The sequence below is a fragment of the Chiroxiphia lanceolata genome, unplaced genomic scaffold (genome assembly GCF_009829145.1).
Source record: "Chiroxiphia lanceolata isolate bChiLan1 unplaced genomic scaffold, bChiLan1.pri scaffold_52_arrow_ctg1, whole genome shotgun sequence".
Classification (NCBI taxonomy): Eukaryota; Metazoa; Chordata; class Aves; order Passeriformes; family Pipridae; genus Chiroxiphia; species Chiroxiphia lanceolata.
The window spans coordinates 146,346-207,293 of NW_022476525.1; the positions used below are offsets into that span (position 1 = coordinate 146,346).

Below are 60,948 nucleotides of genomic sequence, written 5' to 3' on the forward strand. Positions count from 1 at the left end.
CCAAATTAGCCAGTTAAGGATAGAATACTAATTAGAGTCTTAATTAATGAAGATAATTCATTAGTTCATGAATTGGGGTAAATTAGAATCAATGAACATTAATTTCTTTGTTTGTTAAATGTATAAATGTGTGAAAAGTCTGGAAAGGGACACGTGTGGCTGGAATGATTGGCTCCCTGTCTGTGGGCAGAACAAAGCAGTGCCTGGCTCACCAACACTTCCCAGGGGGGTTGGAGGGTTTCATTTCTTCCCAAGGATTTTCAGGGACAATTATTGGTGACCCAGGTGGGACAATGCTGTCGACCCTCCAGGGATTCTGGGACCCTGAGGACTCCAGCGAGCCCTGAAAATATTCTTCTGGGAGATCTCAGTCCCTGGATCTGGTGAGTTCAAAGCAAGATCCCTGGAATTTTATTCAGGCATTCCTGAGCGTATAAAAGGTATACCTAAGCATCCTAGAAATGGAGCTCTATAACAGAATAGAATAGAACTGGGTTGTAAAAGTGATGCTATAACTGTAAAAGGAGTGTGATATTTGGATTCTGAGAAGAAATGGCTATTGACTGAGTGAAAGGGGTGGGTTCCAGGCCCCAGGTGTGGTTGAGGGGGTGGGTTCCAGGCCCCAGGTGTGGTTGAGGGGGTGGGTTCCAGGCCCCAGGTGTGGTTGAGGGGGTGGGTTCCAGGCCCCAGGTGTGGTTGAGGGGGTGGGTTCCAGGCCCCACGTGTGCTTTGCCCACAGATCAGTCGCACACAGAGCTCTTGCCCGTAGAGCTGCTTTGGGGAGGGTTTGCTCAGGTGACTGTGTTTGTCAAACCCAGTGGTCAGTGCTGCAGAAAGTGAAGTGTTTGGGGAGTGTGTGTTACTGGGAGTGTGTGTTATAGTATTAGAATCCTGTCTGACTCAGGGACGCCCATAATGGATATAAAAAAGAAAAAATTCACTTGCTGTAAGAGTGTTAAATGCAGTAGTTTGTTCTTGTGTGAGTTTTAAAGTATTTGGTGCACATTAAATATTTGAAGGAAGGTAAATTGCCACAGCAGCTGTTAAGCTGGGATTGTGTGTTCAGAGCATTCTTTAGTGTCAGCTTTAGTGTTTGCAAGGGTTGGATTTGTGTTAATTGTGCCGATATTCAATTGGTTCTGAGTGAATTAGAGATTCAGTTTGTGGGTTATAATACAGTTTTTCAGTTCCTGTTGTTTTGTCCGAGAAAAGAGAAGTGAACTGAAATCTCTAGATTTGTTCTTTGAACTGAGCAATAGTCAGGGTTTGGGAAGGTGTGGTTTGATGCCAGGGAGCAGCGGCAGCTGGGGAGGTTCCTCCAGCTGCAGGGGAAGGAGGCAGAAATGGTCCCAGTGAGAGAGGAGCAGAAGAAAGGATTTGGGTTTGGAAAGCTCTGGAGGGTTTAGTCTGAGAGCAGGGATTTGGAATGTGCGTGGGGAAGGGACAAACAGGAGCTGCCGCAGCCTGGACTCCCCCCAGGGCTGCTCCCAGTCACTCCTGGTCTCTCCCAGTATATCCCAGTTGCCCCCAGCTGCCCCCCCACCCCGAGCTGCCGTCGGACGCCGCCCCCCAAGATGCTGACGGGGGTCGGGGGCTCCGTGCTGGGGTTCGTCTGCCTGGGCCTGCATGGAATGAAGGGTCCAAGGTGACACTGCAGGGTCTCCTGGAACCAAAGAACCCGGAGACATTTGGGAACCTCCTGCAATCAAGGGACAATTGGGACCCCGCAGGGCCTCCTGGAAAAAAGGGACCCTGAGACACTGTGGCAACTCATGGAATCCAGGGGCCTTTGTGACATGGGGGCCTCGTGGAACCAAAGGAACCTGGAAACATTTTGGAAAGTTGTGGAACCAAGGGACCACTGTGACACTGCAGGGCCTCCTGGAATTAAAGGAACACTGGGACACTGTGGCAGGATGTTCCCCCCTGGAATGGGACCAAGACAATGCCCTATTTGCAAATGTATCAGTGCTGAGCTGAGAGGGGCCCAGGCCAGGCCAGGAGATGTTGGAACCAGTCTGGGTTCAACCCCAAATTAACATCCTGATGATGAGGCAACCCCTGGAGTCCAAGGACTGTCAGTCCATCACTTTATACTATAAAGTTCCAGTCCCCTTTCCCAGGAGCAGGTTCTTCCAACATAACCCTTCTTGGGGTGTATGTTTGGAGATTCCCCCTTGGCTGGAGACCCCCCCAAGGTCACTTCTCGAGGCTGAAAGCAGAGATTTCCCCACAAGTGTTGATCTGGGGGAGTCACATCAATCTCTACTTAATAATTATTTTTTTTTTGCCAGCTTTAGTATAATTTCTTCAACAATCTTATACTATACTACTGGTAGTTTTAGTGTTTATATTGTGTAGCAAATAATTCTGATTAAAATCTTTTGTCTTATCATCTACAATAATGAATAGTTCATTTTATATAAGTATATCTGATTTTCCATCCTTAAAAGCTGCAAGACAAAAGTAGTTCAATCGCAGCTCTGTAATTCCTTAAATTCCAACCATTGGCATAATCTGGCAGCCGCCACCAAAACCCCCCCAAAAAACCCACTTCCTGGGAACTGCTCAATATCCCCCCAAGGGACATTTGGGACTCAGCTCTGGAGTTCCCCAAGCTCCAAACCTTCACCCCCAAAACCTAAAATAAGACTCTTCCAAGATATCTGCGGTGAGCTCCCCATTTCCCCCTCCCCAGAGGTGTTGAGGGGTTGTGGGGGAGCCCTTTGCTGGGGGGTTGGGCTGGACAGACTCCTGGGGCCAGAGAGTTGTCACCACCTTCTCCTGCCTGGGGGGACCTCGGCTCCTGGGGGCTCTTCTGCAGCCACAGAACTTGGAGGGACCCTCCTCTGGATGGGTCCTCCGGGTGTTCCAGGAGCTTTGGGCTCACCCTGGGAGAGACTGGGCTACACTGGGATCATCCTGAGATCATACTGGGAGAGACTGGGTTACACTGGGATCATCCTGAGATCATCCTGAGAGAGACTGAGCCCACACTGGGATCATATGGAGAGTGTCTGTAACCATACTAGGGGTGACTGGGACCATGCTGGGAGAGACTGGGATCACACTGGGACTATACTAGGGGCAACTGTGTTCAACTGGGATCACAGTGGGAGGAACGGGAAGCAACTGAAACCATGTTGGGGGCAATTGGGACCATACTGGGATCACACTGGGAGCAGCTAGGCCTATACTGGGGGACACCGGGATCATGCTGAGGGTGACTGCGATCATCGTAGACTCATACTGGGAGTGACAAGGAGCATCCTGGGGGCAATCAGGATTCTGTTGGGGACAACTGGGATATACTGGGAGCAACAGGGATCATATTGGCAGTGACCGAGACTATGCAAGTGGCAACTGGGTGAAACTGGCAACTGGGAGAAACAGGGAGCAGCTGGGACATGCTGGGGGCAACTGGGATCATACTGCGAGTGACTGGGATCATACTGGGATCATACTGGCAGTGGCTAGGAATATGCTGGGTGCAATTGGGACCCTGATGGGGGCAACTGGAATATACTGGGAGCAACTGAGATCATGCTGGGAGTGACTGGGATCATACTGGGGGGGGACTGCGAGGAACTGGGAGTAAAAAGCATTGTAATGTAAACATACATAGGTATTCTTCCCAAGAACACCAAGGCAGTGGAAGGATTAAAAAAAGGTTTGATTCAGATGCAAGGAATACTTTTTTATGATGCAGCACATCAGACCTTTCAGGGGAAAAAGGCCATGCCCCACCTTCTCCAAGGGTTCTTGTACCTTCCCTCTATCCCCCCCCCTCCCCCGCCCCAGGAGGTCTTGTACATGTCTGCACACATGTCATCTTTCTGTATACCACAGAGAGAGAGAGCTGCTCACACCTTCCCTGCAACTTTCTCTGAAATGCAGGAGGGAAAAAAACCCATCTAACCCATTTCAAAAGGCATTTTGCAGTTTTTCTAAGCAAAACAAGTTCTAGATTTCCGTTACAAATTCTTGCGCGATTGCACCTACCCCTACAAGCATTATACTGGGAGTGACCGGGTTAATACTGGGAGTGACCGGGTTAATACTGGGAGCAAGTGGCCACACACTGTAGGCAACTGGGATCATACTGGGAGTGACTGGAAGCAACTGGGCTCATGCTGGAGTTGACTGGGATCATACTGGTGTTGACAGGAAGCAACTGGGACCATGTCAGGGGCAACTGGAATCACACTGGGAATGACCGGGATCGTACTGGAAGTGACTGGAACTATATTGGGAGGGGCTAGGATCACACTGGGATTACAGGGTGTGTGAACGGAACCTTATGGTGGGTTACTGGGACCTACAGGGCCAGTGCTGGGAACCAACTGGGGACAGATTGGGACCCAGCTGGGATCAACTGGAAGATACTGGAACCATGCTGGGAGGACTGGGACCACAACTGGGGCAAGTGAGATCATTCTGGGAGCAACTGGGCCCATAGTGGGGTCATACTGGGAGTGTCTGGGATGACTGGGACCACACTGGCAGCAAGTAGGATCAACTGGCAGTGACTGGGTCACTGGGGGCAACTTGGCATGCCTGGGCTCTGGGAAGTGCAGGAGGGGCAGGGCAACCCCCCTCCCACTGCTCTGCATTCCCAAAATCCTTGTTCCCAGTTCCCACTCTGGCCCTGACCAGCAGATCTGCTCCAGGATCCCTTTCCCTGGGGGCACTTCCCTGCCCTCTCCCTGCCTTCCTGCCCCTGGAAATCAGCACTTGGGAGCCTCATCCCATCATTCTCTCCTTCTCTTCCCTATTATTACCAAGATCCCCCTGCACCCCCTTTTCCTGGGCACTGGGACCCCTTTCCCAGCCATTCCCCATCATCCCACCTCTCCAAGACCTCAGACTCTCCCTTTTCCTTGACCCTGGCACCCCCTGGACCCCAATCCCTGCCTCTCCCAGTCCCCAACCCCTCCTTTCCTCAACACCCAGGACCCCCTGAACCCCCTTCCTGCACATCCCAGGTCTCCCCACCCAATGAACCACCTTTCCCTGATACTGGAGGCCCCTGGACCCCCCTTTCCTGGGAAACAGGGACACCCTGGACGCCCCCATCCCACCTCTCTCCACCTCTAGTCCTGCCTTTTCTTGACCTTGGGACCCCCCCTGAACCCCCACTACCCAGCACTGTGACCCCCCTGCACCACCTTCCACAGCTCCAGAACCCCAACCCCCCTGCACCCCCTTTCCTGGCCATCCCACCTCTCCTAGCCCCCAGACACTTCCTTTTCCTTGACCCTGGCATCCCTGGACCCCCATTCCTGCCTTTCCCTGAGCCTCTTTCCTTCACACCAGGGACTGCCTGAACCTGCCTTCCCAGACGTCCCAGATGTCCCCACCCAGTGAACCACCTTTCCCTGACACTGGAGGACCCTGGACCCCCCTTTCCTGGGCACAGGGACCCTCTAGACTCAGTCTGGTACCAGTCCCTACATCACCCCCTTTTCTTTGACTTTGGGACCCCCCTTGAGCCCCCATTCCTGGGCACAGGAACCTCCCTGCACCCCCTCACCCAGCTCTGGGACCCTCCTGCACCCCCTCACCCTGTACCAATAACCCCCTACACCTCCTTTCCCTGCCATCCCACCTCTCCCGGCCCCCAGATCCCCCTTTCCCTTGACCCTGGGACCCCCTGGACTCCCATTCCTGCCTTTCCCAAAGTCCAGACCCCCGTGTTTTTAGCACTGGAGGACCCCCTCAACCCCCATTTCTGGCAATTCTGGGTCTCCCTACGCTGTGACCCCCCTTTCCCTGACACTGGGGACCTCTGGACCCCCCTTTCCTGGGCACAGGGTCCCACTTGACACCCCATCCCACCTCTCCAAGTCCCTGCACCCCCTTTTCCTTAGACCTGGGACCCCCGGGAACCCCCTTCCCCAGCACTGTGTCCCCCCTGCACCCCCAAGACTCAGCCCAAAATGACCCTCCCAGCACTACCCCCTCTCTGCTCTCTCCACTTTGGAGGCCCGAGGGTCCCCCCTCTCCTGGATCCCCCTCTCGGGCTCCCAGGGCTCCCCCCTCTCCGTGCTCCGGGCTGGCAACCAAGGGCCTGACCCAGCAACACCGACCCCACCGCGGGGGGGGACCCGCATCCCCCCGCCCACCGCCGGGAACCCACCCCGGGACCCCCAAAAACACCTCCCGGGGACCCCCGATAGCCCCCCGAGGCGCATTTGCGGCTCAGCTTTGGGGTCCTGCAACACCCAAACATCCTCTCCCTCAAAACCCCACAAACCCAGAGCCCCCCCCAGACATTCGGGGCTCGGCTCTCGAGTCCCGCAGCACTTTCTCTCTCCTCTCTTGCCCGGCCCTGTTTCCCAGCTCCGGCCCAGCCCCGCGGCAGCACCGACGCGGCATCCAAGCCCCGGGGCCATTCCCGCTTCCCTTCCCGGCCCTTCCCCGGGCCCAGCCCGGCTCTCCTGTTCTATCCCACCCCCGCACCGAGCTCTGGGGGGCACGGCGGGGATTGGGGGGCTCTGCTGGGCCTGGCGAGCCAGCGCCCGGCAGGACTTTGGGAATGCGGGGGGAGCTCCTGCAAGTGTTGGGGACAAGAAAACACAAGAGCTCCCGACACGGGAGCGGGTCTTTGTTCAGCCTGACGGGAATTCAGAACGAGCAGCGCGGCCCCGACCGCTCGCTCGGGACAGGGGGCTCGGGGGTCCCCTCTCTCCAGGGCCCAAGGGATGGGGACACGAAGGGACCCCAAGGGAAGCCCTTTCCCGCCGTCCCACCTCCCCTCATCCCCCCTCTCCCACCCCTTTCCCCCCGTCCCCCCAAACCCCGGCTCCTTCCCAGCTCCCTTTGGGGGTGACCCACCGCCCCTCGCGCTCAGTTTGCGGGTCCCATCCCCTCTTTTCCCCCTCTCCTTCCCCCTTTCCCACCGTGTCCCCCCGCTCACCCGAGAGCTCCGCGGCCGCAGGGACGGAACAGGAAAAGGCGGAGCGGGAGGAACGGGAGGGGATAAAGCAGGAAAAGGAAACGAGAGAGGATCGCCCCGCCCCGTCCCGCAGGTTCCTGGGAACAAGGAGCTCGTCCCAAAAATCTTGGTTGGTTGGTTCGTTGTTTTTTGTTCATGGCGGGTAGGGGGGTGAATGTTTGGATCTTGCAGGACCCCAAAGTTGAGCCCCAAATGCCCCTCGGGGGGCTATCGGGGGTCCCCGGGAGGTGTTTTTGGGGGTCCCGGGGTGGGTTCCCGGCGGTGGGCGGGGGGATGCGGGTCCCCCCCGCAGTGGGGGTCGGTGATCCCGGGTCAGGCCCCGCCGCCTCCGCTGTCCCGCGGTACCGGCGGGGGGGCTGGGCCGGGGGGGACGGACGGACACGACCCAGCGGGTTTGGGGACCCCTCGGGAGAGCCGGGGGTGCGGGAGGAACCCCGGAGTGGGGAGAGCGGAGCGGGGCGAGAGCGGAGCTGGGGGACCCCCGGCAGCCTGGAGGGGGCGGGATCCCGAAGACAGGTCTCCTGTAAGACTGGAGAAGGAGGGAGCCTGGACAGGGGGACCCCTGAGGCCCCTGGGACAATAGAGTTGAGAAATCAGAGAGGGGGAGACGTCCGGGTTTCCTGGCACCCCAAAACAGAGAGTCAGGGGAGAATAATCCCCTGGGGCAACCCTGCAATTGGTAAGCAGGACTTGGAAGAGAAGGTACCCCCAGGACCTACAGGACCTCCAACAGCACAGAACAGGGGGACCCGCAGAACCCCAAAACTGAGAGTCCAGAGAGGGAGAGCTCCTGGGACTTTTGTTTTCAGCTGAAACTTGTTCTTTTGCAGTTTTGGGGGATTAATCTAAATGTTTCTGAGGTTTCTTAGGCTGAATCTTGAAGTTTTGGAGGTTTTAAGGTCACAAGATGCCTGGTGACTTCTAGGGATGGACTTGGGCAGGAGGAACCCCCAAGCCAATGCACTCACACTTTGTTTTTCCCCCCACACCAGGATTTCTCCTTCCCAAACCTTGGCTGGATGGAGAAGACTGTGAGGAAGAGGAAGGTGCCCCGGGACCCCCAGGCAGGTGAGGAGGAAGTCAGTGCCCCTTTGCCCTGTCTTTCCTGTATCTCCCAGCTGAGCATGGCCCCCGGCTGCAGGACAACCCCGCTGCCGCCGCTGTCCTGCCGGGGCCAGAGTTGGGGGGATGTCCTTGGCCTTCCCTCTGGGCCGGAGGCAAATCCCCTCCCTGTCCTTCTTCCTTCCTGCCCCAGGCCCCGAGCTGAGGACGGAGAGCCCGGAGGACAAATCCCCCCGGCAGAGCCTGGTGGGAGAGGTCGTTTTGAAGGGCTCCACGGTGCAGGAAGGCAGCGGTGAGGGAAAGCCACGAAGATCTCCCAGGAGGAGGGGCTCCAAAGCCAGCCCAGGGTGCTCTGAGGAGGAAAGACCCACCCTGTGCCAGGAAGGCAGCCAGAGCTTGAGCCAGAGCTCTGACCTGGAGGTCCATGAGCAGCTTCACACCAGGGAGAAGCCCTTCAAGTGTTTGGAGTGTGGGAAGTGCTTCAGGCAGAGCTCCCACCTCCTTTCCCACCAGCGCATCCACACTGGAGAACGTCCTTACACATGTGGGAAATGTGGGAAGAGCTTCAGTGACAGCTCTGCCCTGAGCAGACACCAGAAGACCCACACTGAGAAACGGCCCTACAAGTGCTTGGAATGTGGGAAGTGCTTCAGGCAGAGCTCCAACCTCCTCGCCCATCAGCACATCCACACTGGAGAACGTCCCTACACATGTGGGAAATGTGGGAAGAGCTTCAGTGACAACTCCACCCTGAGCAGACACCAGAAGATCCACACTGAGAAACGACCCTACAAGTGCTTGGAATGTGGGAAGAGCTTCAGCGAGAGGTCAACCCTGAGACGACACCAGCATATCCACACTGGAGAGCGGCCCTACAAGTGTGGGAAATGTGAGAAGAGCTTCAGCCGCAGCTCCCACCTGATCATCCACCAGATCATCCACACTGGGGAGCGACCCTTCCAGTGCTTGGAATGTGGGAAAAGCTTCAGTGACAGCTCCTACCTCCTCACCCATCAGAAGATCCACACTGGGGAACGGCCCTACAAGTGTGAGGAATGTGGGAAGAGCTTCATAAAGAGCTCCAATCTCCTCAGCCACCAGCGTATCCACACTGGGGAACAGCCCTACATGTGTGGGGAATGTGGGAAGAGCTTCAGACAGAGTTCCCACCTGATTCACCACCAGCAGATCCATACTGGGGAACGACCCTATCCATGTGAATGTGGGAAGAGCTTCAGCCGCATTTCCAGCCTCCTCACCCACCAGCGGGTGCACAGCGGAGAGCGGCCCTACACGTGCTTGGAATGCAGGAAGAGTTTTAGCGACAGCTCCACCCTCATCCGCCACCAGATGATCCACACTGGGGAACGACCCTACAAGTGTGGGGAATGTGGGAAGAGCTTTCAAACCAGCTCGAATCTCCTCAAGCATCAGCGGACGCACACGGGGGAGAGGCCCTTCCACTGCAGCGACTGCGGGAAGAGCTTCAACCAGAGCTCCCACCTCGTCAGGCACCGGCGCATCCACAGCGGGGAGAGGCCCTACAAGTGTGAGGAGTGTGAAAAGAGCTTCTCCCACAGCTCTACCTTGACCAAACACCAACGGACCCATCACTAAGAGAAGCCCTGCAAGTGCCCTGATTGCAGGAAGAGCTTCGTCCGCTGCTCCAACTCCATCAACCATCAAAGGACCCACGTTGGGCACAGACCTGCTGACCCATGTTCCAGGTGATCCACGCTGGGCACAGACCTGGTGACCCACATTCCAGATGATCCATGCTGGGCAGTGCCTTGGGTTTGCCAGGTTTTGGTAGCAGGGGGGGCTCCAGGGCTGGGTTCTGTGAGCAGCTGCCAGAAACTTCCCCCATGTCCAATGCCTGTCCCAACCCCTGCTGAGGAAGAGGGTGACCCAGGTTCTTGTTAATTGACCCCTTGGGGCAGATTAGAGTGAAAGAACAGTGAATGATTGGTGGTTATAACTATAAATAGTAGAGTTTAGTTTAGAATACTTTGGTTGCCATGTAAAGCAGGTTTGGAGCAGTTTTGGTTCCTGTCTATAGTGATATAAAACATAAAAATAACACTTAAGAAAATGTATAAGGGAAAAGAAAGAATCAGAGTAGAAAGATACAGAGTCACACCCTGAGGATCCAGCACAGACTTGGTTGGTGCAATTCCCACGTCCCTTGGTCCAAGTGATGGTTGAGGTGTTTAACAGTTGGGGGTGAGGGAAGCCCCTGAAACACAAAGTTCAGTGAGTTAATACACGTTCAGGTTCAGAAACACCCATATTCCTCCCCTGGGAGCAGTTTTACACTGTCTGATGTAACCCTGGGGATCACGGGGCACTTTGGGGGTCCTTGATGGTTTGTGGCCCCTTCTCACACATCACCCTGCCTCTCCCATCTGTGGTTGAGCCAGTTGTGGCCCCTGAGAAGGGATGAAAACCTCCAGGCTCCGTGGGAATGTCCCCGTCCTTCCTCAGGGGGAGTTTTCCCCCTGAGCCAGTTGTGTAAGGGAAGACATTGCCCTGATCCAAAGCACTGTCCCCGCTGGCAGGATCTGCTTCTGAGGGGCCTCTTCCCTTCTCTGGCTCCAAACCCAGCCTGTCCTCTTGGGGGGTGGGTGTTCCCCCCCTCTGCCCCTGGGCAGTTCCTTTGCCAGTGGGCAGCAAATGAGGGGGGCTTTGAGAGGAACATGCAGGGCAGAGGTTGGGGCTGAGGTTGGGGGTGGGATGGGCATAACTGGCCTCCAGGATGTGGACCCCCATGAGTCCCCCTTGTGTCACCCCACCGGGGGGCTCCTGAGGGGCCATTTGTTGCCTAAAATTGGCTCTTAAAGAAACCTCTAGGACCCAATTGGTGAGTTTTAGCAGCAGACATTCTTTATCACGATGTGCTGCACGGTCACACACGTCGGGTGCCCTGGGAATCAGTTCCCAAAGTGCACACAGAGGTGTCTCCACTGCAGCTGATATGTCAGCATTACATGATTATTCATTTTTCATTCCCCACATTCCTGTTATGTATTCATGACATTTTCCAACACTTATTAGCATATTTGCATATCCTTATAAGGTCTCTGAGGGGCTTCATCATGAGTCTCTCATGGTCGTCTGTGTCTGGAGCCCCCAAAGTTCTAAGTGACTGCCTTATGAACTTCTTTAAGACAATTCACCTGGTTACAGAGTTACTCAGTATTGCTTGGCTGCTGCCTCAGTTCCTTTCTTCGTTGTTTCATTACTTTGCTTGGTTAGTACCTTTAAATCCCTTGCCTCAGCTCTGTGGAGTTTCTATGGTACATTCTGCTGCAGAAGCTTAGTCCTTGTTACATCTCAAAACTCAAATATCACTCCCCTGTTTTCCTAGGACTTGGCCATTAGGCCAATGTCTCATTATTGAAAGCATACTTTGAACCATAAGTGACTACAACAGCTACATCATTAAATCATAATACAAGATAATACACAAACATGGATTATAATTTTTAAGGTTCAGTCTGTTCGCCTTTCCAATCAAATAGAGCTTTCTTAACTTGAGGATAGTGTGTCCAAGGTCCTTCTTTGCAACTGTAACTGCTGTAAATGGGGTCAACAAAGCCTGGAAAGGGCCTTTCCCCTTTGCCTGAGGGGGCTCAGAGTCCCCCCCATTTGACGTGGACCCAATGGCCAGGCAGGGACAGATAGGCTGGGGCGTCCAATCCACTGGCCAAGGTGTCACCATGAATCTCTGGAGTTTCTGCAGGGTAGATCCTAAAGTATCCATTAGTTCATAGGGGCTTAAATAGTCTCTTCTCCCAGGCTGACCCTGAATTCTCAGCAATGCCATAGGCAGGGCCTGCACCAATGTCCTTGAGGTTTCCTGGCAAAGGTTACTTGTCTTGTGTCCCACTGCTGCAATAAAATCTGATCCTTTATCTGATGACATTCCTAGAGGAATTCTGAACCTGGGAATAATGTGGTTTAAGAGAACCTTCAGTACTTCTCTTGCATTGTTGGTGCAATAAGGACAGAGCTCTGGCCATCCACTAAAAGTATCGACCAGCACTAAAAATGTACCAATATCCTTCTTTCTGGGGTAACTCAGTAAAACTATTTCCAGATAATCTCCAGGAAGATTTCCAGCTTTTGTGACTCCTACAGTTATTTTATTGCTAGTGTTTGGGTTCTTTCATGCTCTTTTTACATATTTTCCCCATAATTATAGGTGGGACTGTCACCTGCTCTGTAGGGGTGACAGCCCATCCTGTAGCTTGAAAGTCAGCTTTGAGCGATTCCATTCACTGAAAGTCCTTTTTTATTGTACTTTGGAGCAATTTTAGGTAACATGACCTCCTTTTCTGGGACTAAAGCCAGAATGTCTTTTTCTGCTGCTTCTTTTGCAGATTTGTCAGGAGAATGGTTTCCAATTTCAGGGAAAGTTTTCAATGCCAAATGTTGCCTCTTTTTCCTTAAGTCCAGGGCTAAGAGCAGTTACTTCTGCTTTCTGAGCAGAGGCAGTCGTTGGGGAGGCCAAGATTCGATTCCCTTGCCTGGGGTGGTCACTGCACACCCTGTCACTCGTTTTCCCTCCCAAACAAAGCTGCTTCCATCGTGTTCAATTCCCAGTCAGGGTTTTTGGCTGGAATAGGCCTTGGCTCTTCACTGATGCCCAGGAAATTGTGCAAGCACTCCCAGAGCAACGTTCTGTCTCTCCTAGGTAAACAGTTCAAATGGTTTTGAGAGATCTGGCAGACCCAGAGCCGGGGCTCTCATCAGGAAATGCTTTGGCTGCTTAAAGGCTGCTCTTGCACCATCTGTCCAGCTGAGGAAATTCTTACAGGCTGTTTTTAAAAGCTCATTTAATGGTCTTACCAAAGTCCATAGTGAGCAATCCAGAGTCAACACCATCCTGCCGTTCCCAGGAAGGCACTTCATGAACTGTTCATGGCTCAGGGAGGAGTCAGGTGGCTTCTTCTCCTCCTTCACAGTTTCTGGATTTTCTCATTCCTAAACAAAGATTTCTTGGCTTTCCTTGCTCAAGGGGATGCAGGAAAAGGCATCTTGTAAATCTAAAACTGTAAACGATTCTAAGTTATCATTTAAGGGGGTTCTCTCAGGTCCTGCCCTAATCAATAATCTTTCCCATTTGCTTTCTTTATGGGTACTTGTATTCCCAGTCTACAAGCAAATCATGCTTAGCAAATTTGTGTGCTACTGGAACCAATCCAACTTGGCTTTGTAATTTCAAAGGATTCTGCTTTTGCTTCTGGCTTAAGGGTAATTCTTACAGGTGCTGCCTTTACTGATTTTCATGGAATCCCACTGGCCCACACGATAAGAACAACTGCATCTTCAGCTTCTCTTGGGATGTTGCTGCTAACTGGAGTTATTTCCTGTTCAAGAAGAGCTGCTGCTTCAACATAGTCTCAGCAATTACAATTTCAATGTGCCCATTTTTAAATTTAATTTCTGCCTCAAGTTTCCCAATCAATCTCTTCCTAGCACAGGTTTAGGGGAGTTTGGCAAATAGAGAAACTGATGAGTTACCCGTTGTTTTCCTAATTTAACCCCTGTCACACCAATAATCTTTCCAGTGTCATTCCTTAATTCTCCTTCTGTTGTGTCAAGAACTGAGTTGCACCTGTGCCTGACTAATACATGGGCAATCCAGACAGTGGGGACTCCACCCCACACCTTTGAACCAGACAGTGGTGTCAACACCATGCTCAGGATATAAAGTGGGGGAGAGAAGGAGGAAGGGGGGACCTTTGGAGTGATGGAGTTTGTCTTCCCAAGTCACCGTTCTGTGGGATGGGGCCCTGCTCTCCTGGAGGTGCTGACCACCTGCCCAACCATGGGAAGCAGGGAATGAATTCCTTGGTTTGCTTGTGTGTGCAGGTTTTGCTTGTCCTTATTAAACTGTCTTTATGTCAACCCACGAGTTTTCCAGCTTTTCCTCTCCCAGATCTCTCCCTGATTCTGCTGGTGGGGAGTGAGGAGTGGCTGGAAGGGGCTTGGGGCTGGATGGGGTGAAACCACAACAGCCTTTGGTGGTGTCCAGGTGGGGCTGGGAGTGTTGGAGATACTGATGGGTGGGATTGGGATGTGCTGCTGGAATTTACAGCTGCTGGTGCTGTCTGGGGCTCCTGGCTGTGTGTCAGACTCTGGGGCTCCTTTAGTGGCTGCTCGTTGCTGTCACTGCTGCTGAGCTGCTCAGCTCTGATCACCTCACTGTGCTGTGCCTGGGAACGTTGGGCAACAGCCCCAGCGATGTGCCCGGGCTGGCAGGAGGCCCGGGAATTGCTGCTGCACTGGCCAGGCTGGAACTCCATGTGAACTTGAGCTGAAGGGCCTGTGACCTGTGGATGAGTCCAGGATGGAGCAGAGACCCCCCTGCAGCCCAGGGAGGAGCCCACACCAGAGCAGGGGGTGCCCAAAGGAGGCCGAGAGCCCGTGGGAAGCCCCTGCAGAGCCTCGGAGAGAGGAGCCCACACGGAACAGGCTCCTGCAGGACTTGTGACCCCGTGGGGACCCACGATGGAGCAGCCTGTTCCCGAGGGACTGACCCCATGGAAGGGACCCACAGTGAAGAAGGGGAAGGTCTTCTGTCCCTGAGGGGGAAGCAACAGCACAAACATGTGATGAACTGACCATAATCCAGATTCCCATCTCCCCTGTGCCACTGAGGGAAGGGAGGGCGGGAATTGGGGACAAAGAGAAGCCCAGTGTTTTTTTAAGATTCGTTTCACTTCTCGTTCTCCTGCTCTGATTTGGCTGGTCATATATTGAGTTAATTTCCCCAAGTCATGTCTGTTGTGCCTGTGACAACAATGGGTGACTGACCTCCCCCTGCCCTTATCCCAACCCACGAGCATTTCCTTCTGTCCCCTGCCCTGATGTGGAGGGGAGTGAGGGAGCGGCTTTGGTGGCCCCGGGCCCCCAGGCAGGGCCAGCCCAGCTCAGGAATCTGCAAGAATTCCATCTGGCTCCATCGGTAAGGCAGCCGTGGGCAGGCGGCCCCAGAAATACCAACTGGGCACAACGGGACAGGGGGAGGGGCAGGGGGTACCGGGGGGGGGAAATCTCCTTCCTCCAGGCTGGCAGGGAGAGGAGGGAGAACCTGGTGCCGAGTAAAGGGGAGAGGAGGAGGGACGAGGCTGGAGCTCTGGAAGGTGCTGGGGGTGGCTGGGGGCAGCCGGCATGTTGCTTTCCGTATCTCTGGGGTGAAAGGAAGCACCGTGAAACCCGTTATGGAAAAGGGAGGAGAAACAGCAGGTGGTGGAAATGGCCGCCCGTTCGGACTCAGTTTGTCCTTCTGGATGACATTCCCGACAGAGCCCGAGCGCTGCTGGACACCAGTCCCTGACAGCGCCGTGCCCCGAGGGATCCGAGCTCCGGCTGGCGGGGCTGGAAGCTCCATCCAGCAGCTCCGCGCCTGCTCGGCGCGCACCCCCCAAAGCCCGGGATGGACCGAAGGGTCTGGGAGACGGCCCCGTCCTGGGGGGGCAGAGCCACTGCTGAGGGCACCGGGGGTCCGAGGGATCCTTTAACCCCCTCGGGCAGCTTCAAGCGCCCGAGGCCAAATCCTGTTTTCTAGGGCTGTCCCCTCCCCAGCTTGTTGGGTTTGATTCCAAACTGCAGCGAGCCTCCCTTGCCCCATGGCAGCAGCCGGTCCCGTGACACAGCCCCGGGAGCCGGGATAATGCACGGCGGTGCCCAAGAGTGAATGAGGGGAGGGGGATTCATTAGGGCCCAGTGCCCCTTCCTGCCCATGAGAAAGGTTTTTAATCTGTCTGAGCTATTTCCCGGCGTTTCTGGGCTCGGCGGGGCCGGGCAGGCGGTAGCGGGACACGCGGGGCCCGGGCCGTGCGAGCGGACCCGGTTGGGAACTGCGGGGCGGCCCCAGCGCGGTGCCCGAGGGCGGAGCGGACCCGGTTGGGAACAACCCCCCCGACCCCTCCGGGGCCCGAGGGCAGAGCGGACCCGGTTGGGAACACCCCGCTCGGCCCCGGCCGGTCCCGCGGGACGTCGCCGCTCCTCGCGCGGGTGGAGGGGTCGGTCGGGGCCGCGCCCGCCCGTCCCTCGGGGCGGCTCTTTCGGTGACACGGGCCGGCGGGGACCCCCCGGTGCCGCTCATCGCCCCCTCACACCCCGCGGTGCTGCCCCGCCGGTCCCTCGGGGCAGCTCTTTTAGATGCGGCGGGAGCACCTCAGCGCAACCTTTTACTCCAGTGATTTTATTCTCTATATTTTGTGGTTATTCGCACCTCTCCTGTTCCTCGGTGCATCTCTTTCGGTGACACGGGGTGGCGGGGGCCCCTCAGTACGGATTTTTATTCCATTCACTATTTTGTGTTCACACCTCGCCCGTCCCGCGGTGCAGCTCCTTTCGTGACACGAGGCGACAGTCACCCCGCGGTGCGGCTCCTTAAACCCCGTCCCGCCCACAGCGCAGCTCTTTTGGTGACACGGGCGGCAAGAACCCCTTAGCGCAGTTCTTTATTTATTTTATTCAATTGATTTTATTCTATTCGCTATATTTTATTGTATTCACACCTCGCAGGTCCTGCCACGCAGCTGCTTCAGGGACACGGGGCGGCAGACACCTCTCTGTGCCTCCTCGCCGGTCCCTCGGGGCGAGTCTTTTAGAAATAAGACAGTGGAGACTCCCCAGTGCGGCTTTTACAGTGTTTTATTTTATCCTCTATATTTTACTCTGTTGGGGACGAAAACCACCATCTGCGAGAGGAGTGGGAACGGTTTCAAGCGTGGAGGAGAACTTATGAATCCTGAAAAGACTGTTTACCTACAAGAATGGACATTTGCAGCCCTCAGAGGCTGCCACTGGACTGGACTGTTTCCCTGTGTTATCCCCAGTTGATTACAGTTTCCCCCAGTTTATTGTTGAAGAGTTATCTGTATGTTTGTACCCCCAGTTGTTGTTTTGTAAAATCAAATCCTCCATGTTGTCTCCTTCCTCCCCTCAGAGTTTTCCCGCCTAAAGTTGTTTACTCCCCTGTTCTCCCCTGCTTTCCTGCTCCTCTGCCTGTGATTGGTTGCAGTTCGCCGCAGTGCAGAGGTAGCTCCCATTGGTCCTTTCCCCCGGATACCCAAAGTCTCCACCCTTCCTAATTACAATATCCAATCCCAATCCCTCCTTACCTGCCAATCCTTCCCTCCTCCCCTTGCCTGAGTCCAACCCCTTACAATACCCTATATAAGTCTGTGTTCTTCCCCAATAAACTGGCATTGCTTCCCTCTTCCTCGACTGTGTCCCTAGCCTTTATTGCAGTGCCCTTTTCCTTTCCCAACCCACGAGCTGTGGCAAGTGGCGCCCAACGTGGGGCAGAGTCGAGGTCTCTTATATTAAGAGAACTCCTGTGCCTGCACTTGGGCTCGGCGAATCTTCAGGAGGGAAGATCGCTCCGCCAGCTCTCCCCTGCGCAGCGGACGACTGAGGACACCGACGAGTCCGACGAGTCGCGCACCAAAGGAAGGTGAGCCACAGGGGACATCCTCACCCTATACCCACCACCCACCCCCAGCAACCAAACACCGAAGGGAGGAATTACCACCTGGAGGCGTTGAGAGGCCAATTAAACACCATGGGACTCACGCTCTCCACCTCCCAAAAGTTTGTTTACCGGCGCCTGAAAGACTTCATTATTGAGCACGGTCACCCTTTAGATAAGAAGTCAGCAAAAGCCCTCGCCAAATGGCTGGATAGCCACCACCATCACGTTAATGATGACACCACGTTCGATGAGTGGCAAAAGATAGGCTTCCAGCTGTGGCGAGAGGGCGAAAGGGGTGACCGGCTCGCCAAAAAGGCGCAGATAGCCTGGAGGCTTGTTCTGATGGTGCTACAGCACCAGATGATGAGCAAGAAGAGCGGCAGTAACAGCCAAGAAGCCGACTCCTCCAAGATCATACAGAAAGACAAGGAAAACACGGACAGAGACACTTTTTGCATGGACACGGACACGCACACAACAGATAGAGACACTGAAAAACCCGGGAAGAAGGGAGGGAGAAAAGGAAGACATCAAGGCACACAAAATGGCGGGCAGGAGTCAAGCGAAGATCAAGATGGCGGGAGGGCGCGAAGAAGGGGATCGCGGCGACTTAACAGCGACGAGGAGGCGGGGCCCCTGGTAGCGCGGGAAAGATCTAGGCGCGAAAAGCGGAGGCGGGACTCTAGAGTAACACCCACTGCTCCGCCTCCGCCCCCATATACCCGCGCGCAAAGCCCCTCCTCAGACCGATCCTCTTCCGCGTCCGCTTCCGCCACCTCTGACTCCTCCCCCGAGCCGTCTCCCTCCCGGAAGCCACGAGGTTCAGTGGGCGGGGCCAGGGCGAAAGCCACACCCTACATCCGCAAAGATGGCTGCGCCCATAAGGCCCAAGCCACCGAGGCCTACCCCGCCTGCCGGCATTCCAACCCTGACTGTCACTGGGCACCATCCCTCCCGGAGGAGCCGTCCACTGCTCCGGACATTTGGAAAACCTTCCGGGAGGACGCAGCAAGTGCCCAGGACGTTGAATTTCTAAAAGCCTTCCCCGTTTATTACGAGGAAGGGAAGCCCCCTGAGTGGCGCCCCATCTCATACCCGATGCTGAAAGACATAAAAAAGGCCATCGTAGAGCATGGGTTGGGCGCGCCGTTCACCATTGGGCTTTTAGAGTCTTTTTTCCTTGCATATACTCTCATTCCCTTTGACGTACGGGCGATTATGGGAGGCCTGCTGACCACCGTGCAGGCCTCCGTGTTCGAGGCGGAGTGGAGGAAAAAAATAATAGCTTTCGTGAACGACAAGATGGATAGGAGAGGTCTTCCCCCACGGCAGGCAGTAGACATGCTTTATGGGGAAGGTGGATACACGCGAAGAGGGGATCAGGCAAAATTAGACCCCAAATTGTTAGATATCAGCAAAGAATTGGCATTAGAAGCCCTAAAGAAGGTGGCCGACGCATATGTGCCGACCCCCTCCTTTACAATGATTAACCAGGGCATAAAAGAATCTTTCACCGATTTTATAACTCGGCTCAAAGAGGCAATTGCCAGGCAAGTCCCTCAAAAAGAGTGCCAGGAAATTTTGTTTAATAAATTGGTAATCGAAAAGGCCAATGAGGACTGCCAGAGAGCTTTAAAGCTACTTAAAAATCCCACTCTTCTAGAAATGATCGAAGCGTGTAAGAATATTGGATCCCAATCCCATAAAGCACGCCTGCTGGCTGCTGCCTTTACAGGCCCGAACCATTGCTTCGAGTGTGGGGAGAAGGGGCATTTCAAAAAACATTGCCCTCGCCTGTCCGCGTCCACACCCAATCTCCCTAAAACCGTGTGTAAAAGGTGTGGAAAGGGGCGACACTGGACAGCCAGCTGCCGTTCCCTCACGGACATAAATGGCGAACCTCTCCCACCATCCCGTTCACGAAACCTAAAGAGACGGGTCACCTTTTCCTCCCTCCCAGATATCAGGCACTACACTGAGGAACAGTCGGGAAACGGGGAGCAGAGCGCCCGGGGGGGGCGCGATGACACAAGTGACCCCCCAACTGCGCTCTGCTCTGCGCACGGCCTCCCAGCCGAGCCTTCACCAAGAGTAACATCATTTCCCGAACTGATCCCAAATCGAGACGTCCCATTCCAATGGACAATTTTATATACCACCAATGCCACCATAGAATTGATTCATCCCGAACACTTGTTAAGAGTCGTACCATCCGCCCGTGTTGACCCTAACTTAACCTATTTAATCATATCACATCTTTCGGCAATGGACAGAGGAGTTAGCATAGTGCCTACCCTCCTGTCTAGACTGAGTAACAGCAACATTGCAATCCACCTAACTGTTCATCTTCCTCCCGTCCAGCTGGAGGCGCGCTCCCCGGTGGCCAAGATGGTCTCCACAGAAGATCTGCTGTGTGTCCGATCACCGGACGAAGAGCAGAGGGAAGAAGACCAGAAGGAGGTTCTCTGGACCACTACAGTCCAATCCTCTCGCCCTCTGCTCACGTGTCTCATTTATTATCCGCAGCCGAGACAACCACAGCAGATCAAAGTGAGAGGCCTCTTGGACACGGGAGCGGACGTCACCATCCTAGCTTCCAGCGATTGGCCGCACGAGTGGCCTACCCAGGCGGCGTTCGTGCGGGTCAGTGGAGTGGGAGGAAACCAACAGCCGGTCAGGAGCAGGGAGGCACTCACCATCTACGGGCCAGAAGGTAGGCCAGCTTCTCTCCAACCATATATCCTAAACATTCCAATCACATTATGGGGACGGGACGTCATGGAACAGTGGGAGCTCACCTTAAGCTCCCCATTCCGTGAACAAAATTTTTAGGTGGGGTCACTGAAGTGTTGCAGCTCCCCAGACTGAGCTGGAAAACAGAGACGCCAGTCTGGGTTGATCAGTGGCCCCTACCTACCAAAAAGCTGCAAATTCTAACTGACCTAGTAAATCAAGAATTGGCCAAAGGACACCTGGAGTCTTCCACCAGTCCCTGGAACACTCCAGTGTTTGTTATCCAAAAGTCCTCAGGTTCCTGGAGATTTCTTCAGGACCTGCGCAAAGTAAATGAAGTCCTGGAACCAATGGGAGCCCTCCAGCAGGGAATGCCGTCACCATCTATGCTCCCTGCTGAATGGCCCCTAGTGGTCATTGATATAAAGGACTGTTTCTTCCATATCTTTCTCGATCCGGCTGATTCGGTCAAATTCGCTTTCTCAGTCCCAGCCATCAATGCTTGCGAACCCCACCGCAGGTATCAGTGGCGAGTGCTTCCTCAGGGGATGAAAAATTCCCCAACACTCTGCCAAATGTTCGTGGCAGAAGTGTTGAGGCCGATTCGGCAGAAATTTCCACAATCAATCATCTTCCATTACATGGATGATGTATTGATTTGTGCGAGAACACAATTGGCAGTTGAGAAAACCCTAAATTCCACTATCCTGGCACTAAAAGACAGAGGATTGGAAATCTCCCCTGAAAAGGTCCAGAAAGAAGCACCCTGGAGGTATCTCGGACTTAAAATTACCGAGAAAACAATCAGACCCCAGTCAATTGAAATTGACAGCCGAGTCCGAACTTTGAATGACCTCCAAAAGCTGCTAGGAGCCATTAATTGGGTGAGACCTGTGCTGGGGATCACAACTAGTGATCTGCACCCACTTTTTGAGCTGCTCAAAGGAGACGCTGACCTATCTTCTCCCCGCTTCTTAACATCTGAAGCTAAAAGAGCCCTGTCCATTGTCGAAAGAAAAATTTCAAAGAGGCAATCATGCAGGAGGGTGGAGGGGCTGCCATCCTCCTTGGTAATCGTGCGTGAACAGAAACAACCCCTGGCCCTCCTAGGCCAGTTTACCGTAGATAATAAAGACTTCTGTTTATGGGAGTGGATATTCCTCCCTCACCAATTCGGCAAGACTATCACCACTCTACCTGAAATGATTGGCAAGGTCATCTTCAAAGGCCGCACTAGGTGTTTAGAACTCAGCGGGGAAGAACCAGATTTCATCTACCTTCCGCTGACTTCTGAACATCTAGATCAACTGCTGCAAACCTCCACAGACTTTCAAATAGCCATTGGGGGTTACCCGGGGGAAATTCGGCTGCATCTCCCGGCGTGCCCGTTCATCCAAAGATTAATCCAAATTCCTCTCAAATTAAAAATTGTACAGTCAAATTTACCGATAAAGGATGCAAAAACCATTTTCACCGATGGCTCAGGGAGAACCGGCAATGCTGTGATTGTTTGGCAGGAAAATGGTAATTGGCAACAAGATATTCACAGAGTGCAAGGTTCCCCTCAGATTGTGGAACTTTCAGCAGTTGTGCGAGCTTTCAAAATTTTCAGTGGTGAACCAATTAATATTGTTTCAGATTCGGCTTATGTTGTTGGTGTGGTCAAAAGAATTGAAAATTCCTACCTAAAAGAAGTTTCAAATGAGAATTTATTCAGACTATTGACTCAATTAGCATATTTGATTCAGGTCCGAGAATTCGGCTTTTTCATTGTCCACACCAGGTCACACACTACTCTGCCAGGTCCTGTGGCAGAGGGAAACCAACTTGCCGACCATCTGGCAGGTATGGTAGTCACCCCAAATTTGTACCAACAAGCTAAACTATCCCACGAATTTTTTCATCAGAATGCGCGATCGTTACACAAACAATTCGGCCTCAAAATTTCGCAAACAAAAGAGATTCTAAAAACGTGTCCTGATTGCCAAAATTTCACGCCGCCTACCCCTGAAGGTACTAACCCAAGGGGTCTAGCGGCGCTAGAAATTTGGCAATCAGACGTCACACACATCGCAGAATTCGGGAAGCTAAAATTTGTTCATGTTTCAATTGATACTTTTTCCAAAATGATTGTAGCCACCGCGCATCCTGGTGAGAAGAGTCGTGATGTCAAAAGACATTTCCTGTCTGCATTTGCAAGGATGGGAGTCCCGAAACAAGTGAAAACTGACAACGGACCATCCTATGTGTCTGCAGACACGAAAAAGTTCTTTGAAGAATGGGGGGTGCACCATACCACCGGGATCCCTCACAATCCCACAGGACAAGGCATAGTAGAGCGTGCCCACCAAAATATTAAGAATTTGCTTAAAAAACAAAAAAGGGGGAGTATGGGCCTGTCTCCCCAAGAACGATTGGATAAGGTGATGTATGTTTTAAATTTTTTGAACTTGCTGGAGGAATATAACACTCACATAAACAGAAGTCCAGCACAAAAACATTTTATGTCTGACACGAACTCACCAGAAATGACTTTGTTAAAAGCTAAAATCATGTATCGGGACCCACTAACGGAGAAATGGACGGGCCCTTTCCCCTTGATCACCTGGGGGAAGGGCTACGCTTGTATTGCAGGTCCGGAAGGGCCAAAGTGGGTCCCTGCCAGAAGGATAAAAATCGCGCAGAATCAAGAAAAAACACCAGATTGATCAAAATCATGAAGTTAACAACCATCCTCCTCCACGCCACCGTCTTCACCATCGTCATCGTTCCTCTCGCCGCGCCCATCCCACTGAGGCCCTGGATGGACCAGCCCAAGGAAAACTTATGGGTAACGCTGGCCAAGGCAACGGGCACAGACACCCTGTGTCTGTCCTTGGCTAGCGCAGGTAGTCCATTCAGGACATGCCTAGTGGGAGTCCCCATAACACCAGGGGACTGGGGCGCCTTCGTCTCCCAGACGAGGTCCCGCGGGGCGATGCCCCTTAACTCCCCCAATCTGGCCCAGGCGATCGCGGCACTTTCTTTTGTTGACATCCCATTTCAAGAAATAGACCTCCTTGGTTCACTCCCTACCCTTGCATGTGTCATCTTCCATCGTTACACCCAACCCATTTTGTTTACCCCCTTCAATGTTACTCCCTCAAAACCTCTCTACCAAGGGACCACTTCGCCGTGGTGTAATGGGTCCACTGTCACCACCATACCCACAGAGCATGTTCCTCGGAACATGCGTCTGCCGAAGGGGTACTTCCTGCTGTGCGGGGATCGGGCGTGGCCTGGTATTCGAGCCTACCCGGAAGGGGGTCCCTGCACGGTAGGGAAGCTAGCCCTTTACAACCCGGCGAAGTTTCAGATGACAGATTTGGCAATTCTTCCAAGAATCCAAATTAAAAGGTCCCTCCAAAATGAAGACGAATTGGCAGTTCCAAAATTGAAAAATCGAATTCGGCGCCAGGGGTGGTTCCCTAACATCCAGAGGCAGGTGGATGGGTGGAGGCTCCCCCCAGAGCCTAAACCTCAACCACCTAAGCCTCAGACCACCCCTCCCAAAGTGAAACAAATCCAAAATCAGTCTCCAGTTGTGTACGCTATACCACATGCGGGCGCTGGAGTCGTAACGATGCCACCTCCTCTACCCTTCCCGGCGGATTGCGACTCCAACATCCACATCTGGTCAAGGATGAAAAATTTCTGGGCGTCTTTCCCTATCCCTGGGATTGGTACGGCACACGCCTTGTCACTTTTGACACACCTTGGTTGCTGGCTGACCAAGGAGGCGAATGCCACCACCCAGGCGATAGAAGGTCTCTTAGAAGACACCCAGAAATTGAAAGAAGTGAGTCTTCAAAACAGGGCAGCCATCGACTTCTTGCTCTTGGCACACGGGCACGGGTGCCAAGAGTTCGAGGGGATGTGTTGCATGAATTTCTCGGATCATGCTCAATCAATTCATGAAAGCATCAGCCAGCTCAAGAGCCTGATCCGAGATATTCACAAAGACAAAGAAGAAGACCTAGGAGACTTATTCAATTGGCTAAAATTACCTACATTACCTAATTGGTCTCGCAAAATTATAATAATGTGTATCCTGGCCCTTTCCGTCCTTTTCTTGTTATGTATTTGTTTGCCCTGTCTTATTGTTTATATCCGTAAGTCTCTAATCTCTACTATAAGTGCCAACGTCGCCGCGGCCTCAAAAAACAAAGAAGGGGGAGATGTTGGGGACGAAAACCACCATCTGCGAGAGGAGTGGGAACGGTTTCAAGCGTGGAGGAGAACTTATGAATCCTGAAAAGACTGTTTACCTACAAGAATGGACATTTGCAGCCCTCAGAGGCTGCCACTGGACTGGACTGTTTCCCTGTGTTATCCCCAGTTGATTACAGTTTCCCCCAGTTTATTGTTGAAGAGTTATCTGTATGTTTGTACCCCCAGTTGTTGTTTTGTAAAATCAAATCCTCCATGTTGTCTCCTTCCTCCCCTCAGAGTTTTCCCGCCTAAAGTTGTTTACTCCCCTGTTCTCCCCTGCTTTCCTGCTCCTCTGCCTGTGATTGGTTGCAGTTCGCCGCAGTGCAGAGGTAGCTCCCATTGGTCCTTTCCCCCGGATACCCAAAGTCTCCACCCTTCCTAATTACAATATCCAATCCCAATCCCTCCTTACCTGCCAATCCTTCCCTCCTCCCCTTGCCTGAGTCCAACCCCTTACAATACCCTATATAAGTCTGTGTTCTTCCCCAATAAACTGGCATTGCTTCCCTCTTCCTCGACTGTGTCCCTAGCCTTTATTGCAGTGCCCTTTTCCTTTCCCAACCCACGAGCTGTGGCATTACTCCATTCACAGCTCGCCCCCCGTCCTCGGCGCAGCCCTTCTGGCGACACCCGATAGCGCAGGTCCCTCGGTGCAGCTCTTTCAGTGACATGGGGCGGCGGGGACACCTCAGTGCAGCTTTTTATTCTATTTATTTTACTCTATTCTCTGTATTTTATTCTATTCCCACCCCGCCCATCCCTCGGGGCAGCTCCTTCAGTGACACGGGGCGGCAGAGGCCCCTCGGTGCCGCTCCTCGCTCCCTCACACCCCCCGGGGCTGCCCCGCTGATCCCTCGCTACAACTCTTTTAGATATCGGGCGGCGGAACCCCCTCGGAGCAGATATTTTATTCCATTTATTTTATTCTCTATATTTTATTCTATTTAACACCTTGCAGGTCCTGTCGTGCAGCTCCTTCGGTAACACGGGGCGGTGAAGACCCCTCGATGCGATTCTTTTATTATATTTTATTCTGTGAATTTTATTCCTTTCACACCTCCCGTCTTCGGTGACGCCCTTTTGTCGCCGCCCCGTGATGCGGCTTTTTCGGGGAGACCGAAAGTCGCCCGACCTCCCCGGTGCCGCCCCACCGGTCCCTCGGGGCAGCTCTTCTAGATGCGGGGCGGCGGGGACCCCCCTAGTGCAGGTTTTTTTCTATTTATTTTATTCTTTATATTTTATTGTATTCACAGCTCGCCTGTTCCGCTGTGCAGCTTCTTCAGTGACACGGGCCGGCCGGGACACCCGGGGGGTGTCATCAACCCCTCACCTCCCCGGTTCCTCAGTGCAGCTCTTTTAGATATGGGGCGGCGGAGACTCCCCCGGTGCGGCTATTTTGTTTTCCTTCGTTTTATTCTCTGTATTTTATCCTACTCAGACCTCGCCCCCCCTCTGGCGACACCCGACAAGGCTCGTCCCACGGTGCGGCTCTTTTCCTGTATTTTCCTCTCTTGTCTGGATTTGATTCCATGCCCACCCCGCCCGGCCCGGGGCAGCTCCTTCAGTGACACGGGGAACCCTCGGGGCTGCTCCCCCAGGGCCCGCCCGCCGCCGCCGCTCCCCGGGGCCCTCCCCGCGTCCTGCCGGGATCGGACACCGCCGGCGGCCCCGGCTTCAGCTGGGGACAGCACACAAGTGCTGCTGGGGGGTCCCACCTCAGTTCGGTTTGGTTTGTGCTTCCTAGGCTGGGCAAAACCGATTGCTGGAGTTTTCTGCCTGAAATCTGTCCCCTCCTCCGCTCAACCAAATGGACTGGGGGCCTTTTTCCCTTCTGGGGGGAGATAAAACCGATATGTTGAGCCCCGACAGGACACAGCAGCCCTGCAGCCTGCGGAGCCTGTGCTCATCTGTGCCCGGCAGGGGAACAAAGCAGTTCAGGGACAAATGAATCAGTGGTTAATTAGCCTAATGCATTGCTCCAAAACAGGGGGTGGGAAAAGTGAGGCTCCAGGGCTTCCAGAGTCTCACACATGACCGGGAAAGCCGGCCTTCAGCTCCACAACACTGTATTTGTATCTATTTTTTGATAGATCTGGCGTTTCATTGATTGAATCTCGACATTTTTTAACTCCTTTAATGTCACTTTATTAATTCTCAGAGATCAGGATCAAGACCTTGATCTTTTATTTTCACCATTTTGGGGGGTTGAGGAGGGTTTTCCTCTCAGTGTCTGGTGCTGCAGCTTCTTGTCCTTTCCCCGGGCTTTCCATCCTCTGGAGACAACCCCCGCACCCCCGGCCCCTCGGTGCCCCTCACCGGGGCGTCAGGGCGAGTCCCCCCGGCAGCTGTGGGGCTGTGGCGGGGCAGGGAGCTCGGGCCCCGCGGCCAGTTCACACCAGCCCGAGCCAGCGCGGGGGGGCAGCGGGGCTTTGGCTTCCTGTCCCCTCCTCCGCGTGACAGCGCCGTGTCCCCACCCCCGGGTCAGTGTCTCCAGCCCTGTGCTGCGCCGGCTCTGCCAGGACGTGGAGGACCAGGTCGGCTCCATGGTCTGAGACCGACGGGGCGAGCGGGGGCTGCGGGAGCCCCCCGTGCCCCCGGGGTGCAGGGACTGGGAGGTCGTGCCCGCTGGACCCCCCAGGTTGGTTGGGGAGCGCAAACTCGCGGGGGGTGGTGCTGGGGGCGGGGTGATGCCGCCCCTCGAGTTCCCAAGAGCTGCTCAGGGTGGGGAAACTGAAGGGCAGATTGAGGGAGGAGGGGCTGGGGGGGGATTTTCTCGAGGCTGTGGTTGGTTGCTGTCCCACCCCCCTAAGCTGGGATCCCAAAAGAGGGAGCAGAGGGATTTTTGGGGACACTCAGCTTCTTCTGCTCCTGTGCAGGAGGGCCTGCAGGGGTTTGGAGGAGTCTCACCAGGGTGCTTTCCCCCATGACACCCTGCCTCGGCCTCTGGGGGGTTGGGGGGGGTGACGGGTGCTCTTGAGCCCCTCCTTTTTTCTGTACCCCTTCCTTGAACACAAGATCTGACATTCCAGTGCCCCGGGGGGGTCCTTGACCGCAGCTGTCCCCCTGCTGTCCCCTCGGGGCCCTGACGGTCACCCTGGCGCTATCCCTCGGGCTGGGTGGAGAATGGCCCCCACGGGCTTTTTGGGGGGGTGGTGGAGGGGTCCGAGTACCCCTCTGGTGTTTTCAAGCACGTGATGAACCGGGAGCAAAACCCCCAAATCACGTTTCCTGGCTGCAAAGCTCAGTGGGGCTGCCCCATGGCACTGCACTGCCCCTGGAACCGGTCTGCCCCCGGGGCTGTGAGGGGGCATGGACTGGGCACACTGGGAGGGGCTGCTTGCAGCGGCCCTGACACCCTCCCACGTATCCCCCCCTCCCCTCCAGCCTTCGCCGGGGGTGCCATGAGGTTTCTTCACCCACCACCCACGTTGGGGTTGTCCCACAGCTGATTCCGGGGCTCCTGCAGCAGCACCTTTGGGGGGTCAGGATTAGGGAGGCCCTGAGACCCCTCGATGCAGCCCCAGGAGAGCAAAGCCCCCTGAGCAGACATGGGTGTGTCCCCCCTGCCGCAGAGGAGAGACCCCCTGGCCTCAGCACCACCTCTGCCCTGCCCAGCTCCTCTAACACTGGAGGCCTGATTGTTAAAAGGTTCTGGGACTGTGGAGTCTCTGAAATGACTTCTCTATGTATGGCAGTTTCCCAGCTAGCATAGAAGTCAGGGTATTTTGATTAGAAGGAAGAAAAATAGAAATCCAGGTGTCATTAGTAAAGTATTACGATCCCAGATTTTTATTAAAATCTAGGGACTGAAAGGTAAAGAATATTTTTCTCCCTCTGAGACATCCCAGGGACTTTGGCTGCTACAGCTTCAATCTGTCAAAGGCACTCACAGGGGCTCCATGGGGACATTCCAAGGATCTCCAGCCTGCTAAAGAGCCGGGATGTCACAGACATTCACAGGGGTTCCTGAACTGGGCACAGTGGGAGTTTAAGGCAAAGTCTATTAGAGAAGCTCCCATTGAGTCATGAGGTGCAGAAAGGACCCCCAACACCCCCCAGAGACCCCCAACCCTCCCCGGACCCCCTGGCTTTCTAAACTCCTTCCCCCAGAGAAGCGTGGTAGTGGCTAGATCCAATCTTAGCCCCAGACTTTGTCAATGGTTTCTGTGTAAAGGATTATGCAAGTCTGATTGAACCTCCCCAGCTCTGTCCCCTCCCGCCTCTTCCTCTGCACTTGGGAGAGGAGAGAGGAAAAATCTGCATCACCCTCCTTCTTCCCAGCCCAGAAACAATTTTGGAGCTGCAGCTGCTGCTCAGCACCCACAGCTGGTGCTTCTTTGGGGCTGGTTTTGTTAAATCTCTTATTCTGGGAGAGAGATGGAGCCTTTCCCTGGAGCAGAGGCCCTGCTCAGGGGTGGGAAATGGTTCTGTGTGGGGAAGGCTGGTGGGTTCCATCCCCCCTGACCCACCCCTTGCACTTGTGGCCGGTGGGTGAATGGGTTGGAGGGGCCCTTGGAAGGGGGGAAAAGTTTTGAGGGAGAGAGATTTCTGTGCCTCCATCCCCTTTTCCCACATCTTCCTTCCCAACCTGTTTTTCACCCCAAAACACCCCAAGCTGCAGCCTGGAGCAGGAGGAATTTGAGGGCTAGGGACAGTAACAAAGGGCTGCATCAATTAAACCTTATTAAAAATTCAAGCATTTGGACAGGAAAAAACATCCTTTTGAGTCTTCCCTTTGCGAACACAGGCAGGGGGTTCTCACCTGGAAAATATTTACCTGGGGAAGTACCAGGTGCAGGGGCTGTAATAAATTTATTTACAGTGGTGATGCATGACATCTTGGGCACAGACCCTATGAGGTATATTGGAGTAATTTATTACAGTTCTTTCACGGTTTATTTACCCCGTTACATCAGCAGGAAATTCCTGTTAGTAACTTTTCTCTAGATCTACTTTTTAGTTAAGCATTCACTGCCCATGTGAAAAATACTCCTAAGCAACTTCCCACACACAAAGACACATCTCACCACGTCCGCTTTTATCTTGCCAAGTTCCCCTTAAGTTTTTCCCAGGGTCATGTAATCTCAGTTCCCTACATCTCCCTCTTCTTTATTTTCTAAGGCACTTAAAGATAAAACTGGATAGACTTGTACCACCAAGGCTTGATGTGTTGCCTTTTGTTTCACAGATCATACAATCCCAATCAAACGTGGTAAACAGAGAATCATCCCCAATAGACCCAACAGTAGAACCAAACCACACATTAGAATCTTTTTCACCCATGGCCCTAATCCCAAAGTCTAATCCCATCCTTCAGAGGGGTTCCATCTGTTGTTCACCATCAGCTTCTTTGTTAGGTCCTGTAACTGTTGTAAAGCTTTTGTGAATGGGGGTTGATTTGTCACTCAAGTTCATGCAACACATTCCATCAAATCCTTCCCATCCATGTCCCTGTGCTAAAAGCAAAAAGATCTATTTTGCAAAGTAACATGTCTCACTGACTGAGCATCAGTCAATAAATCTGCAATAGTCTGACTAATAGCATTTGTCTGTTTTGCTAACCAACATCCTAATTTATTTAATGTAGCTACAGTTTTTGCAGCTGCCACTCCAGGTGCTAGGAAAGAGGCAGCAATTCTTGTTCCCTGATTCCAAAATTCTGTGTTATCCCTACATTCACTAGTGAAGGTGTGTACATGTCTCTTGTATCTATTACAGTGTTTTAGGATCATTGTTGTATTAGGAGTGAACAAGGTTAATTTTCCTACAGTATAAGGTCCTCCGATAATTTGTGCTGGTACTGAAACCCAGGCTCGATCTCCACAAAGGAGGAAAAGACCAGATGGTAAGGTCATGTGACTGGAAAAGGATAGGGTACTATTATCTACATGTGAACACCACAGAGACACGTTACTAAATGGTCTGGTACCTGTAACATTCCACGAGGTGCTGACGTTGTTCCTAAACATTGTGCATCTATGTGCATCCAGGGATTCTAACAATTCCAGTTCTTGAGGGGGATTTGTACCTGGCTGACTTACGTGAGGCCACCACTCATCCCAGGAGTTGTAAGTGTCATTTCTCATAAGATTCTGGCAGGGGGATGGTGTATGCAGTGAGTGATTACAAAGAGTGAACAATTCCTGCGGGTCTAGAGAAACACCTACTAAGCAAGTCAAAAAAGGGTTGTTGGGTGTTGCAGCGCTAAGACACACGGTATCCTGACCCATTACATTGGCTAATGTAACCCATATGTTCTGTTTCTGTTGAGCCACCAGCCATCCTTGAGTTACTGCCATGACAGTGGCAAAAAGCATACATGAACAGGTATCAACAGACACGTGAATGTATTTTAGTCTGCTAAAGGAGGGATAATGAGTAATATCAGTTTGCTAGATGTCACAGGGTTGTAAGCCCCGAGGGTTCACATCATGTGGCAAAGGCAAAAGACTTATATCCTGGCAATCAGGGCAACTGTGAATAATGATTTGAGCCTGTTCTCGTGTGTGAAACGATAGGACCTTTGCAAAGCTTTTGCATTTTGATGGAAAAAATCATGTGAAAGTCTAGCCTGTTGATAGGCATTAGGGTTTTTTTTCTGCTGCAAGCAAGGGAGTCTGCTATTTGATTTCCCTGTACAATTGGGCCTGGCAACACTGAATGTAAAACAAAATATTCATGGTGACAGTGTTCTAATAAAAATAACAACTGCCTAAGGAGTGAAAACAATTGTTGATTAGAAACTGTTTTGAGAAATGCTCTGTCTAAGCTCTGAATAATACCCGTGACATAAAGTGAGTCAGCAAAAAGGACACTGTGAAAAAAGAGTAACGGCACGAACAGCAGCTGCCAGTTCCACTATCTTTGTAGAACCTATAACAAAAGTAACATCTGAGTTCCATTTATCAATGTCTGTTTTCCATGCTACCACAGCTTTTCCTGTTGCCCCCGACCCATCTAGGAACAGTTAAAGCATTTGGGATAGTGGCTCGAGAAAGGTGGGTCTTTAAAGGCAAGACTGACAGCGAATATAACAGCTTGTGACGAAGAAGAGAAAATTTTATCTCTCCAGTAAATTCCGCTAAGGCAATCTGCAATGGCATGTGCTATTGAAGCCAAAAAGCAAAATCTTGTTTTGCAACCGCTATATAAATTACTGCAGGATCACATGCCGTTAATTGTTGCAAGCGGTGTCTGCCTCGCTGTATGAGCACAGTCAACATTTCAATACCCGTGGTTACTGTTTTAGGAAAGGCATGAGGCAGAAAAACCCACTCCAGAACCCGTAAGGGGTCTGCATAGGTAACATCCCACTGGCGTAAGAGGGCATAAGGTTGAAAGGTATTATAAATTAAATTTAAAAAGACTGGTAATTCCAGTCTGTGACAGCTATATCGACCTTGAATAGCCTGAAGCACAACAGACAAAGCCTGTTCTGCTTCATTAGTTAATGAAGTGAAGATAAGTCAGGATCACGCTTTAACAACTCAAACAATGGGGCCAATTGTTGTGTAGATATGCCTAATTGCAGTCGCACTCAATTGATGGTGAGGAGAGGCCTGGAGCACGACCCTCGCAGGGGGCCGCTGGGGCGGGAGATGTGTTTGCTCCCAGCGGCGTTGGGAGCAGCGTGTTCCCTGCTGCTGACAGCGCCAGCAGCACGACCGGGCAGTCTGAGGCCGTGGGGGCTGCTGCCCCCGGCCTGCTGGGCTCACACGGCCCCGGCGGCAAGGAGGAGGCAGCGGTGGAAGTGGATGCGCGGGGCGTAGCGGGGCAGAGCGGGGAGGGGCGGGGCGGAGCAGGGCCGAGCGGAGTGGGGTGGGACGGGGCCGAACAGGGCTGAGCGGACGGAGCGGGGCGGAGTAGGGTGGAGCTGGGCGGGGCCGAGCGGGGTGGGGCCGAGCGGACGAAGCAGGGCGGAGCTGGGCGGGGCGGAATGGGGCAGGGCGGAGCTGGGCGGGGCAGAGTGGGGCGGGGCCGAGTGGACGGAGCAGGGTGGAGCTGGGCGGGGCGGAACGGGGCAGGGCGGAGAGGGCGGGGCAGGGCAGAGCCGGGCGGAGCGGGGTGGGTTGACCGCTGCGCTGGCGGGCGGACAGAGGGTGGGATGGCGGCGGGAGTGAAGCCAGTCCTCCCTCCTCCTGTCCTCCTCCTCCTGTCCTTCTCCTTCCTACACTGTTCAAGAGTCCCACAATATTGTGAAGAATCACTGTTATTCTCGCTTCCCACTTCGGGTTATGTGGGTTTTGCCCAAGACACGGAATTCGCCGTTGAGGGGTTTTAGCGCTGGATTTGCCGGCGTGGCAGAAGCGGCGACGCGGAGCGAGGGGTTTTAGCAGGGCTGTTCCCGAGGTGCATGCGGTACTTTGCAGTGAGATTGTCAGCAGGAGGCAGATATAAATCCTGCTCTTTTTCAGAATCGATCCAGGGTGGGTCGAGGGATCAACGGGGTTTGAGTCTTGGGTAGTAAACGGGGATTGTTTCTCTTTAGGATCATTCTTGGCAAGGGGCGCACTTGCCAAAGAAGGTAAATCAGTTACACTTGTGGCTTGCAGGCGGGTTAATGCCGAAAACACCTGTTGCCACATTGAAAGTAAACTTAAAGCTTTTTCATCTGGCGTTCGCCCCAGCTCTTCCCCAATTCACTTCCATGTGGAAACATTCAAAGTTCCCTCTTGGGGAAACCAGGAACAATTGTCTGTTACCCAAACTAACAGTGTTACTAATGATACCTGACGTACATTACTGCCATATATCTTTAGTATCTTTGTGAGTACTTCCATCTGATTTATTTTTGTTCTCGTGTTAGTGATTGTCCCATTGTTCCCAGCTGCTCACCCGCTGTTTTGCAGAGGGGATGGGTGCATGTAGTCAAATCCTGACCCAGGTCTCTTTCCTTGGTTCAGCTGGGCTATGCCACTGGAGTTCCAGCTATATTTTCTGGATTAAATTTGCAAACCCCATGTTCAGGACGCCGTTCATGACTTCTCAGGCACGGACCCCATGCAGTATAATGGAATCCTTTATTACATTTCTTTCACTGTCTATATACCCTGTTACATCAGCAGTAAATTCCTGTTAGTAACTTTTCTCTATATCTACTTTTTAGTTAAGTATTCATTGCCCATGAGAAAAATACTCCCAAGCAATTTCCCCCACACAAAGACACATCTCACCACATCCACTTTTATCTTGCCAAGTTCCCCTTAAGTTTTTCCCGGAGTCATATAATCTTGGTTCCCTACAGTGATGCCAAGAACACCTGCTGGGCATTGCTAGGGGGATTTATATAGTTTTAGTAAGTATAGAAACACTTTGCATTTGCCAGTGACTCAGCAGCAGAGTCCACAGGTACTCCTAGTCTGTGTCAGTCAATCCTTGTTCTGTTTTTTGGATTTTTTTCCTTATAAATATTCCACAGATTGCTCCTATGGGACCAGTTTTGCTTTGCTGAGGAGAGCTGTGACTGCTGGGAGCCTTGGGGGGATTATCAGCTTTATGTGTTTTCATTTGAGGAGCAAAGGAGCATCCTGATAAAGCCCAGGACGGAGCAGGACCTGTGCAGGCCCTGGGAGCTCGGGGTGTTGTCCCAGATCAGCTCGTGGCAGGAGGAGCTGAGGGTGCCCCTGTCCCCTCTGTGCCCCCCAGGGGTGGCAGAAGCCCCTCGTGAGGCAGGTCCAGAGGCACCATCTCCTGTCCTGGGGGCTCCACGAACTGCCCTGCACAGGGTGTGGAGACAGGGGGTGATCTCAGGTGGGTCTGAAGGGCTATCCAGAACCTTGAGGGGTGACGGGGGGGCTTGGACTGAAAACACCTCCCAGCTCTGCAAGTCGTTGGGACAACACCTTTCCAGGTGTGGTGGTGCATCCCCACCCCCCCAGGCCTCCCTGTGATCTGAGAAATGCTCCTTAGGCCTTAGCCTTGATGAACAGCCCTGGGCTGAGCTGCTCTTGAGTTGCTCAGAAACACTCTCTGCTGCCAGGAACTGGTGCTGTCTAACCAGCTCCTGCAGTTTAACCAACAGCCTGGGAAACTTCTTATTTTTCTTGCCTGAAGAACAACCAAGTGGAATCCTATTTTTGTTCTCCAGTGGATGACAAGGTAGGAGTTGTGGTTGAAGCTCTTCCCGTAGTCGGTGCAGCAGAAGGGCCTCTCCCCTTGTGTGTGTCTGCTAATGCAGGAGATGTGAGCTGGTTCGAAACCTCTTCCCACACTCAGGACACTTGTAGGGTCGTTCCCCACTGTGGATCTTCTGGTGGCTGAACAGACCGGAGCTCAGGCTGAAGCTCTTCCCACATTCCAAGCACTTGTAGGGCTGTTTCCTGGAGTGCAGGCGCTGGTGGGTGATGAGGTTGGAGCGGTCATTGAAGCTCTTCCCACATTCCCCACACTGGTAGGGTTGTTCTCCGGTGTGGATGATCTGGTGGCGGATCAGGCAGAAGCGCCGGCTGAAGCTGCTCCCACACTCCAAGCACTTGTAGGGCCTTTCCCCAGTGTGGATGCGCTGGTGGTGGATCAGGTGGTATCTCTTGCTGATGCTCTTCATACATTCCAAGCATTTGTAGGGCTTCTCCCCAGCCTGAAGCTGCTCATGGACCTCCAGGTCGGAGCTCTCGCTCAAGCTCTGGCCGCCTTCCCAGCACGGGCTGGCTCTTTCCTCCTCAGAGCACCCTGGGCTGGCTTTGGAGCCCCTCCTCCGGGGGGATCTCCGGGCCTTTTCCTCCCCACTGCCTTCCTGCACCGTGGAGCCCTTCAAAACGGCCTCTCCCACCAGGCTCTGCCGGGGGGATTTGTCCTCCAGGCTCTCCGTCCTCAGCTCGGGGCCTGGGGCAGGAAGGAAGAAGGACAGGGAGGGGATTTGCCTCCAGCCCAGAGGGAAGGCCAAGGACATCCCCCCAACTCTGGCCCCGGCAGGACGGCGGCGGCAGCGGGGTTGTCCTGCAGCCGGGGGCCATGCTCAGCTGGGAGATACAGGACAAGACAGGGCAAAGGGGCACTGACTTCCTCCTCACCTGCCTGGGGGTCCCGGGGCATCTTCCTCTTCCTCGCAGCCTCCAATTTTGGCTGCGTGTGCGGGTCCCCACCCCCGACAAAGCAGGACTGGGCACTGTGACTCCGACCCTTGATTCCAAATCTCCTTCTCTCTCTTTCTCTTCTTGTCTCCCTTTCCTCGGGGTGATCATAAATGCCAGAACTGCTGTAGACTCCCTTCCCCAGCCACGGATTACCCATTACGGTTCCAGAGTTGCCAAAGATTAAAGCCGTTCCTGTTGTCACTCCAGTTCTCCAGCAGTGTTTCTCTTTCACTCCCCCCAAGGGACCCCTCAGGAAAAGAACCTGTTGTGGTGCCTCTGGGGCAGGTCATGACACGGGCTCCAACAGAGCCATGTGCGAGAAGAGCTGGGAGTGGAGAACTGGGGGGACATGGATACTGGGGGGGGTTGGAGGGTCCGCAGATTAAGAAAAGGGGGAACTGGGAGAGCTGGAAGAGGCAGAAAGGGGCTTCAGAGGTACCTGGGTTCAAGGAAAGCGGGGCTGGGGGAGAGGTGACCTGGGATGGCTGGGAATGGTGGTCTGGGAGTCCCCAGGGTCAAGGAAACAGGAGATCCGGGGACTGAGAGAGGCGAGATGACTGGGAAAGGGGTTGCAGGGCCAGGGAAATGGGCGCAGGAGAGTCCCAGTGCCCAGGAATGGGGGTTCAAAGGAGTGACAGTGTCAAGGAAAAGAGGAGGTCTGGAAGAGGGAGAGTGCCTGGGAAAGTGGTAGCAGGAGGGTATTGGTGCAGGATAAAGAGCTGCAGGGGGGTCCTGGAGCTGGGGAAGGGGCTGAAGAGGCATCTCAGTGTCACGGTCACCTCAGGGGAAACTCAGGGGCAACTCATGGGCATGGTCATGACCATCTCATGGTTTTTATCACCTCATGGCCGTGGTCATCTCATGGTCATCTAAGCATCACAATCATCTCATGGTCAGTCATCTCATGGTTTTGATCACATCATGGTCATAATCACCTCGTGTTCATGGTCACCTCATGGTTGAGGTTGGAAAAACCCTCTGAGACCTTTAAGGCCAACCATTAACCCACCACTGCCATGGCCACCACTAAAACATGTCCTGAGGTGTCACATCCACGCTTTTTTTGGGCACCTCCAGGGATAGTGACTCTACCACTGCTCTGTGCCAGGGCTGGACAACCCTTTCCCGGCAAAAACATTTTCCTAATATCCATCTAAACCTCCCCTGGGACAACTTGAGGCTGTTTTCACTCAGATATTTTGTTGATTTTGGACAGCACTCATTTGTGTCCCATTGAGGTCCCCTGATCTTTTCGGGGTCACCAGGCCCTGGGTAATGACCAGTGATAGATACAATTATTGTATAACTATAATTCTATAGAAACATATTAATATATTAGTAGAGTAATAATGCTATTTACTCTATTAATTCTAATTAATAATTCTACTAACTATAATTAATTTTTACACCATAAGCAGAGTCCTAAAATTTGTAATTTCATTACATTTTTACCTCCCTCAATCACATTAAACCTTTGGTTTCCACATGGGAAGAATAAATAGATTAAACAGTAAAAATAACAATTTCCTCATTTTTCTCCAGTTTATTTCCCTCCCCAGGCTCAGCTGGGTGCCCCCCACCTGCCACCTCCTCAGGGGAGATGAGATCCCAGGTAGCAGCTCCAGACTCCTCCTAGGCAGATATCTCAGATGATTTTTGGGTTTTTTGCATCCTGAATCTTCCAGGATCTGTCAGAGACTCTTCCCAGGCAGAGATTCTTCTGTATTTTCAGATCTCTTCAAGGGAGCTGAGAGCCCAAGAAGTATCCCTAGACTACTCCAGGGAAGCTGCCCAAGATGATTTTTTCCCTTTTGCAGGAAACTGTGTCCTGTATTCACCCAAGACTCCTCCCATGATTCTCCTGGAGTATTTTGATCTCTGATTTTGGGACCTGAGTTGCTCTCCTCGGGCCCAGAATCTTCCAAGAAAGGTGTCCAATATGTTCTTTCTCCTTTGGAGGTAAATTTTTGCTGTGGAATCCACCTCAGACTCAACCCAGGTGTGTCCCAGAGTCTTCACATCTCCTCAAGGAAGCAGCCTCAGATTCCTCCAGGGAAGCTTCCCGAGATGTTTTTGCTTGTTTGGAAGCAGCTCTCTGCTCCAGGACGCACTGGAGACTCCTCCTGGCATCTCCCAGAGTCTTTTCATCTCTGATTCAGGCACTTGATATCCTGGGTAGAAGCTCCAAGTCAGGTACCCAAGATGATTTTTCTCTTTTGCAGGAAAATGCATCCTCTGGGACCCAGCTGGAGCCTTCTCAAACATTGCCTGGAGTCTTCATCTCTCATCTGGGGACCTGAAATCCTGGGTAGCAACCCTAAACTATTCCAGGGATGATTCCAGATATAATTTTTTTCTTTTTGTAGTTCCAGGATCTTCCAGGATCTCCCTGAGACTCCTCCCAGGCTTCTCCTGGAGTCTTGGTCTCTGATTTCAGCATCTGAAATCCTGTGTGTCAGTCCAGACTACCCCAAGGCAGGTAGGCAAGATGATTTTTCTTCTTTTGTAGATTCTGCGTCTTCCAGGATCTACATGAGACTCCTCATAGGCATCTCCTGGAGTCTTCTCACATCTCCTCAAGGGAGTTGGATCCCAGGGATCAGCCCCAGACTGCTCCCGGGCAGCTGCCTGAGATGATTTTGTGCAGGGCAAGAGGGAGCTCTGCAGGCCTGGAGGAGCACAGGGGCTCTGGGGCTCTGCTGGCTCAGGAGCAGTTGAATGTGCCTCCACTTGTGCTGTAGTCTCCTGTGCCCTGCTGGGCACATGGAGGAGCAGCTGAAGCAGCTGAAGCTGCCCCCTGTTGCGGTAGGAATTCTTTAGGACACAGCAGACGTAAGAAATTATCTTAGCCAGAAACCTCGAGATTTGAACAGAGACAAGAAAGCCTGTTTACATTTGGTCTCTGATATCCTTACACTATCTTTTAATTAAACTTCTAGAGTCCAGAAGTAAATCCCTTTACCACCTTTCTTTACCCCCATCTGTTGTGATTGTGATAAAGAAATATTTGTTTATCTGTTTGAAGAACAATATCTCCCTGCGCTTCTGAGACCTTTAACCCTAGCTGTGAATACAATGTATGCCCCTCCTTCCCTGAACCCTATATAAACCAAAAGTTTTGTACAATAAACCATTCAGTTTCAGACCCTCAGACTGGATTGTTTATTATCATTCTAACGGTCTCAGCCTCCTGTGCCAGGGGGTGTGTCTGGGTTTGCTGCTGGACACAGGGGGGCCCAGCTGGGCTCCTGTTGTGGCACAAGGGGCGCACGGGGTGGGCAGTGCCCTGTGTGCTGCTGCTGAGGGCCGGGCAGGGCTGGCTGGTTCTGTGGCACTGCCAGGCCTGCCCGCCCTGCTGCCCCTGCCAGCTGCTGGCCAGGGCCAGGGGCTTCCAGCCCCGCCAGCACCGGCTCCTTCTTGGGATGCCAGGGATGCCAGCCCCGGGGCATCCCTGGGCTGCTCTGGTGTGGCCACTGCAGGGCAGGAGATGGTTTGTATGAGAAATAAATAACCTGGTTTTATTATAAGCAAATGAACTTGGTAGGAAGATGTAAGGGGGTGAGTTTTTTATTTTCCAAGAGGTTTTTTAGGCGTACCGCAGAGGCTGTAAGGTGGATGGTCCTGCCTGGACCTGATGCCAGGGAACCTTTCACGGCTGGGAATAGAGAAAAATACAAAAATAAAGATGTATCCTCCATGTGGCAGCCTATTGTGTACAGGGGGACCCCCCCCCCCCATATAGGTCCAGGGGGTTAAGTCACAATCAATGAAGAGAAAAGGTAACACCCCCTTCCGGGTCAGAGAAATTACCCTTTAAGGTAAAAAACCGGTGGTCAATGAATACGTTAACAGTTTATGTAACGGAAAGAATACAAAAGGCGTGATTTTCAAACGATTGGTGTGCTTTTTAGATCCTTGTAATTTTGGAGCACCCAGCGTGCCACAATAAAAACCTCACTACACTTTCCTTGTCCTACAGGTATTTTTTTTGTCATTTTTAAACCTACAGGAAGGATTTTTCCAACAGTTTGCCCTGGGGGGGCTGAAAGGAGAGCGGGGGACGCGCAGAGGCTGCCTGGCTCCCCCCAGCCAAGGCCTGCCGGGCCCCGCCAGCAGCGGCTGCTGGCCCAGGGCTGGGCAGATGCCGGGAGCCTCCCGGGCCCGGGCCCTGCCCGTGTCCCTCCGTGCTCGGCACTGCCGGCTCCTTGGTGTACCGCTGGGGCTCCAGCCCCGCCAGCCGCCGCAGCCCCGGCAGCTCCTGCCCCGGTGGCCATCTCAGACCATGACAGTCCTGTTCAGGGCTAAGGGTTGGACTCCATGATCCTTGTGGGTCCCTTCCAGCTCCGTGTATTTTGTGATGCTGTGACACCAGCTGGACTGGTCTCAGTGCACGAGGAGCCTCTTCTTCCCCACTCTCAAAATGTGGGTGTCCCCCATGTTGGGGGGGTGTCCTAGATCTGCAGCAGGGTGCCTGGAGGAAGGAGGGACACCCTCCTCCAGGTGGGATGTCCATCAAATGTGGGACCTCCACAAAACTGGGGGTATAACCCCTCCTCAGCCATCGGTGGAGCCATGGAGTCATCCCAATCCCCCAAAATGAGGGGGGGGACCCCCAAGAACCATTTATAACCCCTAAAAATCAGTTGAAAACAGCAGGATGCTGCCCAAAATGGGGTCATCTCACCTCCCAAAATGTGAGGGGTTTATCTCAGCCCCTGAAAATGAGGAGGGGGACCCCCAAAAGATGTTTATAATCCCCCAAATTGGTGGAAAGCACTAGGACCCTCCCCAAAACAGGCTCCCTTGGTCCCTCCTTGTGGTGTCCCACTCCAAGTGCTGGAGCCACACATCCCCCACCCCATCTCCAGTACCTCCTCTCAAGATTCAGGGGCACCCAAAAAACTCCCTCAGTATTAGAGGGTACCCCAAAGCCCCCCCAGGAACATGGGATACCCCAAAAACTCATCAGGAAAGGGGTGCCTCCTGGCCTCATCATCCCCAACATTCAGCTCTCTCATTACAGACCCCATCCCACCCCTCCCAGACCCCATCCCATCTCTCTCCAAGCCCCATCCCAGCCCTCCAACCTCATCCTACCACTCCTGGGCATGAACTTCCCCCTCTCTGGTTGCTGACACCCCACAGGGTGGTCGGGGGGGGGGGGGGGGGCTTTGGAGGGACTGTGTGATTGAGGCATTTTGGGGTGGGACTGAGTCATTATGAGGTGACAGATTGATCCATCTCAGCTTTTGGAGTGCAAAGTGATGGAGAAAACTCACCTGGTCTGGGTATCCCCAGTTTTGAGGGAAAACTCCCCCACATCCCCCCAGAACCCACAAATCCTCCTGAATATCCCCTTGAACCCCAAATTCCCCCCCCCCCCCAGAATCCCAGAAAAATGGTAGGGCTTTAAATATCTTTATTGTATTTCTTTATTTTTACCTCAATTTCAGGTGTTTTTAAGGAATGAAGATGGATCAAAACAAAATCAGGGCCAACATAAAAGGATCTACATGTCAGCATCCTGTGAGGTTGGTTTGGGTGGCTGGCCCATGGGCCATGGAGAATAGAAACATAGAATTATTTAGGATGGAAAAGATCGCAAAGATCACCCAGTGTTGCTTGATGTCAAATCAAATGATTGGAACGAGCAGGTGAAATTCTTTGGGGGTCTAAAGACAACAAATCCACTCTTCCCAATGAATTTCTGACATCTGGTCTGTGTCCTGATGGATGTTCCTCCCCCTGCATTCACCCAGGTGCCTATAGGGAACCATAAGGATGTGCAGACCCCCAGCCAGGTGTCTTCCCAATGTGGGTCAACAGGACCTTAGGTCAGCGGGTCTATGCCCCACACGGATGATGGAGCAGTGGATGAAGCTCTTCCCGCAGTCAGAGCAGTCGCAGGGCTTCCCTTAATGGTGGGTCTGTTGGTGTGTGGTCAAGGCACAGCTCTGCTCGAAGATCTTCCCACACTTGGGACACTTGTAGGGCCACTCCCCGTGGTAGATGCGCCGGTGCCTGATGAGGCTGGGGTTCTGGTTGAAGCTCTTCCCGCAGTCGGTGCAGTGGAAGGGCCTCTCCCCCGTGTGCGTCCGCTGATGCACAAGGAGATTTGCGCTGCTCTGAAATGTCTTCCCACACTTGAGACACTCGTAGGGCCGTTCCCCTCTGTGGATCTTCTGGTGGCAGATTAAGTTGGACGATGCTGTAGCTCTTCTCACACTCTAGGCACTTGTAGGGCCGTTCCTTTGTGTGCAGGTGCTGGTGGTTGGTGAGATTGCAGCTTCGGCTGAAGCTCTTCCCACATTCCCCACACTTGTAGGGCCGTTCCCTGGTGTGGACTGTCTGGTGGCGGATCAGATAGGAGCTAAAGCTGAAGCTCTTCCCACACTCAGGACACTTGTGGGGCCTCTTCTCAGCGTGGATGTGCCGGTGGGTGATGAGGCTGGAGTTGTGCTTGAAGCTCTTCCTGCAGTTGGTGTAGGGGAAGGGCCCCTCCCTCGTGTGCGTCCACCGATGCCTTATGAGATTTGCCCTGTTCCAAAACCCCCTCCCACACTCAGAACACTTGTAGAGACATTCCTCTGTGTGGATCATCTGGTGGTGGTTCAGGTGAAAGTTCCGGCCGAAGCTCTTCCCACATTTCTGACACTTGTAGGGCTTCTCCCCTGTGTGCAGGTGCTGGTGGGCAACAAGAGCGGAGCTACAAGTGAAGCTCTTCCCACAGTCCAAGCACTTGCAGGGCTGTTTCCCAGTGTGCAGGGATTACTGAGTGCTGAGCTTGGAGCTCTGGTCAAACTTCTTCAATAATTTCACACATTTGTATGGTTCCTCCTCTGTATGTACGCTTTGGTGGTAGAAGAGGTGGGAGACGTGGCGGAAATTCTTTGTACATTGCAAGCACTTGTAGGGCTTCTCCCTGGGGTGAACCTGAACGTGAACCTCCAGGTCAGGGCACCAGCTCAAGCTCCAGCTGCCTTACCGGCACAGGGTGGGTCTTTCCTCCTCAGAGTACCCTGGGCTGGCTTTGGAGCCCCTTCTCCTGGGGGACCTTCGTGGCTTTTCCCTCCCCGCTGCCTTCCTGCACCATGGAGCCCTTCAAAACGGCCTCTCCCACCAGGCTTTGCCGGAGGGATTTGTCCTCCGGGCTCTCCGTCCTCAGCTCGGAGCCTGGGGCAGGAAGGAAGAAGGACAGGGAGGGGATTTGCCTCCGGCCCAGAGGGAAGGCCAAGGACATCCCCCCAACTCCGGCCCTGGCAGGACAGCGGCGGCAGCGGGGTTGTCCTGCAGCCGGGGGCCATGCTCAGCTGGGAGATACAGGACAAGACAGGGCAAAGGGGCACTGACTTCCTCCTCACCTGCTTGGGGGTCCCGGGGCATCTTCCTCTTCCTTGTAGCCTACTCCACCATTCGGCCAAGGTTTGGGAAGGAGAAATCCTGGATTGGGAGAAAAAACAAGATGTGAGCATGTTGGCTTAGGGGTTCCTCCTGCCCAAGTCCATCTCTAGAAGTCACATGGAGTCTTGTGTCTATAATAACCCCTACGAGTGACCCAAATGCAAACCATGTTGGGCATGGACCTGGCGACCTACGTTCCAGATGATCCATGCTGGGCAGTGTATTGGTTTTGTGTGGCCAGATTTTGGTAGCAGGGGGACTCCAGGGCTGGGTTCTGTGAGCAGCTGCCAGAAACTTCCCCCATGTTCAGCAGAGCCAATTCCAGCTGGCTCCAGGATGGACCCGCCGCTGGCCAAGGCCGAGCCCATCAGAGATGGCAGTGACATCTCAGGGAAAACGTACTGAAGGAGGAAAAAGTCCTTGTGCAGATGGAATCAGGTGCAGAGAAGAGCTCAGTGGGAACAGGGGAGAGGAACAGCTCTGCAGACCCCCAGGGCAGTGCAGAAGGAGGGGCAGGAGGTGCTCCAGGCTCTGGGGCTGAGATTCCCCTGCAGCCCAAGGAGGAGCCCACAGAGCAGGGGGATGCCCAAAAAGAAGGATGTGAGCCCGTGGGAAGCCTGTGCTGGAGCAGAGTCCCTGCAGCTGCTGCGGCCCCAGAGACCTCAAAGGGTCTCACTCAGCACCCTCAGAAGGGGCTTGAGGCACAGGAATTGTCCATCCTGGCCCCAAGTCAGGTCCGTGACTTTCTCTGAAAGTTGGAGAACAAAAAGAGGATTCCACTTGGTTGTTCTTCAGGCAAGAAAAATAAGAAGTTTCCCAGGCTGTTGGTTAAACTGCAGGAGCTGGTTAGACAGCACCAGTTCCTGGCAGCAGAGAGTGTTTCTGAGCAGCTCAAGAGCAGCTCAGCCCAGGGCTGTTCATCAAGGCTGAGGCCTAAGGAGCATTTCTCAGATCACAGGGAGGCCTGGGGGGGTGGGGATGCACCACCACACCTGGAAAGGTGTCGTCCCAAGGACTTGCACAGCCGGGAGGTGTTTTCAGTTCCAGACCCCCCGGTCACCCCACAAGGTGCTGGACGGCCCTTCAGACCCACCTGAGGCCACCCCCTGTCTCTCCAAGAACCTGCAGGAGGGAAAGCAGCTGAGTCTAAACCAGCAAGTGTTCTGTCGAGCTTTAATGTCTCATAGCTGCTTGCAATATTATTTTGCTTTGTTTGCTAACAGGTATGTGATAAACTGAGAAAATTATTCAGGCTAATTAAGAGAAAACAGTGTAAGGTCAATATGACCTGGAGAGAGAAAAGGAAAACAAACTTAATTGGGCCCCTATAAAGAGATAAAACAAGTTACCTCCCTTTTACCTTGTGTAGGATTTATAGTGAGAGAATTTTGTTTAGTTAGCTAGATAATAGCGCCTTTCTTAAAATTTATAACTTTGTATAGATAACAAGCAAACATCTGCTGAATGTTTGATTTAACAATATATTATGGATGCTTATAGATAACATTCTTGTTAAGAAATATCTGTTGAATGTATGACCTAACAATGTGTAATGTTTATACTCATGTACCTAACAATGTGTAATGTTTATACTTATGTATAATGAATATTCATGTAGTAGCTGGAAATAAATGTAGAACAACTGTCTTCTTTGGGTGTGACAGGCGTTGGGAGTTGTTGAACCCCTTCCCTGATCACCCAGCGCTGAATTTGCTTTTATCATATAATAAATTCTGATTGGAAATTGCCCGACTGGGTTTCAATTTCTCACAGGTATAAACAGTAAAAAGCTTTGTGTGTTGGTGCTTGACTTGTGAAACAGCCCCGGGCAGCCAACTCTGAAACAATAACGACTCAATGCGTCTCTCGACTGTGTCGTTATCGGCTTGTCGCAGGCCGGGGACCGAATGTGATGTTTGCGGCCAAGGCGGAGGCACAAACCCGTTCCGAACCCGCCGGGGCTCAGCGGGAAGGAGGAGCCCGCGGGCAGCCGCTCCCTCAGCGGCCCCTGGGGAGGGGACAGGGGGGACACGGCGGGCCGAGCCCGCCAGACCCCGCTCCCCAGGGCCGCCGACACCGCCCCGCCAGGGGCAGGCCGAGCCCGCCAGACCCCGCTCCCCCCGGCGCCTCCCGCCCCCTCCGCCCGCAGCGAGCCCCGAGCCCCGGCAGGGGCTCCGCCGGGGCCTCAGCGCCGTCCGGGCGCTGCCGCCGCTGCCCCAGCCCGGCAAAGGGAGGGGGCGGGCAGTGCCCGCCCGATCCGACCAATCAGCGCGCGAGGGCGAGGAGTGACGGGGGAAGCAGCCAATCATGGCGGGACTCGACCTCTGCCGCCGCCATTTTGTGGCGCGGCCCGGGCCGGGGGGCAGGAACAGGGCAGTGCCCGATCGCTGTTGGGGGCACAAAGACCCGACTGGGGGACATTGATGGGATTGGGAACGGCTCAGATCCGAGTAGGAGGGTGAGGAGTCAAACGAATCCGAATAAAACACCTCCCCCCACCCCTCCTTCCTTCACAGACTTGACTTTATCTCCTATTCCTTCCTTCCGCTCCGCGGCACAGGGGGATGGGGGTCCCACCGCTGCTTCCCGCTCAGGGAGAGGAGTCCGTGTCTGCTCCGTCCAGCGTGGGGTAGAGCGGAGTCCGTGTCTGCTCCGTTCTGTGGGGTAGAGTGGAGTCCGTGTCTGCTCTGTCCAGCGAGGGGTACTTCGCACTGGACACAGTCCCTCGGGAACAGGCTGCTCCATCGTGGGTCCCCACGGGGTCACAAGTCCTGCAGGAGCCTGTTCCGTGTGGGCTCCTCTCTCCGAGGCTCTGCAGGGGCTTCCCACGGGCTCTCGGCCTCCTTTGGGCACCCCCTGCTCTGGTGTGGGCTCCTCCCTGGGCTGCAGGGGGGTCTCTGCTCCATCCTGGACTCATCCACAGGTCACAGGCCCTTCAGCTCAAGTTCACATGGAGTTCCAGCCTGGCCAGTGCAGCAGCAATTCCCGGGCCTCCTGCCAGCCCGGGCACATCGCTGGGGCTGTTGCCCAACGTTCCCAGGCACAGCACAGTGAGGTGATCAGAGCTGAGCAGCTCAGCAGCAGTGACAGCAACGAGCAGCCACTAAAGGAGCCCCAGAGTCTGACACACAGCCAGGAGCCCCAGACAGCACCAGCAGCTGTAAATTCCAGCAGCACATCCCAATCCCACCCATCAGTATCTCCAACACTCCCAGCCCCACCTGGACACCACCAAAGGCTGTTGTGGTTTCACCCCATCCAGCCCCAAGCCCCTTCCAGCCACTCCTCACTCCCCACCAGCAGAATCAGGGAGAGATCTGGGAGGGGAAAAGCTGGAAAACTCGTGGGTTGACATAAAGACAGTTTAATAAGGACAAGCAAAACCTGCACACACAAGCAAACCAAGGAATTCATTCCCTGCTTCCCATGGTTGGGCAGGTGGTCAGCACTTCCAGGAGAGCAGGGCCCCATCCCACAGAACGGTGACTTGGGAAGACAAACTCCATCACTCCAAAGGTCCCCCCTTCCTCCTTCTCTCCCCCACTTTATATCCTGAGCATGGTGTTGACACCACTGTCTGGTTCAAAGGTGTGGGGTGGAGTCCCCACTGTCTGGATTGCCCATGTATTAGTCAGGCACAGGTGCAGCTCAGTTCTTGACACAACAGAAGGAGAATTAAGGAATGACACTGGAAAGATTATTGGTGTGTGTGGTGGTTTCACTCTAGGCCTTCCTGGAGACCAACTTGTAGCCAGGAAGGAACTAGAAAAGTGATCACGGAAGTATTCCATGCTATTCCTTTACGTAACTTGAGGTATAAATAAAGCCAGCGGGAGGGATCTCGCTCTCTTCCTCTCCGGCGAGGTTCGAGAACGGTGGGTCCCTGTTTCGGTCGGGTTTATCTGGAGCCGAGGCCTACAGTGACTGCCGTTATCTGCCCGTGTGAGGGGAGAGCCGAGGACCGTGTCTGGTCATCCTGCCTGTTCGAGGGGAAGTGGTGAGATTTTGCTAGTTTGCCTTCGGCTGGCCGTTTGACTTGTTCGGTCCTTGCCCTTTTTGTCCTTCTCCCTTCCCCCCCCCCCCTTCCCCCCCCGGTGTGTGGTATTCTCCTTTTGTGTATCTGTCTCATATGTAAAGTATATACATATATATATATATATATATATATTTTGCTATAGCTTTGGCTGCTTGGTTTTTTTTTTCCCCTTTTTCCCTCTCTGGGAGGCGGGTCCTTGTTGTCGAGTTTCGGGGGACTTGGCGGGAAGCCAGCTCGAAACTTGTACAACATTTTTGGTAGCAGAGGATGGTTGTTTTGGTTAAGTTTGGCTTGTTTTGATAAACATTTTCCGGGAAGACAGCCAAGTTCGGTGTTGTTTTGCAAACCAATCTATTGTTTTGGGAACAGGTCTGGGAACACTGCCAGAGTCTGGGAAAGCAGCCAAGGAAACTTTGTTTATATAAACAAAAGTTTGTTTTGGGATCAGGAAGAAATAATAACAAAAAACAATGGCTATTTCATTAATTTGTCTTATAATTCTAGCCATCTTTACACCTGTGTTAGGCTACTCCATAGGGAGACGTCCAGACCTTGAGGATGGATGGAACGAATTGCTTCCATCCTTTAATTTAGACATCGAAGGTTTGGTAAAGGAGATCCCCATGGTTAAAATTGGCTCTAATTACTATATAAATCTTATTGCAACAGTACTGTCATTGATAAAGGTACTGGAAGTGCTCCTTAAACTTGGAAGAATGGGGTTCCGTTGCTTTCCCTCTTGTAGGAAAGATCACACCTCAAAGGGACTCGCTGGAACTTTGGAAAGGGCTGCAGACAGACCAGTCTCCGGGTGGCATGGAGCTTGGGAAGATTTCGGTAGATTAGTAGGACATGTGTCACCCCCCATTAATTGGGAGTTTACACCAGAACAAATGTTTGATTCTGGTGAAATGGCCCACTGTTTGGCAGAAGGGTGTTTTTCCTACAAAGATCCGAATATGCAATTCTCCGCTTTGTGCTGGGGCCTGGCTAATGCTTATCGAGCTGCCATAGACCACCTTCAGAGGGTTAAGGTTGACACAGAGACCCAAACCACGCCACTTGAAACCAGTGATGTCCCTATTAGGTCCACAGAAGTTGGAGTCCAAGCACAACTTGAAGTCAATACCATCTCTACTAAGTCCACTAGGACCGGGACTCAAGCTAAGAACCGGAAGGTCATCATTGCCCCTGTGAAGAAGAAGAAGACGTGGGTAAGGGAGATCAAGGAACTTACGGACCCATCTCCGCAACCAGAATGCACAGAAGAAAGAGAAGAAGAAGAAGAAGAAGAAGGAACAGAGGATGTAGTGAACGAAGGAGCGGCAGCAATTGGAGAAGGAGCAACAGCAAGTGATGAAGGCGCGACTGCGAGAGAGGAAGAAGTGGTTGTGACTGAGGAAGGAGCGATTAGAAGAGAAGAAGCAGTTACCAGAGAGGAAGAAATGGCTACACGGGAAGGAGCACGTCCAAAAGAACTAGGGGCACGCCCAAAGGAATACAGAATAGCATCAAGAGAAAAGAAAGCAACAGTACAAACGGTCGGTGGTATATTGTCGCTTGATGATTTATATCCTGACTACACATTCAGTATTACAAAAGACGCAAAGAAGGAGCCAAAGCATCCCCCTCAATTGGAGGGGGAATTATCCCTACCCCTCCAGACCCAACCTTCTCTTGGAGGTATGAATGATTGGAGGAGAAGGCCCTTATCTCAGCACGCGGAAGATTACTCACTACCTCCACCCGCGGGGTATCGCGAACGACACAGGAGTCCATCCCCATGGCGTGAATGGCATAGAAGTCCATCTCCACGGCGTGAACGACGCAGAAGTCCATCTCCGCGGCGCGAGCGGCGTAGGAGTCCATCCCCACGGTATGAACGACGTAGAAGTCCATCTCCGCGGCGTGAACGGCGTAGGAGTCCATCCCCACAGTATGAACGGCGTAGAAATCCATCTCCGCGGCGTGAACAATATAGAAGCTTATCCCCACAGTACGCCCAGTCTCCACCTCCACATGAGAGATATAGGGAGGAAGTGGGAGCAGTCCCACGTAGGAGTGGAAGAGTAAAGAGAGAGGTGGAAAAGATTCTACGTGGGAGAGATGGACAAGAAATAATGCGAGAAAGCGAAATTACACAATCACTGACCACAAGAGAGCTTCGAGATTTACGGAGAGATTATATGCGCTTGCCTGGTGAAGAAGTCCTCACCTGGCTGGTGCGATGCTGGGACAAAGGAGCTGATAGTCATGTAATTGAAGGTGATGAAGCACGACAATTGGGATCCATTGCTCGAGACCCTGTGATAGAGCAAGAAATGGGGAGGGAGAAAATGGCGTCCAGCCTTTGGCTCCGAATCCTCCACGCGGTGAGAGTGAAATACCCATTTAAGGAGTCCCTGAAGAGTTCTTCAAGAAGGTGGAGGACTGCAGAAGAAGGCATCCAATACCTACGGGAATTGGCCATGCTGGAGATCATCTATTCTGATCCAGATTATTATGACATCCAAGTTCCTGAGAATGTTCCATGCACGCAACCAATGTGGAAAAAGGTAATTCAAGGTGCCCCCAAACCATATATTTCCTGCTTGATATCCGTATATAATCCAAAGATGGAGGAACCAAGCGTGGACGCTATGTGTGCTTGGATAAGAACCATAGAGGAAAATATGGAAGACTCCTTCAATCCCCTCTACCGACGCACCTACGATAGGGAAAGAATGGAGAGAGATTATGAATGTTCCAGATATGAGGACGACCTTAGAGACAGAGAGGACAGAAGGTATAGAGATTACCAAGAAAGGCCAATGGGAAGATCACGGTGGAACCGACAAAGACGACCTCGGCCTAGACCTCGATCCTGGTCTCGATCTCGCTCACGGTCCCTGTCATTCACACGTCGAAGGAAAGAGAACTCTAAGCGTTGGTCACGTAACCAACTATGGGCATACCTTCGTAGTAAAGGAGAAAACATGAAGAAGTGGGATGGTGAACCCACTTCTAAGCTTGAAGCTAGAGTGAGGGAGTTGAAGCGAAAGAAGACTGACAAGAAAGTTGTCTATGTAGTAGACGGAGATTTCTTAAAAGAGAAACTGCGATCACCGAAACACGAGAAGATGGAGGTCCACTTCGACAACGGCAAAAAGTCTAAGAAGTCAAAGTCAAGCTCTGACGACGAATGCTCTGATCAAGACCAGTAGAGGGGCCCTGCCTTCTGCCAGGAGAAGGAGAGGGACCAAGAAGATAACCGAGTTTACTGGGCTGTGTGGGTTCGATGGCCTGGCACATCGGATCCTCAGAGATACCAGGCCTTGATAGATACTGGAGCCCAGTGTACTGTAATGCCTTCAGAGTGTAAGAGTACCGAGACTGTTACTATTTCTGGAGTGACCGGAGGGTCTCAAGAATTGTCAGTAGTAGAGGCAGACATGAGCTTGACGGGAGACCAATGGGAAAAGCGTCCCATTGTGACGGGGCCAGAAGCCCCTTGCATCCTTGGTATGGACTACCTTAGAAGAGGATACTTCAAGGACCCGAAAGGGTACCGGTGGGCTTTTGGTATAGCCTCGGTGATTGAAGAGGAGTCCAAGCAGTTGTCTGCCCTTCCTGGCCTCTCAGAAGACCCTTCCATTGTAGGATTACTGCGAGTTAAAGATCAAGAAGTGCCAATAGCCACAACAACTGTACACAGACGACAGTATCGGACAAACCGAGATGCTGTGATCCCTATCCACAAAATGATCCGAAAGTTGGAGAGCCAAGGGGTGGTCAGCAGAACCCATTCACCCTTCAACAGCCCCATCTGGCCTGTGCGTAAATCCGATGGAGAGTGGAGACTGACTGTGGACTATCGTGGCTTAAATGAAGTTACGCCACCGTTGAGTGCTGCCGTGCCAGATATGTTGGAGCTCCAATACGAGTTGGAGTCCAAGACAGCAAAGTGGTATGCCACCATCGACATAGCCAACGCGTTTTTCTCCATTCCTTTAGCGGCAGAGTGCAGGCCACAGTTTGCTTTCACCTGGAGGGGCGTTCAATACACCTGGAATCGACTGCCCCAGGGGTGGAAACACAGTCCAACCATCTGTCATGGACTGATCCAGGTCACGCTAGAGAAGGGTAAGGCTCCCGAACACATCCAGTACATCGATGACATCATTGTATGGGGGGATACAGCAGAAGAAGTTTTCAAAAAAGGACAGACGATCATCCAGATTCTCCTCAAGGCCGGTTTCACTATAAAGAAGAGCAAAGTCAAGGGACCTGCCCGAGAGATCCAATTCCTAGGGGTGAAATGGCAAGATGGACGACGTCAGATACCAACAGACATAATCAACAAGATTGTAGCAATGGCTCCCCCCACAAACAAGAAAGAAACCCAAGCTTTTCTGGGAGCAATAGGTTTCTGGAGGATGCATATCCCAGAATACAGTCAGATTGTGAGCCCTCTTTACTTTGTGACCCGTAAAAAGAACAATTTCCAGTGGGGTCCTGAGCAACAACAAGCTTTCAGGCAGATCAAGCAAGAAATTGCACATGCCGTGGCTCTTGGACCAGTTAGAACGGGACCAGATGTAAAGAACGTACTCTATTCTGCAGCTGGAGATAAAGGTCCCTCCTGGAGCCTCTGGCAAAAGGTGCCTGGCGAGACGCGAGGGCGACCACTGGGTTTCTGGAGCCGAAGCTACAGAGGTTCTGAGGCCAATTACACCCCTGTGGAAAAAGAAATCTTAGCGGCATATGAAGGTATACGAGCAGCTTCGGAGGTAATCGGTACTGAAGCACAGCTCTTCCTGGCACCCCGATTACCAGTCTTGAGTTGGATGTTCAAAGGGAAGGTGCCCCCTACGCATCATGCCACCGATGCTACGTGGAGTAAGTGGATAGCCTTGATTACGCAGCGTGTACGATTGGGAAGCTCAAATCGCCCTGGAATTCTGGAGGTTATCACAAATTGGCCTGAAGGTGGGAACTTCAGTCTGGCAGAAGAAGAAGAAGAACCAGTGAGCCGAGCTGAAGAAGCTCCACCATTTGATCAGCTGCCAGATGAAGAAAGGTGTTATGCCCTTTTCACTGATGGTTCTTGCCGTATTGTAGGAAGGAACCGGAAGTGGAAAGCAGCCGTTTGGAGTCCCACCCGACGAGTGGCAGAAGCTGCCGAGGGTCAAGGCGAGTCGAGTCAATTTGCAGAGCTCAAAGCCGTCCAATTGGCCCTGGACATCGCCGAACGAGAAGGATGGCCGAGACTCTACCTCTACACAGACTCGTGGATGATAGCCAATGCTCTGTGGGGATGGTTAGACCGATGGAAAAAGATGAACTGGAGGCGTGGAGGAAAACCCATCTGGGCTGCTGACTTGTGGCAGGACATCGCTGCCAGAGCGAAGAGTCTGAATGTGAGAGTCCACCATGTAGATGCCCATGTGTCCAAGAAGCGAGCTAATGAAGAACATAATAACAACAGAGAAGCTGACTGAGCTGCACAGATAGGGGTGTCACAAGTAGACCTAGACTGGCAGCAGAAGGGAGAGCTGTTTCTGGCTCGATGGGCCCATGATGCTTCCGGTCATCAGGGCCGAGATGCCACCCACAGATGGGCACGAGACCGAGGGGTGGATTTAACCATGGATATCATTTCTGAAGTTATCCATGATTGTGAGACTTGTGCCGCTATTAAGCAGGCAAAAAGACTGAAGCCCCTATGGTATGGTGGACGATGGGATAAGTATAAGTATGGAGAGGCATGGCAAGTTGATTATATCAAACTGCCACAGACTCGCCAAGGTAAGTGCTATGTACTTACCATGGTGGAAGCAACAACGGGATGGTTAGAGACTTTTTCGGTGCCCCACGCAACGGCCCGGAATACCATTCTGGGCCTTGAAAAGCAGGTCCTGTGGAGACACGGGACCCCAGAACGTATTGAGTCAGACAACGGGACTCATTTCAAAAATCAATTAGTCACCACTTGGGCGAGGGAACATGGTATCGAATGGGTGTACCACATTCCTTATCATGCACCAGCTGCTGGGAAGGTTGAGAGATATAATGGACTATTGAAGACCACTCTAAAGTCATTAGGAGAAGGAACTTATAAAAACTGGGACAAAAACTTAGCCAAGGCTACCTGGCTAGTTAACACCAGGGGTTCTGTCAATCGAGCTGGCCCTGCACAGGCAGAATCCCTTCACATTGTTGATGGAGATAAAGTTCCAGCGATCCATTTGAGGGGAATGCTAGGGAAAGCTGTTTGGGTTACCCCTGCCTCAGGCCAAGACAAACCCATTCGTGGGATTGTCTTTGCTCAAGGGCCAGGACATACGTGGTGGTTAATGAGGAAGGATGGAGTCATCCAGTGTGTGCCTCAAGGAAATTTAGCCTTGGGGAAAAACTAATTGTAGGTCCTAAGTTGTGTTTTTACAGGAAGCCAGTCACCAGATGAGAGAGAGACCTGAACTAAGCTGATGCTGGTATCCGGCGATGAAACAGCCCAGTGACGAAACAGCCATAAATCGAAACTGTAATTGTGACTGAGGAGACCAAAGATCTGGACTGAACTGACATCGGCATTGATTTTCCAACGACGAGACAACTATGCTATATATGCGCGGGATGTAGGCGAACATGAAACATAGGTGTTACGTAAAGAAATAGTATGGAATAAGGGGTGGAGAATGTGGTGGTTTCACTCTAGGCCTTCCTGGAGACCAACTTGTAGCCAGGAAGGAACTAGAAAAGTGATCACGGAAGTATTCCATGCTATTCCTTTACGTAACTTGAGGTATAAATAAAGCCAGCGGGAGGGATCTCGCTCTCTTCCTCTCCGGCGAGGTTCGAGAACGGTGGGTCCCTGTTTCGGTCGGGTTTATCTGGAGCCGAGGCCTACAGTGACTGCCGTTATCTGCCCGTGTGAGGGGAGAGCCGAGGACCGTGTCTGGTCATCCTGCCTGTTCGAGGGGAAGTGGTGAGATTTTGCTAGTTTGCCTTCGGCTGGCCGTTTGACTTGTTCGGTCCTTGCCCTTTTTGTCCTTCTCCCTTTCCCCCCCCCCCCCTTCCCCCCCCGGTGTGTGGTATTCTCCTTTTGTGTATCTGTCTCATATGTAAAGTATATACATATATATATATATATATATATATTTTGCTATAGCTTTGGCTGCTTGGTTTTTTTTTCCCCTTTTTCCCTCTCTGGGAGGCGGGTCCTTGTTGTCGAGTTTCGGGGGACTTGGCGGGAAGCCAGCTCGAAACTTGTACAGTGTGACAGGGGTTAAATTAGGAAAACAACGGGTAACTCATCAGTTTCTCTATTTGCCAAACTCCCCTAAACCTGTGCTAGGAAGAGATTGATTGGGAAACTTGAGGCAGAAATTAAATTTAAAAATGGGCACATTGAAATTGTAATTGCTGAGACTATGTTGAAGCAGCAGCTCTTCTTGAACAGGAAATAACTCCAGTTAGCAGCAACATCCCAAGAGAAGCTGAAGATGCAGTTATTCTTATCGTGTGGGCCAGTGGGATTCCATGAAAATCAGGAAAGGCAGCACCTGTAAGAATTACCCTTAAGCCAGAAGCTGTACTGATAAGGCAGCTCCAGCCTGTCTGTGAATGCCAGGAGGAGGAACTGGAGGATGAAGCTGCTGTTGGGCATTTGTTTTTTCATGGTATGGGTCCCTAGTCAGAAAAGGAAAGACATGGAACAATTAAGACAGACCTCTCTGAGCAAAGCCACTCCAGTTTTGAATGGAAAACCTGCCAAAATAAATCTGTTTCCTTTCCCTGGTTTTTGTTGGCTGTGAGGAGCAGGAGCTCTGCCTATGTGCTGCCAAGGACTCAGCTTTGCTCTGCTGCAGTGCAGACATGGAGCTGGTTTGCGACAGCTCTGACATTCACAATGGACATCAGATGTAATCCAGTGGAAAAGCTGCATCTCTGACCTTGTAACTCAGAAGACTGTGGGCTGCAGAGAGAGGCTTAGCACAGCCTTTTACTGATTTTACCTGTGTTTTTTCTTTTGCACCATCATATCTGGAAAATGTACTCTTTATGGGCAGAAATCCACATTCTAGTTACTGTGAATGTGAACCTGGACAGGCAAAATGGATCAGCTCTCTATGGCTTAAAGCAGAGCCAGAAGAGGTGCAATGTCCATCAGTCTGTTTCCCATCTCTCCCAAGTTTTCCCATTTACTGCCTCAAAGGTGACTTCACCTACAAATTAGTCTTGAAAAACATGACAGAGCAGGACAGGAGCCCTCCCGCAGAGAAGCCAAGGGCTGGCAGAGCAGAGTGGCCACCCCCAAGGAAAGGTTCAGCACTGTCCAGGATCCTGCCCAGGCAGAGCTGGGCCTTGCTGGGGGCAGCTCCAAGCCCAGCAGCACAGGCCCAGCAGAGAGGGGGGGTCCCACAGGGGAGATGTTCTCCAGGCAGAGGCACCTCCTTGCCCAGCACACAGTGCCCAGCAGAGCTGCAGGGAAGGGCCCCCAGAGCTGCCTGAATGCCCCCTCCCCCAGGCCTTGGGGCACTTGCCCCCCACTCCCTGCCCAGGGCTCTGCTGCCTGGAGCTGTCCCTGCCAGCAGCTGCTTCCCTGTGCCCAGAGCTGGGCCCTGGCAGTGCTGCCAGATCCCATCCCAGCCCTGGGGGCTTAGCTCTGCCCTGCAGAGCCCTCCCAGCAGCACAGGGCACTGCCCAGGGGCATCTCTGGCTGGGCAGGCTCTGATGGCAATGTCAGAGCAACCCTGAGGAGGCTGGAAAAGCGACACTGATGCTGCCTGGAAGGCACCATGTGCTGATCTCTGATGCTGCCCGGTTTATTCACCTCTGAACAGAGCAGATTTGGAATTGCAGTGCTGCCCTCTGAAATGAGACATTGATTTGTACTTCTCATTACTCACAAGATAAACAAGAGCATGAGGTTGAAAGAATGGGATCATCCCCTCTGAGGCAACCCCTGCCTTTCTGTGCTCATTGAAAATTCTCCTGTGAAATCTCCTCTTGTGCTCTCCAGCTGTGAGCAGCCCTGACTCACAGAGCACCTTATCCACATAAGGACTCAGCCCTCCAATCATTGTCCTTGCCCACAGCCCTTCTCCCCCAGCCCCGGCAGCAGCTCCCCGGGCCAGCTGAGAGCTGCCCCTGGCAGGCAGCAGAGTCCCTGCCCAGCACAGCACCCTGGGCTGCAGGACCCTGCTCTGCCCCACAGCCCTGTGAGTCTGTGGCTACAGGGCAGGGCAGCTCCTGGAGGCATCTCTGAGCACTCTCCAAGGTGCCTGCAGATGAAAACATGGTCTAAGATAGTCACAGGGATACGTTTTACCAAGGCCTGTAGTGGCAGAACACGGGGCAATGGCTTTAAACTGAAATAGGGGAGCTTTATGTTGGATAAAATAAAGAAATACTTACCAATTGGACTGGCAAGAACTGCAACAGAAGAGGATGTCCCATCCCTGGATTTGTCCAAGGTCAGGAACTTTGAGCAGCTGGAATTAGTGAAGACGTCACTCTCCATGTCCAGGGACTTGGACCACATGAGCTTTTATCTCCCTTCCAAGACAAACCATTCTTGATTCTTTGAGTTCCAAACTTCTTCTCCAAAGAATTTCTATTGCTAGGATGTGAATTACCATGTTTTTTGAGAAACCATTGTAAACCCAAAAGGTAAAAAATCAATTCAAATTAAGTTCCAACATCTGTGTGAGAGCTTCACCAAGTGGGTCAATGGCAGAGCCTCCCAGGATGACCTTGCCAGTTGAAGATGGGGGTCTGATACTTATGATGGGCAACAAGAAAGCACATTTGGGAACTGTGCAAGACTTGTTGTGGGATCTGTGATACAACTAAAACAACAAGGATTACTTACAGGGATGTTAAAGGTATTGTCAGTCACACGAATCACAAGAAGGCATCTGAGTGACAGGGACACACCACGGCTGAGTCATTAAACCAGTCAGTAAGAGTAAGTAGACACAGTGAATTCCCCCTAGAACAGTGTCTTCCCTATGGGACATCTGGGCAGGGCTTGCTCTGCTCAGCATTCCCTGCCTGCTCCTGGGGTTCTTGAGGGACAGCCTCTGCATCTGCAGGATTGGATTGTGGGCTGGGTCCACTCAGGATAAGGTTCCATCAGAGGGGCTGGAAGCCAGCAGGGTCCTGTGGGAGACGTAACACAAGCATAGCCCTTCCCCATACTGAGCGATAGGACCTTGTCATGAGGTGTCTTCTTGTGGGTTTTTGTTCAATACTTGTTGATTCAAATTCCAAAAACTAAGGGTAAATACAACTTTGTCTACTTGGGGTGTCACATTCCCCCTTTTTTGTTTTAAAAGTACGGTTTTTAATCCAGAGCACACATTTCTTGCACCTGAGATAGGCACAAGTGATAAGACCACATTTATGGTTTTTTGGTTTTCTGTCTTCTTTTTTTTTTTCTTTTTTTCTTATTTTCTCATTTTTTTTCTTCATTTTTTTTCTTTATCTTCTTTTATCTTTCTTTTCTGGTTTTTCTTTCTTTTTTTCCTCTTTTTCCCCCTCTTTTTTCTTCCCTTTTTTTCTTTTTTTTTTCCTGTTGTTTTCTATCAGTAGTATTTTCAAGGAAGATTTAAACACATATGAGAACAATCTCCATGTACATATCTTATGAAAACAGATAATCTGCCATTGTTCCAGGTTAGTGAGGATTCCCAACATCACAAACACTGAGACACCAAGGGTGGAAGCCAAGCAACTTTATCCTGTCCCTTGCCAAAGCGTTCAATCCACACCCAGCCCTGGATTTCTGGAAAGCCACTGAGCAGGAGACAGAGCTGGTGCTCGGCGGGAGGGGCAGGCAGGCCGTGCACCGTCCGTTAGAGGCACTTCAATTATCCAGGAGATCCAATGGTTCCAGGGCTGTGTGTCCATTCTTCAGGCATCCAGCCCCAGTGCGGCCGCAGCCAAAAGCAGCCCCGTTTCTGAAAAGTGCCATGAGGAAGGACGGGGGTGGAAAACCCCCAGCAGAGGTAAATGAGCACCATTAAAGGCAGGAGAGAGACCCCCTGCCGGAAAGAGATTCCCACGAGTCAAGGTAGGAGACAGAGCCCTCAGCAGAGGCCCTAAAGCCCCGTCAGTGGGGGATATCAATAGGCTGAGCAACAGAGCAGATACAAACAGCAGGGAATACATCCTCCTTCTCCCCAAAGACGTCGTCCAACAAGTCTAAAAGATGCATTTTCAAGGTGTCCAAATTGAAATAGAATATTGCCATCATCGTCCCTTTGTCCCTTGTATTCGTGCTTAATTAGATGCTGCTAATTTTGGTCTGTGTTTTGGCCCAGCCACCTGCGAGAGTCTGTTCTTCTCCTGCCAACTTATGTGAAAACAAGCACTGAGAAACAAGAACTCCGTCCTTGAAGGAAGCATCTTGTATAAACTGGAATTAATTGGGGGCTGGCTATTAGCTGATGGCCCTCCAAGGCCATTTGAAGAAGAAAGTGCAGAGGAGGAGGATGAAGGAAGCCCCCAGACTCATTTAGGACAGACCCCTCAGGTGCAGCACTCCAGTGCAGAAGGGGCACCACTTACACCATGGGGGAGGGACCGAGGGCCTCTGGCTGGGCGGTGCTGGCTACGCCTGCCCAGGCAGACATCACAGGTTCACTGTATAAAAAGCAGAGAGCTCGTGCTGGGAGTGGATTCAAGCTGCACAGGGGGGACAACGTTACCTCTGCAGGGACCCTGCTAAGCCTGCTGATGCTCTGGGGATGCAGCTCCTGCTATGGAGGAATTCTGAGCATTTTGGGGGCAGTAAGACAACCTCATCAGTAACGCCTGAGTGAGTGGGGGGTTGTCTCGGGGGCTTGTTTCCCTTCTCTTTCCTGTCTCTCGGTTTCTTCTTTTGTTGGCTACTTCTTTGTAATAAATGTTGCTTTGTTGAACTTCCAACGCTGTACTGGTTTCAGTTTCGGCAATCTCCCTGCTACAACTACCCACCAAGTGCACCCAGGGTCTGCAGCAAAACCAATCCTACAGGTGGGTTTGCCTTTGCTTGAGGCAGGACTAATGCAAACTGTCTTTCCTAACATATTTCTCATGCATCATGGGTGCTCTATCTCTTCCAAAGGTATGTGGGGGTTCTGATTGGGCAGGGCCAACTCCACTGGCAGAGCCTGGGGTGTGAACTAATCTGCTAAATGCAGATTCTGATGGTTGAAGGTCCCACTGCCTGTTGCTTTCAAGGGGATGTTTCACAGTCCATTGTACCATTCAATCAAGGGACCATTGTGACACGGCAGGATCCTATGGAGGCACAGGGGCCACTGGGACACTGCGAAACATCATGGAATCAAGAGGCCATTGTGACACTGCAGGGCCTTATGGAGACAAAGGGATGATGGTGACACTTTGGAACCTGATAGAATCAAGGTGCCTTTGTGACAGTGGGGAACCTTGTAGAATCAAGGGGTCATTGTGACACTGTGGAAACTTGTAGAGTCAAGGGTCCATTGGGACACTGTGGAAACTTGTAGGGTCAAGGGTCCATTGGGACACTGTAGGGACTTATGGAGCCAAAGGGCCCATTGTGACATTGTGGAGCCGCATGGAATCAAGGGGCCATTGTGACACTGTGGAATCTCATGGAACCAAATAGGCCATCGTGACACTGAAGGGCCTTCTTGGGCCAAAGGGACCACTGTGGCCCTGAGGAACCTCCTGAAATCAAGGGAGCCTTTGGGACACTGTGGCAGCTCTTGGAATCTTGGGATCACTGTTGCAATGCAGAACCTTAAAACTCAAGGGTGCATTGTGACACTGAATGGTCTCCTGGAACCAAAGGAACTCTGGGACACTGCAGAACCACATGGAATCCAGTGGCTTTTTGGACACTGAAAATCATCATGGAATCAAGGGGCCATTGTGACACTGTGTGGCCTAATGGAACCAAAGGAAACCTGGGGCACTATGGAATCTCATGGACTCAAAGGGCCTTTCTGTCACTGTGGAACCTGACTGAATCAAGGGGACATTGTTACACTGCAAGCCCTAATGTAGCATGTCCTGGTTAGAACAGCTGGGACCGATTCATCACTGAATGGGTATAGCCCAAACTGTGTATTCTATAGCCCTCCATGCCATTTCCCAGAAACTGTTGTCAGTAGAGGCCTGCGAGGGGGGGTGGGGGGGGGGGAATGTTCCTGAGCACCCTCATATCCTTTTATGGAATGAGTACCCTCATACCCTTTTATGGAATTCCCCGCTCTGAGGGGAGGACTGAACATTCCCACCTGAACTGGAGAGTATATAAACCTGGAGTTTCGGAACCCTTTTACCACTCGTGGGATCCAGAGGAGGACCGCAGCTCATCGCTCTCAACCTGCAGCTCTTCACCACCCTCGGCCGGACTACAATTACCACTTTTGGTTGGACTGCAGCAGCTCTCCCACCAGCAGGTTTTTCCCCTCTCCCTTTGCTTTGGACTCAAGGGGGGGCCCAGGTAGCACCGCTTCGTTTGTGCCCCGGGGTGCTGGGTTGTACATTTGGGTTTTGTGGGTTATTGCCTGTTGCTTGTCTGTGTGGTCGTACTTATTGCATTATTTTATTAAATTGTTATTCTGACTTGTAATCTCTCTTTGAGTTGGCTTGGTTTCCTCTGCTGGTTAACTTTCAAACCAGCACAATTTTTGGCGCCCAACGTGGGGCAGAGAGAGAGAAGTCAGAATCACAATTTCATTTTAAGCATTTGTCTATTTGGATATAGAAACTCCCTGATTACCATGTTGTTTGATGCATTCACGTGGATGTTGTATCTGAGCATGTTCATATTTCCACAAATGGGGAACTATTTACCTGTTTTGATGCTCTCTTTAAAACCAGGGAGAGGGATCCAAATTGCTTTATTAGTTTACTATATTTATGTCATCATAACATCAGAAGCAATGAGTTTCATTGTAAATGTGTATTCAGTCCTGTT

At 52.4% G+C, this 60,948-nt stretch overlaps 1 protein-coding gene, 2 long non-coding RNA genes and 1 pseudogene across 3 annotated transcripts; 2 read left to right on the forward strand and 2 right to left on the reverse strand.

Moving 5' to 3' along the window:
* Positions 1-3,655: 3,655 nt before the first annotated feature.
* On the reverse strand, positions 3,656-6,954 carry LOC116781681. The gene is made up of 2 exons (XR_004354937.1): positions 6,920-6,954; positions 3,656-3,836 (listed from the first exon to the last, which is right to left on the reverse strand). It is a non-coding gene; the product is annotated as an uncharacterized LOC116781681 (long non-coding RNA).
* A 277-nt stretch (positions 6,955-7,231) lies between these two features.
* Positions 7,232-10,740, forward strand: LOC116781663 (zinc finger protein 2 homolog). The gene is made up of 3 exons (XM_032677346.1): positions 7,232-7,474; positions 7,951-8,026; positions 8,214-10,740. The coding sequence occupies exons 1-3, from the start codon at positions 7,232-7,234 to the stop codon at positions 9,635-9,637; spliced, it is 1,743 nt and encodes a 580-aa protein (XP_032533237.1). The 3' UTR covers positions 9,638-10,740.
* A 23,669-nt stretch (positions 10,741-34,409) lies between these two features.
* LOC116781664 lies at positions 34,410-42,337 on the reverse strand (annotated as a pseudogene).
* Positions 42,338-45,266: 2,929 nt separating this feature from the next.
* Positions 45,267-46,130, forward strand: LOC116781679. Its single transcript, XR_004354935.1, has 3 exons — positions 45,267-45,428; positions 45,641-45,644; positions 46,120-46,130. It is a non-coding gene; the product is annotated as an uncharacterized LOC116781679 (long non-coding RNA).
* Positions 46,131-60,948: the final 14,818 nt, after the last annotated feature.

Coding starts and splice junctions, on each gene's coding strand:
- LOC116781663 (XM_032677346.1), top strand. CDS start 7,232: ATGCGGGTCCCCCCCGCAGTGGGGGTCGGTGATCCCGGGTCAGGCCCC. Junction 7,475..7,950: donor GGGCGGGATCCCGAAGACAG/GTCTCCTGTAAG, acceptor CCCCCACACCAG/GATTTCTCCTTCCCAAACCT. Junction 8,027..8,213: donor GCCCCGGGACCCCCAGGCAG/GTGAGGAGGAAG, acceptor TTCCTGCCCCAG/GCCCCGAGCTGAGGACGGAG.